Raw genomic sequence first — 72,089 nt, forward strand, 5'->3', positions numbered from 1 at the left:
CAAGGAGCAGCTTCAAAGTGCCTGTTTGCTGAGTTTTAACACCGTTGCTGACATGGGACTGTTATCGATGAACTACATTATGAGTATTCATCATGAAATTGTAAGTCAATTTCCTTCAATATTTTATGTGTTAGGAAAATTCAAAACAATGAAAACAATTCGCACATAAATGAGGATGTTCGTACTGTTGCTTAAAGACGCAGATTAGTTGTGTTTCACTTGCAAGAAGCTGTTGAAAAGGAACTTAATTTGTTGCTTGAATATGACATAATTGAGGACTCCACTGGTCCAACACCATGGGGTCGATTCCGATTCGGGAAAAAACGCTCCGAATAGCCGTTCGGAGAGTTTTTCCCATACGATTCGTACACCTACAACGTCCAAGTACGTACGATCAAGTAAGATTCCCTCCCAATGCAGCTCCCCATACGAATCGTACCAGGAACTGTACGACTCGTATTCCCATACGAATCTCCGCCGGAACACGCAGCAAGCGAGGTTTGCAGGTTTCGACGCAGGTTTTCCCGACCCAGTAAGTACGATCCATGTCGGGTACGCACCGTACAACCCTTTTTCTACGGGAGCTGAAAACTGCTGTAAAAGCAGAGTTCGCCTCAAAACAGGTACGGAACTGCCCTCCCGGGTACGGGCGGTACACCCCATGATCACAGGGGGTACGGTGCATACCCCTGCGATACCCTCGCGTACCCCATGTTCGCTGGGTGTATGGCGCGTACACCCTGCGATCGCAGGGGTACGGACGTACACCCCATGATCGCAGGGGTATGCACCGTGCCCCCTGCGTTCATGGGGTGTACGCACCTTACGGTGTGTATTTGATTGTGTGCTTTTCCGTGACACAGCTCTCATGCAAGTATGCCATTTGCTGAACGATGTAGGCTTAACTTCTGGCAAATGTGAATTCCACATGAAAAGTTTAAAATTATTTGGCTGTTTCTTTTCTCATAGGGGTATGAAACCTGATCCAGTTAAAGTACAAGCACTATCTACTGCATATCCCCCACAAGCCATTTCTGTTACGATCCTTTCTTGGAATGGCCAGTTGCTGTTCTAGATACATATGAGGCTTTGCTATTGTCAGTGGACTGTTGAGAGAACTAACAAAAGAAGAATGTGTCTCTTTATTGGTCCCAAGAATGTGAGAAGAGCTTCCAAAAAATCAAGCAAGTCATCGAGAATGCCACTGAAATGGCCCACATTGATCCCAAACTTCACACTGAGGTTGTAGTTGATGCTAACCTTGTCAGGTTAAGAGGTTAGCACAACAGACCGCCAAATGCCTGGAGACATATCGTGACATACACCAGAAAAAAGCGTGTCACAAACGGCAGGTGCTCACTCGCATCATGAGAAAGAAAGTTTGGCAGTGGTCTGGGCTTGCTAATATTTCCATGTGTTTTTGTACAGAAAGCTCCTCACAGTAGTGACTTATCATCAATCACTGTTGACAATATAAGGCAATCCCAAAGCCAAAATGCCTCCTAGATTTGAACGTTGGGCTTTGAGGTTACAAGAATACAACTAAACGATTCTTCATCATCCAGGTAAAGATCAGAATCCTGCTGATTATTTTTAAAGAGTGTCCTTGCAGTGCTCATCTAAGACAGTGGAAGCCTACATCAATTTTATTGTGAAATTGAGCACACCAGCTGCCCTGTCATTAGACCAATTGTCACCACCACAAGGCAAGATAGTGACATGTTAAAGTTAAAATACATTATTGCTCATCAATTGTGGAGCCAGCACTCTAGACCTCTCACTAATGACAGTGAGTATTTTAAGTTAAAAAATATAAGAGATTAACTTTCATTGACTCAAGAAGGCCTCATTCTGTGAGGTGCACAAAATGTTATTCCTGAGAGTCTATGACAACAAGTAATTGACGTTGTCCCTGAGGGACAATGAGGTATAGTTGCCACTAAGAGAGCTCTCAATGATCGAGTCTGGTTTCCATATCTGGATGAGAGGATTAAAACTATCTTTCGTCTCAAGTTATTCAGCACCCTTATAACATGTCAGACTTGTCACATCATGCTTGGAAGAAAATTGCTATTGATTACTCTGGTCCTCCTTAGAATGGACATCATCTTCTGGTTATTGTTGATGAATACTCCCATTTTCCATTGGTAGAAGACCTTTCATCCACTATACATGAAAATGTAATTCAAAAATTAGATGGCATCTTTGCGACATCGGGTGTACCTACAGTCTTAAAATCTGACAACTGCCCACCTGTTAATAGTCGAGAATTCAAAGACTTTCCAAATCGCCTCAATAGAAAACCATTTAAAAAAAGCACTCCTCATTGGTCCCAGGACATTGTTCTGGTAGAATGTTTCATAGGTATTCTAAAGAAAGCTGTTTTTTGTGCTGCATTGCAGAAGCTCCACCTCAAAGTTGTTTTGAACACTACTGTTCGAGCTTACCATTTGATCCCTCACTCAATGACAGGGGAAGCCCTTCGACTCTCATGTTTGGAAGAGCCATGATGACCAAGATGCCCAAATGGACCAACCTCAGATCCAAGTGTGAGGAAGACATTCTTGATAGTGACTTTGGTCGGAAAAAGAGGATGAAAATATATACTGACAAATGTCATGTTAAAGATGTCACCTGTTGTGGGGACTCTGCACATACACAGAACTAAGCACAGGATAACAGGACCTCGGTGTATAGGGGTTGTACCTTCCTACCACCTCAGTACCTAAAATCTCAAAACTGACTAGTTATAGTGTCTCATTTGTTCTCCTACATAATCACAAAGCTACAAATGATTAGACAACCCAGAACACAACACTCCAGACTCTCTCAGGAATTGCTGTAGAAAGACATACCCTTTCGCTCACTCCCTCATACTTGTCTACAATAAGGATTGTCAGAGTCACTGAATAGTTCAAAATGTTTATTTTAACTCTTTTGCTTTATAATGCAGTATGCAAGCCACTACCAGCAGCAGAATGCATAAACCTAAAACAGTTAACATTGCTACAACACAATAGAATATAAGCGGGGATGTCATCATAAACAGTCATTGAAAACAGTACTAGAGGGCCCAACTGCCATCCTCTTAGTAAGTTGAGGTTTATTATATAAAGGAAGATCTCTGGGGTTTGTCAGCAGACCCTATACCTTGGAGTCTAGATTGAAGGTTTACATCATAGGAAGAGCCTGGCTGTTCTCTAAGGAAAGGTCTCTCTCCAAGTGTGTGTGAGCAACATGCATGCCTGTAATATCAGAGCATAAATTTCCCAGCAGTGAAGCTGGGTTTAGCATGTTTTTTTCTAGGTGCTAAGGACTGACCAGAACAGAATAACAAGGGGCATGTTTATCGACCTTGCACATCGTGTTCAAACTAAACTCTAGGAACAAGCAGAGAATGTAGAAAGCATACAGTTCTCATGTGAAAGGCACAAACAGAGTCTTGCAAAATAAAGTCATGTAGTAATGTGCGCAAAAGCAGCATCATGGCTACAGAGCTCATGCTAACTTAGCAATGTCGATAATGACCCTAGTGGCCATATAACACACCCTTACAAGAGGAGATCGAGTGCTTTTCAGTCTACTTTTGAAGCTGAACCCTTTACCATTACTAACACCAAAGGACACATGGTGACTGCCCAGTGTCCTGGGAATTCCCTTTTGAGAGATTCCTCCCATTTTTGGCATGTGGTCCATCCCTCACCAAACTTCAATATCAACATTGAGACTATGTCCAGACAGACTGTTGATTACTCTGTGTCTGCTGATATTTACATCTCACTTGTGCAGATCACTGCCAGTTCGACTGCCAGTTCCCAGTTTTCAGTGAGCCAATCTGCATGTGTTATTCAGGCACCACAACGTATAATTGAAGAATTATAATTTCCTGTGTACCCATTGTTCTCTGTGCCCTTATTCATGTATTTATTTGTGTATTTATTTACTTATTTGTCTATTTTTAAAAAGTTGCAACTTCTTATTTAACAAAGCAGGATATGTAGCGTTAAAAGAACGCCTGCACTCCTTTGGTTCCCGCTGTACACCGTATGCCTATGACGTAAGCATTTGGGAGATGAGTTGAAGGCAGGTTTAGAATGTTGAGTTCTGACTTGCACGCAGCAGAATAAAGATGTAAAATTACTCTCCGTGTGTGGCATTGCTGAAGGGATAACACAAGAAAAGGGACCGCACTGATACCATGATAGTCTCAAAACCTTCTTTAAGGCTCTGGAATGGTGAGCATGCACCAGGCATCAATACAATAGAATACTGGCCTTTTTCCTTTCCTTCAGCCAAACATGAATATTTTTAAGAACAAAGGAGTCACTTCCAAGTTAACTTTTCAAAATGTAAAATGCTTTGCTCAAAAGACAGGTATTTGTTTAGCATCACAGAAACTACATCGTTTTGGAATTATCTCCAAAAGGAATAAACTTTGTGTGGAAAAAATATTAAATTTCAACTTAATAAAGTGCTTGATTTGATTAATAACTGCTGCATTGCCCAATCTAACTTCTGGTAAAACAGGTGAATCTTCCATGATGCAAATGTTTTAGGAATAATTTTTACATTTATATTTATAATAGCATTGAATCATGCAGACTCGTAAGATATAATTCCAGCTCGAATGGATTCCTTTTCGACAGTGAGCATGATGTAATTGTGCCGAATTATAATCAATTATAAATAAGAATCCTTTGATCTTAACTCTATTGAGACCTTTGGTGAGTGGGTTTGAAAATGTTGACCTGTGTAACGGTTCCCATTTGGGAACTGGCTTGCAGGTCAAGTTTGAACATTTTAAAAATAGCTTCAAAAAGAGGATCCATATCATAAAAAGACTTTGTAATTTATTTCATCCGTTTTGAGTGAAGTGATGAAATGAAATCTGCAGGGGAGGAAGGCAGGAAGGGCAATAGACCAAAGACAGATCTGCCAACTTTGAAAAAAATCACATCATGTTTGAGGGGGGCTTGGTGGGGCTGAGATGTGGGATGGGGCAAGTCTTAAACTCCTTACTCTCAGTAGCCATGAGGGAATGTCTGAAGGGTGGGGCCATTGAGAGGAAGCAAGGGTTTGTGCAGAATGGTGCCCAAAAGTCAATCTTCTCTCAACTCCCAAAACACCATCTTCTGAGGCTGCCGCTTATGGGAAGGATGCAGAACCCTGAGTGGACATAAGCTTTGCACAGCTTCCATGCAGGATCTGGGAACACACTGGGCCCAATTCACAAAGGCAATCTAAGACAAAAGTCTAACTTTACGACTTTTGTTGTTCACAAAGGTCATTTACGAGTCGTATCTGTATGTCCGCAGTCGGGTCGGAATCCCCGCACCCAGGCTGTACTCTCCTCACCCGGGCAATACTTTCCGCTGGGGCTTTACTCTGCGGCTTGGGCGGGATGAAGTGTAATCAATGGGCCGAAATACAAATTTTAACAGAAAGGAACATTAGGAATGTGTGATCAATGGTAGAGGAGGTCATGAAAATCAGTTTGGGCAGGGAAAAGGGTGTGGCCGGACACTACATCTTAGCTCAGAAAAGTTTGCTCCTTTGCATCATGGTACATGCAGTCCACGATCTTAGAGCAATGGCTGAGCAGAATACAAAGCACATTGCACTTTTTATTGTTCTGTAACTTTTATCATAATTTTACGTGTTTTTATCTTAAACTATTGTTTGCTGCCCATAACATCAGGTCACACAAAGTAGCAATGAATTTCTTGGCGACACTAGATGATCCTCTAACATGCTATAATGTTGCTTTGTTTATCCTGAAAACGATTAATGCGAGGAAATGTATTGTGTTATGGTGTAGCAAAAGAATTGCTTTAATAATTGTCACTGTAATTATACGCCTTTTAATTCTTTTTTAGATATATTATTTTTGTCTGTACCTTCATGGCTGTTTTCTCTGATAGCTGAATAAAGATTTAAATTAAAGTAATGAATGGCTTTTGTCTCAGACTGCCTTTCTGAATTGGAACTCTTCAATGGAAGACCATGTGACCACTGTGGCACACACTCTCACAGGAACACTGTGGGACTTATTTACAAGCCTGTATTGCCACCACAACATCACTTTCAGTGACGTTGTGATGGCGATAGGGGCCTCGCCTTATTTACAAGGCAGCACTAAGCCACTTAATGTGGCTTAACACTGCCTTGTAAATAAGACACCATTTCACGCTGTATTTTGCGTGACAGGGGAGGGTAATGGGTTATGTGGTGGGAGTTTCACAGTAACACCCATTGATTTCGATGCTGGTTCCTATTTACAAGGGCAGCGTAAATTGGAGGCAGTGTCAAAATTAAGACCAGGGAAAACCTTGTCTTAAACAGGCGAAACTAGGAAAAATGCTTTATTTCTCCTAGTTTTTGCTGTTTCCATGTGTGCTGCCTTGTGCTGCACAAATAGAAACAGCGAATTGCTTATGATTGTTTATGTGCAGAAAAGCCCCCCTACCTGCACATAAACAATCATTTAAAAAAATGCTGTTTTGCAACTTCTATGTGTGCTGTATTAAGCAGCACAAATAGAAGTTACAAACCAGCATTTAAAGATTGTTTATGTGCAGAAAGCGGGACCTTCCTTCACATAAACAAACTCCCCAGTCAACACAGGCACATTTTCACTATGGTGTAAGGGTGCCTGCATTGGCGCTAGGCAGCTAAAGTTAGCCCCAGAAACGCAGGGCTGCACCATATTCTAGTTAACATGGTGCAGCCCTGCATTTCTTAAAGTGACGAAGCGTGTTTTTCCTTTTAGGGAATTTTTTAAAGCGCACGTGTACACAAAGTGTCTTTGCGTTATCTGAGAGAGTGGGCTAGAAACAGTTTCAGCGGTTAAATAAGTTTTTGTGTCCTTCCTAAATGCCAGAGAAGGGCTGGCTCTGATATGAGGTGGGAGACTGTCCATAGTTAGGCTGTACCATAGATGATGTTTCTGCTTCCCCAGTGCACCTTTTTGATTTTTGGGATGGCTAAGATATTGGAATTGGCAGAGCAGAAATCTTTGTTGGAAATGTATAGTTCAAAAACCGAACTGAGAAATTCCGGCCCAGTGTTGTGCAATCCTCTATGTGCAAGGCAAAGGGCTTTAAATTTCACATGGCTGCGAATAGGCAGTCATTGTAGCTTGCAAAGTCTCTGAGAAACAGAATGATACTTAGGGAGCTTAAGGATCATTCTAGCGGTGACATTTTGAACCAGCTGCAGCCGTCTCATATGTTTTTCTTGGATGTTTAGGCAGAGACTATTGCAATAGTCCAATTTAGATAGGACTAGTGCAGTGATCAGGGTTTTCCTATAGCTGTCGGGGCTGAAGGGTAGGATTTTCCTGATCAGTTTTAGGATGTAATAGACTGAAGAGGTCAAAGCCGATACTTGGGCACCAATGTTGAGGTTGTCATCGATGATGATGCTCAAGTTTTTGGCTTTAGTGACAGGAAGGGAGGGGGGTGAGGGAGATGCCCAGGTCACCAGTTGAGAGACCAGGCTGGGGAGAACTTCCCAAAAACAATACTCTTGTTTTATCTCAATTGAGTTTCAGGCAATGTCAACTCATCCAACTGCTGACCGCCTCGATACAGTTCCAACATCTTTGAGGGCCAGACGTGTCATTGTGAGCAGCAGCAATAATCAATTGGGTATCATCAGCATATGATGTTACCTCCAAGGTAAAACATTTAATAAATGAGGCCAGTTTAGCTACATAAACATTGAAAAGCATGGGGCTCAAAGAGGATCCCTGGGGGACTCTGCACGGTAAGGAGTAAATGTATATTTCCCTAGAGATACCGTTTGTATTCAGTCTTTAAGGAAAGATGTGAGCACATCCAGTGCTTTGACCTTCACTCCAATTTCTGCTAGGCAGTGGATGAGGGTTTTGTGGTGTACTGTATTGAATGCAGCTGATAGGTCCAATAGGATCATGACTGCGTAGCCTCCCTTGTCCAGTGCCATCCTTACCTCTTCAGTTGCTTTGACCATGGCAGTTTCTGTATTTTGTCCTGGTCTAAAGCCAAACTGGGTGGTGTCTAGAAGCTGGTTATCCTGAATATATTAACATAATTCAGTATTCATGATTTTTTCACATATTTTAGCTAAGGAAGGTGCGCGATCGGGCGAGAGTTGGAGGTATCAGTACAGCTCAGGTTAGAATTTTCTAAGAGAGGGAGGTTGGAAGCCTGTTTCCAGATAAGTGAAAAAATGCCTATGGAGAACAAAGTAAAAAGTCATGGACTTGATTTAGTAAGTTTGAACAAAAATGATTCACAATCGTTATTGCCAACATCATTGCAGATGGCTGTAAGTTTTGCTACGGTATATTAAGGCCAGGCCGCCATCCCTTTTGAGTGGTCTATCCATCATGAAAAGGGAATAGGGGCCGATTAGGGTGGCGGGCGGACTTAAGTTCGCCCGCCACCCTACCGGTGCTGGGACTGGCCGCCACTGGTGCGGCGGTCCTGCACCTGCAGTTAGGATGCCACCGCCACCGTGGCGGTGGCATCCTCCATTCCCAGCATTGTGGCGTGTGGTGCTCACAGCCCGCCCGCCACAATGCTGGGAATGCACTGTGTGCATTGTCATGCACAAGGTGACAGGCACCACGCGGTGCCTGCCATCTTGTCCATGACAATGTAGGGGGGTACCATAGGTACCCCCCATATGCACCCCCACCCCCGCAATACCCTGGGGGCCCACAACAGGCCCCCATAAGCACAATCTGCATGTCTTTGCCACCACGGAAAGGCTGCTCCCTGCTGCCTTCCTAATATTGATGGCGGTGTCTATCAGACACTGCCACCATATCAGGCCCCTTTTCTGCCCGTCACCTGTGTGACCAGCGGAAAACCGACTAACGGTCTTTCCGTCAGTCGGGGTCCCCCCGCCATACTAATATGGTGGGGGGAAATGGGTGTTGGGCGGGGTAGGATGTAGGGCGGATCGCCACCGCCATGCGGGCGGTGGCGAACCGCCCTACATCCTAATCGACCCCATAGTCTTTAGGGACCCCAACTGCGAAGTCACTGTTACAAGAATAGTCGCCCCATTTTTCTGTAATGAAAAGCCCATTAAGGCTCAGCTTTTTTATGAGGTCTGTAATTTCAACTTTGTGTTTCGGGAGAAGTTGTTGGCCTTCTTGGCTTAACGGCACGCTTCTCTTTTTTATTGTAAATATGCCCCTGTGTGAGTTAGCAGGTATGCAAAGATGAAGAGAGACTGGAATCTAGGGACTGGGATGGAAGAAGAAGGGACGAGTAAACTAGGTTTAAAGGGAGACCAGCAACAAGGTTAAACGATGATTGAAGAGAGACCAGAAATGATGGGTTAGCAGTCCTTGAATGAAGGGAGAACAACCTTTGAATGTATCAAGTCCGGGAAGGAAGGGTGGAATGAAGGGTGAGAGGCTGGGGAAGGAAAGGGTAGTTCACAGGAATGAAGAGAGACTAAGAATGGAGGGAGCCACCAGGCATAAACCTGAAATTATTACTATGGCAGGATACTGGATATAGAGGATGTATGGCCTAGTGTGAAGGAGACAGGGTAACAAAGAGAGCAAACTTCGGTGTGCAAGTCAAAAGAGAGAGACAAGAGAGCATAGAGAGTCAGTAATTTAAAAAAACACCGCAAAGAAGAGATGAGAAGAGAGAAAGTGAAAATATATAGATAAGGTATACAGAGGACAATGAGAAGAAAGCGGCACGCCTAGTTGATCAGTTGAGATGATGCTAGAGGAAAAAGAAGTTGAAATGCCAGGAATAAAGAGGGAGATCAGTGAAAAGGGAAAATAACAATAGGGGCAGGGTGTAGGGTGTTGGAAGAGGGGCAGAAAGAAGGAGGAATTATTTTGCTAGTGGTTAAGAGATGGCCTTTGGAGCAATCCAAGACTGTTACAATAGAGGTCTTTGGTCCTATAGGCTAGCATACCTTTAGCACTTCACAAACCAGTTCTCCACTTCAAGTTACTTCCAGTAACTTACTCCTTGGTACTAGAGGCAGGACGTCTAAGGCCCACTTTTTGGACAATCCATGGGAAAAGTCAGTTTGCAGTTCAAGTCCATCATCAATCGAAGCCACAGTACACAATACTGTTGTAGGTAAACTGCTAGTAGAAAGATGTATTTGAAAAGGGAGAACTACTTTTAATAATTGCCAGAATATAAATTTGGGAATGGAGACCCACTTTTAAGAATTGTCAGGGAATGTATTTAGAAATGGAGACCTACTTTTAAGAATTGGCCAGAGATACCTTCGGAAATGGGGACCTATTTTAAGAATTGGCATGTGATGCATTTGGAACTGGAGATCTACGTTTAAGAATTGTCAGGAGATGTATTTAGAAAAGGAGACATCCTTTTAAGAATTGGCCAGAGATGCATTTGGAAATGGAGACCTATTTTAAATAACTGCCGGGTTTCAGAAAAGAAGGGACAATCAGAGTGTTGAAGAAAAATTGTTGCAAAAAAAGATGCCACTTGTCCAAGGTATTACTTAGTGGAGGCCTTGCTGCTGGTGCAAGGAGAGAAAGAGCGCGTAAGTGATCAAAAAAGAGACCAATGAATCATTGAGGAATGTGGTGAAATCTACTTGTATATTAAAAAGAAATCCTCAGAAATTACGCTGCAATCTAAATGAAGGGTCTTTTCAACGTCTCAAGGATTTGTGATCTCTACATGTCTGAACTTAGTGCTATGTGTGTCGATTGGTCTAAAGTACTCCTTAGAGTGCTCTTCTCCTCAGATTTGTCAACCTGATCGAAGAGCGGTGGGGCCAGGTGGGGGGTGCTGACTTACGACAGTAAGGGAAAATTAATTATTTATTTAATTTTCCCTCGTCACCAAACGTCGAAATCCCCCCCACCCGGCCCCACCCGGCCCCAATGTCTCACAGCTCTTACCTGTAAGGGCCGCGGCTGCAGAGACCCATTGTCTCAGATGGAAGGCTGGGTTTGCCTGTCCCAGCCAATGCTCGCACTGCTCATATGCTGTTTACTCTTATAAAAAGCATGAGAACAGTGCTTGCATTGGCTCCTAAGCGCAGCGCTTAGTATCCGGCATGCTGCCTTTCAAAACTTTCCAGCAGCGCAGTGCAGTTGTGAAAAGGTTTTCTAATATAAAGAGGAACATCATGTTAGGTAAGCAATTCAGATTACAACACTATGTCTGCACATTTATTGGAAAACTTTCATAAGTGTCTTCCACTGTAGGGCCTACAGTGCAGTCTGGGAATGTATCCTTCAGTGTAAGGAAAGTTGCTCAGCTTGTTGCTGAATGTGATGCCATAAAGATAAAAACAGTAACACAGATTTTTACGCAGCGCAGGCAAAGGTGTTAATCGAAACTGTACCTCTTCTCGATGGGGTCAGGATAATGTGCTGCTTACAGATGACTGACTGGAGATGTAAGGCCACTGCACAGCAAATGTAGATTGGTACTATATTGGACTTGAAAATTTCGGCTTTCTGGTGTGCAAAGGAAATCGTGCTTGTAAGATGAATATTTACATTATGTTAAGGTAACCATGCACCAGTACGTACAGTATGCATGCCTCACCGTTTTTGAAAATCACCAGCCACCCCTGCCTGAAGCTGTAGCGCTCAGGGTTCTTGTCCTTAGCTACACCAAATGGCCTGGGCTCCCACAAGCCGGGTGATGACTGGTCCAAGATCCTACTGCCTCTCCGTTTGCATTTAAAAATAGCACAAGGGAAATCTTCAGGTGAATTTCTCTTCATATGTGTTTTGAAACGTTACCTTTCGACTTCAGCTGTCTCTTTACACACATGCTGTGGTGAGAATTAACCTCATTCTAGAGTCAGGGCTTTTCTGGATGATTCTCAGTGTGGTGTGGCCTAGCTGGGCCACCGCAGGGTAGCAGATGAGCAGGGGCTGGAGCGGGTGCGCGCAATGACTCAGGTCACACTGTGTTGCCATTCCAGACGTCTTTCCCCCGAGCGGGCGCTTCCTTTTATTTGGCCCCGCATGCCACGCCTGGCCTGCGGATGTGGTGCTCCAGTCTCGCATAGACTAGACTGCTAAATGTCACATCCCTATACAACTCAGTCCTTGAAAACTAAACATTTCAAACAGTTCAAAACATTTTAACTGACAGGCACAAAGTTCTTGGTACTTGCATGAACCCCAGGGTGGGGGTCAGGCGTCTTCAGCAGGCAAAGTCTCATAGGCGCTGGCTAGGGCGGGGATTCGGTCTCAGACTATATCCCTGGGGACAACCACGCAGTCACCTGCTGTCAGGAGTTAGATCCCCTGGGCTCGGACTGGACTTGGGCAAAGTGTTGGTGTCTGGAGCTTCTCAATTTCGGCCGGTCCTTGGCCTTGCATTGGGGGTTTCTTGTGCTTGAGTAGTGGTGTCATCTGGTTGACCATCGGACGGTCTAGCCGGGTGTTCCGCCCGGACTTCTTTGAACCATGAGACGTTTCTGGACACTTCTTCCCTTCCTCTTTAGGTGGTCACCATGGTTCCACAGTTGGAGGTGACTGTCCATGTCCCGGGTTCGTAGTTTGTTCTAAACTTCCCTCCGGGACGACGGTCCCCCAGGAGGACAGTGGCCCCTGTGTGGAGCGTTCTTGCCGTGGCTCGGCAGCGGATGCTTACTTGTTGGTTCCTGTGAGCTCTCCGATCTTGCATGTTCTCCACCTCAAGAAGGGGTGGCGACCTTCCCGGAGAGGTGGGGAGCAGTTCTCTTCTTGGGCCATGGAGCAACAGTGCCCATGGGCTCCTCTGGGTGGTGCAGTGGGGGGTGCTTCGGTATTCGCTCAAGAATTTCTGAAGTCTCTTCTCTGGGTCCGCTTGTTCAACTACTGCTATGCGGAACATCTTGTTCGGCATACACATGAAGTGTTCGACGTCGCCATTGGCTTGTGGCCACTGAGGAGTGACCCGTCAGTGATGAATACCTCACTGTCTTAGGAAGTTGGCAAACTCGGCGTCTTGGAACGGGGGCCATTGTCGCTGCGTATCTCGTGACAAAATACGAACATCGCGCACAGCTTTTCCAGGATGGGACTCACATGGTTGAAAGCAGTGGATACAACAGGCTCCACTATGGGGTACTTCGAAAATGCACCCACGATCACTAGCGTGTTTTTCCTTCCGGGAAAGCTCCCATAATCGATGCCCACTTTGGACCATGGGGCGGTGCATGCTTCTTCTGTGATCACAAGGATCGGCCTCTCTGGGGCACTTGTCAGTTGACATGGCGGGCAGCGACGAACATACTCTTAATCATCTCTTCTAGCTCTATGAATCAGACCTTTTCCCACATTCGTGCCTTCATTTTGGTTACCCTTTGATGTCCTCCGTGGGCTAGTTGGTTTGCCCTGTGTTTTAGTAGGGCCTGGGGTATTACGAGTATATGCCCTCTTCACAGGATTCCGTCGCTTGTAGCACTGAGTTAGTTCCGTATCCGCCACATTTTTGTCAAGTTTTCGCTGTCTTCCGTGGTCCAGGAGTTGACTTGGCAAAGATAGTTCGCCCAGGACCCTTCTTGGATGGCTCGCAGGGTGCGGACATAAACTGTGTCGATGGCGGCTGCCTCCTTGACGTCATCCAGGGTCATGCTCTCGGGAAATGCCTCGACAGACACCATGTGGACATAGTGGTCTGCATCTTCATTGTCATCTTGTGCTTTTGGCGGAATAGGGTGTCTTGACAGGAAGTCCGCAAGGTTTTTGGCTCCCGGCCGGTATACCACCTCCATTTTGTATGGCTGCAGCTGGACTGCTCATCCCTCGATACGTGAGGGGGGTGAGGTGCAGTCCCTTTGAAGAGAGGAATGAGGGGCTGGTGGTTGGTGACCATGGTAAACGGTTGCCCTTTCAGGTGTAGATTGAAGTGGCTGCAGGCCCACTTTATGGCTAGTGCCTCCCTCTCGATTTGAGCATATCACATTTCTGTGGTTGTTAGGGACTTGCTGGCGAACACTAGGGCTGCCCAGTGGCCTGGTTTGTGCTCTTGGGTCAGCACTGCTCCGAGTCCCACTGGGCTGGCATCAACCAGTACTTCTGTTCTTTTTGTCGGGTCAAAGTATGCTAGTGTCGCGTCTCCCAGAAGGGCCTCTTTTATGCCTTAAGATGCTTTTTCCTCTCTTTGACCACATTGCCACTTGGCGTTCACCCTAATAAGGGCCCTCAGTGGTTCTGCTTGGGTGGCAAGCCCCGGGATAAACCTCCCACAGTATGTGGCCATGCCTAGAAAGCTACGTACTTCCGTTGGTGTTGTCGGCGCGGCGGCATCCTTGATAGCCTGCTATTTCCCCAGGTCCACTTGAATGCCCTCCTGGTTAAACACGTACATGAAGAATTCAAGGGATGGCTGGAAGAACTGACATTTGTCTTTATGCAGGGTCGCCCCATGCTTGCTGAGGCGTTTTTAGTGTATTGCGGAGGTGCTTGTGGTGATCCGCGGCTGTTGTAGAGTGTATTAAAATATCGTCCCTTAGTACTCCGGATAGACCTGATAACATCTCTCTTATTGTATTTTTGAATACTTGAGCAGCTGAGGATATTCCGAAATTCAGTCTTTTGTATCTCCTTAAATCTAAATGGGTACTAAAGGTGTTAATGTAGCTGATTTCTTCTGATAAAGGGAGCCGGTTATACCCTGCGTTCAGGTCAATTTTTTAAAACCATTTGGACTCATTAACATCTGCAATGATGTTGTCAATCGTTGCCGTTGTCAGGCTCCACCGTCGTTCTTCATCAGGATTGCGCTGAAAAGCCTATACCATCCCCCACGCGACGTTCCCAAGAGTCTGGGTTATAGTCACAGACTACTAGGATAGTCAACTGAGGGAAGGAAAGGTAGGGGGCAGCAGGGAAGGAGACCTGAAACGACAACAACATATACTAAGTATTGTCTCTAAATAAACACTATGTTCAATGTCCGTTCTCAACCCCTATGTTTAACCCCTGTGTCGCTCTTAACCCTACCTGTAAAGAAAAATAGTGAAGGCGTAAATCAGGGATGAGGATTGAGGTAGAAACAGTGATTCATCTACTGTAATAGAAACACATAAACAAACAGGTTTACATACATTGCCTATTGAATATGTGATATACATCTATTCTAATTCCTATAACCACACATACCTACATATATAGAAATACACGTCTTTGTAGATAAATCAATCCCTCTGATTCTCCCCTCAATCAGCTCCCCTGTATTTTGAACATAAGGAGAACAGCAATCGTGAAACCTTGAAAAGAAAATGATAACTTGTCTAGGTTAATTCTTCTTAACCTTGCACAAAGTTTGGTGTCTCAAAAGGTCCCATACACAACACCTCCTCATAGGAATTCCAGTGACAATAGTGAGTATGGTTGGAGCCTCCGTTCGAAGGAACACCACATTAAATATCAGCAAAACTAGGTTGACTCCATTCATACAATATCACGGAGAGCATATGTTTCCTGGCTGCTCCCCGTCTTTATGAACAACAGAATGTCTAGCTCAGTAAACACGAACAACACCTGAAGTGTTGCTTTTTCGACGAGATACGACTCGCATCCAAAGTACCTCAATTCATACCTCCGGTACTGTGTCCTCCGAATAAACTCTTTCAGCAATGAGGCAACGCTTACCGGGAATGTGAACAAGCCAGTCTCTAAATCCAGAAGAATTATCGGCACCGCCACTGCCGACGAGCAGGTATTTACTTCTGGAAATGCGTGCCATGCGTCAAGCACGCTACGTCCTCCCCGAGCATGCCAGGAACTGTAGTTTCCAAAGTAAATAGTTCGGTCCGATGCCGGTTAGCGACCCACAAGGTCGAATCCTGACAGCCGTGATGTGGCATTCCCTTCAGATGGCCCTATTTGGTAGCCTCATGTCAATGCAGAGGCGTATGGCGTGGGCCCTGATACCTTTTTGATGGCGCCTTGTATTTCCAGGGTCTCTAGCTCCTTTTCTACCAGTGGCCACAGGTGGAACATGATTCTTCTGTATCTCAGAGCGATTGGAGCGACTGTCTTATCGATGTGTAATGTGATTGGGTCGTATTTGATGCCCCCCAGCCCTTGGAACAGTTCAGGGAACTGACTGAGCAGCTTGGCTACCTGGTGGGTCTGGATTCTCCTCGCAAAGGAAATGAGCCTGAGGTTCTCAGCTGTATGGCTGCTCAGTAGGGTGTCTGCTTCCCTGTCGATGACATGGACTGTCGCTGATACCTTGAAGTCGTCCGCCTTGGGAGGAACTGAAATTTTTCCTTTTAACAGAAGAGGTGTGTCTACTCCGTAGGCGTAGATTTTGGTTTTGGATGGCACCACTGGCGGGCGTGGCCGTATATGGCGATATTGTTGGAGGCCCATGACATTTACGGTGGCTCTGGTGTCAATGACTGCTTTTATCTCCGTTCCCGCCATGTGGATCATGCACGTTGGTTGAGGCCTGCGGCGTCGCTTGAGTTCCAGCGCAAAAGAGATTAGGTACACCTCTTCGTCGCCGTCTTCTGAGGAGTCTTCAGCCTGCTCCTGGTATCTCTTGCCCCTCCTCTGTGGGTCTTCGGGTGGCATTGATTCTGTCACTGATAGCTGTCGCACTGCCTGTGTCGGAGTCCTTTGATTTCGAAAGTCACGGCCTCTGTTGCGCCTTCCCCTTTTGCTTGGTTCGAAGGGCATCTGCTCGCTCCATTTTGATGGTACTGGACCGTCCTTGAGGCTATGAGTGCTTGGTCCATCTCGTTTGCTCTGGCTGCGGACAGGTCATGTGATCTTGCCAGTATCAGCAAGTCTTTGACGCGATCTTCGGTTGGCGCTGGATGAGGCCTCTCAACGTCTTGTCGTGGCATCCTTGAATGAGTTGTGCCTTGATTTCATTTGGTTGGTCATCTTCGGTGCACGTGCTAGTGAGTTCGTAAAGTCCGGCGTAGAACGTGTCCATAGACTCTCCTTCTCTTTGGCGGGCTTGTCGTAGTTTGAACCGTTCAAAATCAGGGTTCAGCAGTGGGTCGAAGTGGGCGTTTAGCACAGTTACCGCCGCGTCATAGTCAGCGGCTGCCCCTGTATTGGCAAGTGCTTGAATAGCTTGAAGATTTCATCCCCAGCGTAGTGCAGCAGCAGGGACCTCTTTACTGCGTCATCTGTCTGCAGGGTTGCGACAAAATAGTTGTTGAGGCGCTCAATCAGATTTTTCATTGGGGAGAGGCCGTCACAGGGTCTTCCAGTTCGCTGAATGGGAGTAGGACCCCTGAAGCTGCATGTTGGAACGGTGTGCGGGCCGGTGCTGCTGCATGGTTGTTGTTCCCCATGGTGTCTGGTGACAGTAAACACTGGGTGTGTTGGAGCAGGTAGCATGCTTCATGCTTGCAGAGTGGGCCCTGTAGGGGTGATGGTGCAGGGTGGCCCACATGAGGATGTGTGTGAGGGCATGTCTCCTTGCTGCGCAGATGAATGCTCTTTGCCGGCCTTCAGTGGCAGGGGTGGTGCTGGCTCGTCAGGGCGTCGCCCCTGGGCCTGAATGTCTCTTAGCAGCTCCCCTGTGGGCTATATACGTTGCTGAGGCCTAGTGAGGGACGTAGCTTAACCGCGCACAGCCAGGTTGGTTTCCTGGCAGGGTGAGCGTATGTGTCCCTATGTCGGTTGAACGCGTGTGAGCTCACTAACTTTCTCCTCTGCCACAGCTGCGGGCATAGCGTGGCGGCTGCTGAGGCTGTGGATGCAGCGTGGTGTGCTCCGCCCGGCCCGAGCGCTCTCACTCCTTTGGCACAGCATGCAGTTGATGGCGGGTGAAGGTTCCGATCCCACCCTCGTCGCCAGTGTGGTGTGGCCTAGCGGGGCCACCGCAGGGTAGCAGGTGCGCAGGGGCTGGAGCGGGTGTGCGCAATAACTCAGGCCACACTGTGTTGCCATTCCGGACGTCTCGCCCCGAGCGGGCGCTTCATTTTATTTGGCCCCGCAGGCCACACCTGGCCTGCGGATGTGGTGCTGCAGTCTTGCATAGACTAGACTGCTAAATGTCACACTCAGCCGCAATCTCCCACATGGTTAGGAAGGCAAAGAAGTCACATGTTGCCAGCCAGAGACCAGAAAGCATTTGCCCTCAGCAGGGCAGGACTGGGAGCCCAAAGCAGCTCTGGCAATTTCCTCAGACCAGCCCCTGGGGAAGCACTGCCAGGCCCCGGGAGGAAATGCTTGCTTACTGCTTTTGTTACTGTGGGCACTGGTGCAAACATGGCCCCCAGTACCAGAACCAGCCCCCACCTCTACAAAACGGGCCCCCACCCTTCTAGCCTCCCCGGGAAAACTCCCGATGGCCGGTCCGGCCAGTCATACTTTTTTCTGCCATTAACATTGTTTTATGCATCAGTTTTTGTTTTGGTACATTTTGCGATTTTTACTGAGAGACACGAATTTTGTAACAATTTGTTAACAAATTATTTGGGGTTTTCAAAATTTGCCTTTTTTGATTTTCTCATAATCACACGACATTTCAGAAATTGAGTGAAACTCTGCAAAATCTAAAAATTGTATTTGGTGCAATATTTTAGTGTAAATGCGTTTTCCTGTTCATTTTAGACACGAAGATGTGCTTCACGTCCAAAAAATATAGCACAAAAAGACAAGCACTGCAAAATGGGGTTTTAGGGGGGGGCGCCGACCATCGGGAGGCCTGACACCCCCGGGGGGCTTTGGGGCCTGGAGGGAGGGGGGGGGGTGAGGGATTAGGAGACCACAGGGGATTCTGGGTCTGTTGGGCTGCTTTGGGCGGTTTGGGCTTTCCATTGGGCTACCTTTGGGCTGGTTGGGTTGAGGGCTTTAAGTACAGCCATCTTGGGTCACTAACCACCATTTTAGTGGTAGTGACCCAGCAGCCAGAGGGGACCCCTGGTCGTGAGTTGTTTCGCGTGTTGATCCCTGGTTCTGATCGGGTTTCGATCTGTGTGGGGCATTGGTAGAGTCCGTGGTTGTGCAGGCTTCGTGGGTGACCGGTCTTGGTGCGTGGTTACCTGTCTTGGTGCGTGGCATGGCGCGATTGCAGGACCCCCGTGTGTTGGAGGCGGTGAGGCTGCTCGGCGATGCAGGGGCAGCTGGACCTCCTGCGCCCGGAAGTTCAGGTAAGGCCGTCGCGGCGCGCTGCCAACGGCACTGCGGCAGCTATAGTGGCGTGTGAGCCCCCGCGGTCCCAGCCGCGGAGGGCTCACGGGGCTGGTGGGAGGGGCGGGACCACTGTGGAGGGAGGGTGCGAGGTCGGGAGCAGCAGGGACGGGGCGGGGGGAAAGGCGGCGGCGAAGGCGCGGTCGAGGAGAAAAGGACAGACAGCACTGGATTTTGTGGAGGGGGCTGAGGGGCTGGGGGGAGGAGCGGGTGGGGAGGCTGTGGCGGTAATGCCCCAAGGGGGAGAGGTGGCCGTTGAAGTAATGCAGCAAGGGCAGGGATAGGGGATAAGCCTGGAAGGACAAGGAGTAGGGGGGAGGGCAGGGTAGGAGAGTGGGGTGCTGGGGGGATGGGGGCGGGAGCTCACCTTTATTGATTGAGGAATCTGAGGAGGAGGGGGAGGGGGCAGGGGGGGAGGACACAGCTTTGGACTGGGGGTCTTCGTCCGGTGAAGACGGGGACATGGTGGGCCCAAGCAGGCTGCCGTCCCTGGTGGGGGGGTGAGGGGAGAAGAGGAGGGTGCGAGGTCAGGGTCATGGTGGGTCCCAGTAGGCCGCCGTCCCTGGTGGGGGGGCAAGGGGAGGGGTGTGGGGGTGAGGGGTGTGGGGAGGAGGGCATTGTGGGGAAGCCAGGAGTAACGAGGGGAGGGCGTGGGGGGGTAGCCTGGGGGAGGGGAGGGGAGGGGGAGGCTTGAGTAGACGGAGCACGAAGGGGTGGGGGTGGGGGGCATGGGGTGGTGGGCCGAGTTGGGGGGGTCTGGGCTGGGGGCCTGTGGGGGAACCGCAGCAGGTGCCTTGGGGGGAGTGGGGCGGGAAGGGGATGGCGGGGCCTGGGGGGTGTGGCAGGACCGGCCGGCGACACGACGAGGACATTCGGCAGGTTGGGGGAGGGGGCCACAGAGGGGATGGGGTGAAGGGGGAGACGTTGGGGGGCAGGGGGGTCGTTGTTTCCCCAGCATGCTGGACTCCACGTTCTTTCCTTGGAAGGAGTAGTGGGAGAGGCGCTCGGGTGAGCAGCTTGTGGCTCCGGTCCACCGAGAGGATGGGCTGGCTCTGCCTTTTATGGGCGGTCACGCTCCAACGTGTGACCCCGCAGGAGAACGCAGCAGGACGCAGGGCGAGAGGTACTGAAGGGTCACAATGGCTGCCGGGGGGCAAAGGGCATGTGGCGAGATGGTGAACGTTGAGCGCGCGTCATGTTTGGCGGACAGAAGGAGAGTGAGCGGAGATCTGGGTGCATTGATGAGCGTATGCCGGGAGAAGGCGGGGTTGAGTTGAGTGGAGATTCTGGTGAGCGAGCATGAATGGTGCGGTGACGGAGGGGGTGAGTCAGAGGAGGAGGGGGAGATCAGGTACTGGGGGATAGTAATGGTGTTGACAGTGTGTTGCAGATTCTAACGCAGCTGGACGCGCCCAGGGTGACCGCCCCCTCAGCTCCACTGGTTAGGCGGCGAGATCCAGAGAGGATGCCGACCTTGACGCCAGGTAAGATGGGAGACGGAGCGGGGAGTGGTTTGGGCTGGAAGCGCAGCGTGCAGGTCTCGGTGGGGATGGAGGCAAGGGAGGAAGACCCTGTACGGTTGGTGAAAGGGCGCTATGTGACGGATGCAGGGGTAGGCACGGACGGGGCGCCACCGTTAGGGGTGGCGGAGTCACCGGACACCAGAGAGAGTGGAAAGGGAGGTGCAATGGCGGGGAGCGCGGAGGCGGGCTCTGTCACCGAGGGGAAGGAGAGTTGCGGGGTGCCGGTGCGTAAGCTCTTGTACATGGGGGTGGCTAAGCCGTTGGGGGTGCATCTCTCCATAGCGACGAAGGAGAAGATATGGAATTGGGAGTACGTGGAGATGTTGAAGCTCCTGCACAGGGAGCTCACGGCCAAGGAGGGGTCTAAGGAGGAGGAACAGGAGTTGGCCAGGCGCCCTAAGGTGCCGCTGACGATTGACAGTTGGTCGGCGGCGTTCCTTATATACGCTAGCATATACTGCGAGAAGTATCCAGACAGGTCCGTGGCATTGTTCAAGTATATGGACGTGGTCCGGAGGGCGCATGTGACATATGGCGGTTACGCTTGGTCACACTATGACGAGGAGTTCCGAGCGCGAATGGCGGAGGACCATGAGGCGATGTGGGGAGAGCTAGACTCCGACTTGTATCAGCAGACGATGGGGAGGGGGGGCGAAGTTCGGTCGCACGGTATATACGGCGAGTGGGCTGCCTTTGGTGCCGACCCCTTTCCGGCTCGTCTCACCCGGGGAGGGTGGGGCAGGGGGAGAGCTCTGGCCAGGGATCAATTGGAGCTTGTTGGGATTTCAACAAAGGGGCATGTGGCGGCAAGTGTGCCATTCACGACACAAGTGCTCTAAGTGCGGATGCCAGTACCCAGTGTTGCGCTGCTGGGGAGTCGGAGGCGCCCCGGGACAGCAGTATGCGGTGGCAGGACAGAGACACGCAGCGGCGGGCAACCAAGCGTGGGGACGGGGGGGAGGTAGGGGGGCAGGAGCTGTTGGAAAAGGCTCATACGCCGGTTAGACTGGACAGGCTGGAGCCGTTGCTGGCATACCCGCAGGTAGACGAAGCGGCGGTGCTGCGACCGGGCTTCGGGGAGGGTTTCCGGTTAGGGGTACGAGGGACCACGGATTTCGCGCTGGGCGGAGAATTTGAAGTTGGTGCATGCACGAAAAGGTGTGGTGTGTGAGAAGCTGTTCAAGGAGGTGAGGAAAGGCCGGATGGCTGGCCCCTTCGCTGAGCCGCCGATGCCAAACCTGATCATCTCCGCCAATGGAGTGGTCCCCAAGAAGGAGACGGGCAGTTCCGGCTGATACAGCACTTGTCGTGGCCGGAGGGGGCGTCGGTGAACGACTTCATATCGGCGGAGCTCGCGTCGGTCACGTACTCGTCGGTGGATGTGGCGCAGAAGATTGTGGCGGCGGTAGGCCTGGGGGCGTTGATGGCGAAGTGTGACATCAAATTGGCTTTCAGGTTGCTCCCGGTGCACCCCGAGGACTACCAATTGTTTGGAATCCAATTTGATGGCGGCATATTTGTAGATGAGGTGCTGCCGATGGGGTGCTCGATTTCATGTGCGTTATTTGAACGGTTCAGCTCTTTCCTGCAGTGGGCTTTTTCCTGACGCACATGTTCTGAGATGGTGACGCACTATTTGGATGATTTATTTTTGGTGGGATGGCCCAGGTCGACGGATTGTCAGTGACCGCTGCACAATTTTCAGAACTTCATGGGTTACCGGGGGTTCCCCTGGCGCCAGAGAAGATGCACAGTCCGAGTGTGATGCTGTCATTTTTAGGTATAGAGCTCGACTCCACAGCCATGGAAACACGCCTACCGGATGACAAGAGGGCGGCAATGCTGGCGTTGGTGAGAGGCATGTTGGACAGGCACTAGGTGACAGTACGGGAGGTGCAGGTGCTGTTGGGTCACCTGAATTTTGCGTGTTGGGTGGTGCGCGCAGGGCGGATGTTTGTCGGCAGTTGGGCTTGGCGTTGTCCGGCCTAGCGTTGCCCCATCATCACGTCAGGCTGTCGGCGGGGATAAAGGAAGATTTGCGGATGTGGCTGGCCTTTTTAGGCCGGTTCAACGGGGTGCCCATGGCGCCCCCAGAGGACTGGGAGTGGGACGTCACAATGTATTCAGATGCGGGGGGTCGGTGGTTTTGGTTTGTACTGGGCGGGCCGCTGGTGTGCTGAACAGTGGCAGCCCTAGTGGCAGGCGGGAGGCCCGAGCATCGCCTTTCTGGAATTGTTCCCGTTGGTGGTGGTGGTTTTGGTGTGGGCCTGGGAAATGGCCCATAAGCATGTCCTGTTCCGAGTGGACAACATGACGGTGGTGCTGATGGTCAACAGGCAGTCGGCGCAGGACGCACAGGTGCTGAAGCTGTTGAGGGTGTTTGTTCTGCGCTGCCTTGAGCATGACATACTGTTTCAGGCCCGACATGTGGTGGGTGTGGACAATGGCATTGCGGATGCTTTGTCTCGTTCACAGTGGCAGAGGTTCCATGGGCTAGCCACGAAGGCGGAGAAGACCAAGACGCCGGTGCCGGGGGAGCTGTGGTTGGTGGGAGATGCAGGGTCGTTCAACTGGTGAGGGCGTCAGTGGCGGCGTCCACTTGGAAGGCGTATGTTCAGGCCTGGGAGGAATTTCAACAGTCAGGAGCGGTAAGGCAGGGGGACCGATGGCGGTGGGAGGAGCAGGTGGTGCGTTTCATTTTGGTCTTGATGGATAAGGGATTGTTGAGGGTGACAATTGCGGGAAGTTGTCGGCAGTGGCGTTCATGGGGAAGTTGTGGTGGGGGTATCCCCCATCGGCGGGAGAGTTGGGGGCACGATTGTTGGAGGGGTGGGCACGAGAGAGAGGTGCGCAGGTGAGTCAGAGATGGCCCATTACAGAGGAGATGCTGGGGGGACTTCTGCGGGCGCTGCCGTCGGTGTGTCCCGATGAGAGGGAGACGGTGTTGTTTGCTACGCTAATGTCATGGCTGTTTTTTGGAGCTTTTCGAATTTCAGAATTAGTTGGCCTGAAGGGGGAGAAGGGGTGCTCTGGGGGGATGTGGAAGTGCGAGCGAGGGAGGTCGCGGTGCGTTTGCAGCGCTCCAAGACAGATCAGCGTGGGGTGGGGACCTGGGTGGTGATGGGGGTTGGACGGGGTGTGCCCGGCGGAGTGGGGTGAGCGTTTGGCGGCTGGACGGAGGACGTGGGGGGAGGAGGTTTTCGGACGTGGGTCAAACGGACTTGTGACGGCGGCTCAGGTGTTGTGGGTTCTGTGGCACGCCCTACGGTGCATGGGTGAGGACCCCAAGGCTTTCAGAACGCATTCCTTTAGAATAGGAGCGGCGACGGACGCGCCGCGTCAGGGGCGGAGGATATCAAACGTCTAGGGAGATGGAAGTCGGATTGTTACAAGACGTATGTCCGGTTACCGATGTTAGGTGGGACGCTGTCACAGGGACGTTTTTCCGCCCTCTTACATGTGTGTCTTTGCAGGTGCTGTGGCGGGACCAGCGGCGGAGATGATGCAGAAATACATTGTGGGGCATTCATTTGTTAAGAGAGCGGAAAGGGCTGAATGGGACAGGCATCGGAACCTGAATTTGGAACTGGACAACAGACTGTTTAGATGTCATTGGCGTGGCAAGGGGGGGATGCGTTGGCACGGATTGATGCCTGTTTTGAACGATGTGGTGCGAGGAGGGGTGTGTCCGGACGTGGTGATGGTGCACGTGGGTGAAAATGACTTGGTGGTGAGCAAAGGTCTAGCCTTAGTGAAACAAATGAAAAGGGACCTCCTGGAGATTAAGAAGAAGTGGGCGGGGTGTCACGTGATATGGTAGGAGTTCATCCCAAGGAGGGTCTGGAGGGGGGCGGAGCACCCAGGGGCTATAGATAGGTCATGGAGAAAAATCAACAGGGACATGAAACACTTTTGTACGAAAGAAGGGATTGGGCGTATGGAGCACCCGGAGCTGAAGTATGGGCGGTGTATTTTTTCAGGGAGGACGGGGTTCACTTGTCTCGTTACGGCATGGAGCTGTATATAGTTCGGATGAAGGAGGCCCTGGATTTGACCTTGGGGGTGCGTAGGTATCAAAAGGCGGGGGGGGGTACCTACGGAGGGGTCGAAAGTCACTAAGCGGCTTTCAAGTGGCGCTTTTCCTAGAGTTAAAAGGGGGTGAAGGGTAGGAGCCCTGGGCTTGTTTGGATAAAGGGGGGGGATCACTGAGTTGAAGGAAGGTCCAATTTGGTAACGAGGCATGGTTCAGGTGGTATGCGATGGATATGTTGTGGGTGTTGTGTTATGTGAAATGGGGAAAATCATTTAGGGGAGGGGGTGGGGAGTTGGTCAGGTAGTTCTTATTTAGTGAGGTGTAGTTTTGTTCGGCACAAGCCAGGTTTGTTTATTTAGGATGCACCTGCTTCCAATAAAGCGGCCTTTGTCACACTTTGTCACTTGTCTGTAGTCCTTGCTTCCCCTCCCTGCCCTCCAGGGTAGGCCCCAATGGGGTTTTGGGGGGGCAGACGACCATCGGAGGCCTGACACACCCGGGGGGCTTTGGGGCCTGGAGGGAGGGGGGGGGAAAGGGATTAGGAGACCACGGGGGTCTGTTGGGCTGCTTTGGGCGGTTTGGGCTTTCCATTGGGCTACCTTTGGGCTGGTTGGGTTGAGGGCTTTAAGTACAGCCATCTTGGGTCACTAACCACCATTTTAGTGGTAGTGACCCAGCAGCCGGAGGGGACCCCTGGTCGCGAGTTGTTTCCCTCCCGTCCTCCCTGACTCTCACTCTGGGGTCGGGGGTTTTTTCCCAGGGGTTTTCAGTTTCCTGTTATGGGCAGTACCCTCCTTTCTTTCTGCATAGGGGGGTGGGTTGGGGGAGGACCCTGTTCCTTATGAGGAGTTTTCTTGGGGGTATGGTGCATCACGTTTTCAGATGTTGGTGGTTATCGTGTCGCTGGAACAGGTGCTGAAGTGCAATTCAGGATGTTGGCGCTTTTCCTAGAGTTAAAAGGGGGTGAAGGGTAGGAGGCCTGGGCTTGTTTTGATAAAGGGGGGATCACTGAGTTCAAGGAAGTTCCAATTTGGTAACGAGGTATGGTTCAGGTGGTATGCGGTGGATATGTTGTGGGTGTTGTGTTATTTGAAATGGGGAAATCATTTAGGAGAGGGGGTGGGGGGTTGGTCAGGTAGTTCTTATTTAGTGAGGGGTAGTTTTGTTCGGCACGGGCCAAGTTTGTTTATTTAGGATGCACCTGCTTCGAATAAAGCAGCCTTTGTCACACTTTATCACTTGTCTGTGGTCGTTGCTCCCCCGACTGCTCTCCAGGGTAGGCCCCAAAGCATTCACTCGCATTATGGTCATTAAACAAAATAAGCCCCGGTATTTGGAAAGCGTGAACTAATCAACCCTAAGGGTCTCAATGTGCTGGGGGCCTTCGGGGAAATTAAGTAAGCTATTGGCCAGAGTCATACGGCGCTGAGCTGAGCTGCCACAGGCGGGTCTGGAGTCAGCTGCCCTGGCCGCTGCACCACACCTCTCCCTCTGGTCCATCACATCTTTCCTGTGAGCTCTTTTTGCTGGGGGAGATGCATCATTACGAAACATAGCTATATACTATAATTTTGGGAATTTCTCATAAGCGTAAAGCGAAATTACCAATATTACAACACATTATGCCAGCATAACAGAAATTTCACCCAGGTCTACAAATGATATGTAAAAGACAATTAGGCGGCATAATTTATGGCTAAAGGTAAATTATGGTCCTTCTATGACATTATTAATGTTGCTAATCTATCAATTGTATTTTTTGGTCAACACACCAAAATAAATAAATATTCTTCACATGGCAAGAGACAAACTAACTCGCCATAAATCAAAAAAGATGTCGACATGAAATCGATATCAGGCTGAATTTCAGCGTTAAGTATCACATTTTACTAATAGGAAAGAATACGAAGTACGTTACAATAATATTACTGAAAACCTAAACTACCAAACTTTTTTTTGTTTCCTTTGAAGGAAGCACGGGAACACAATTTATGTAAATTCAGTCTTCGCTATGTTCCAAAGTTAAATAGTTTCTGTGGTACCCAGACAATGCTGCACTCAACGGGCTGCACGACTGTTGAGTGATGATAATAAAAACATGCTTCTGTTATTCTGGGCTCGCAGTACAGCTTTGTATATCACATGTTATGTGTCTTACCAGCAAGAGCTTAAAGATTTAAGGCATCAGACCTTAAAAAGAGATGCAAAATGTCTGTGACTGCTCTAAATTCTCATCCTCAGAACACTGCGATGTAAATATGAACTGACATCAACCATGAATAAAACATTTTCAAGACAAAGAATGGAGCACTTCTTCCACCCTTCTTAAAATATGTTTGAATAAGTAGGCTTTCTGTTTGCTGCTGTGTAAAAAGCACTTCCCCGAATCCATCCATTAAGTCTATTATTAACTCAGTGGTGGTGAAGGCCTACCTCTTTCGAGCCTTAACCCCTCCCCTGCTGATGACGGAACCGCTCCGTCATCAGCTACGGTTGGGCTGTGCTGATGACGGAGCGGTTCCGTCATGGCCCGGCCGCCGCGCCTGCGCGGCGCTGATTTCGCGCCTGCGCGGCAGTGTTAATGAGCGGGGCGGGTCATGACGGAACCGCTCCGTCACCAGCACAGCTCAACCGCGGCTGGTGACGGAGCGGTTCTGTCATCAGCATGCGGCCGCCCCGCCCACTTAGCGCTGCGGCGGAATAGCCGCCGCAACGAAAGGGTTAAACTGCAATCATCTGGTGACCAGGTAACTTTTGTAAACTGTTACAAACAAATGGAGGAGTACCACCCGATGAGGGAAGAGAGAAGAGAAGGCTTTGTTCCTGACAAGGGAGTATTATTCCTTTGTAAGTAAACCCCTCACTCACCACCTAGTGGTGACTTGCTTCATCATCGGGGCCCACCCAAGTGGCCTAGCGTCACTTGGGTGTGCTTCAACACCTGGTTTACAGTGGAGCAGGTAGTGAAGTGTAGGGTGAACTTTTGTAAACTGTCAGGACATATGTTCCACATGCAGTGTTCATAACATGCTTGGAGCCGTTTGAACTAGAAATAATTCTATTTATTGAAATCTCAGAACCAAGGGGTATATTTAACAAACTTTCTCACAGCGAGGTGCAGCAGGCCACCTTGCTGTGCTGAGCTTCTTGAAATGGCAGAATGTGCAGTATTTAACATTATACGCCGCATTTCTGTCTTTTCTTTGTGCTGGCACCCATTTGACTGCCTAGTGCCAATGCAGGCACCCTTGGCTGTGGTGCAAGGATGCCTGCGTTATAGGCAGGATTGTTTTCAGGCAGCAAGGCCATCTTTCTGCCCAAAAACAATCCTCAGAGGCATTTTCCTTTTTCTATGTGTACTGCAGTGTGCGGCACAGTCAGAAAGAGAAAACAATGAAGCGAAATAAAGATATTTCTCCTTGCTGCACCTCCCTACGCCTCACCTTGGGAGGTGTAGCATTTAGAGGCATTCCCAGGTTTATCAGTGTTGGTAAATTTGGGAATGCACAAAAAGTTCATGGGTTGATGCGTGGGAACGCCCATGCTCCACTCATGGAATGCCTCCCTGGGGCAGAGTAACACAATACAGAGATTTTTGCTGTGTTGTGTTACCTCAAATTTATCAAGCCATGCAGGGCCGTGCAAGGTGGGCTTGCGTAATGTGATAAATCTTGCTTTACTGTTGTCTTGCCATTGCACCCCCTTGCGTGGCTCAAGGGTGACGCAACACATTGATAGATATGTCCCCAAGTAGGACATGGCGGATTGTGTTGCGAATTTGGCAAAATGCTTGATTAAAGTGGAATGACATAACTGCAATAACCCCAGTTGTGAGTAGTGCAGCTTTATCTGCGTAAAATATGGACTTATTAATTCCTCATACGTTTTAGACATTTTGAAAAGTTTCTGCCCATTTTCAAAATGCCCAATGAAGTAGGAATGACTGGAACAAGGTAGCTGGACTGCCGTGGTAGCTATCACTGTAGACGATGACCACTGCAGGCACTTACTGAGTCCATTTCAGCTGAGCTTTGGCTGGGTTAAGTAGTAATCACTGCATAGTGAACAAATGATATGGACATCTACAAGAGAGCGGTAGTCATAATACCAAGGTGCGCATATGCAGGGAGTTCCACAACTGAGTGGAGGCAGCTTGTATACCACCTGTTTAGCCTGCTCGACGTGTCCTACTGACATCCTCCTGTGGCTTGGAGGAACCTTCTGAGCAAGCTCACATCACTCCATCTCAGTATGAGTTTCAAGGTACAGTAGAGAGTGGTGAGCAGGAAAAGATCCAGCGGGACCTAGGCATGTTGGCCACAGCTGCATCAGCTCTAGGTCAAGCACTGTTGTATGTCGAAAATTCTTCCTGATGGTGGCGGAGGGCAATAGTAACATGGAGAGCTGAGAGCATTCACCAAAATGTTATGTCCCCCTCAGGTCAGGGCTCTGCAAGATAAGTTATCCCAGTATTCCACCTTGTCACCCGTGGTGCACATTACAATTCTGCGCCACACTATTAAAGGTTGCCACATGCTTGTTCGCATTTTAACACATTTTTTCTCACTGCAGACTAGGAATGTGTGAAACTGTAAATCTTTTCCCACAAAATTCTCGTGTTCCTTGTCAATACTACTATTACCAACTGTAGTTCTCAATATTTTCTTCATGTTCGTTTTCACATTAAAATTAGGACAGCGGCATTGCTTTCAAGTTGTGTCAAGGAAAGCCAGACTACAAGCGTTCATCCATTTTAAAGTCATAAAAAACAGTGTAGGACTAGAAGGAGTTTGCAGAGTTCCGCTACATGGAACTCCCCGAAGTGACCCAAAAACTCCTCAACGCTATGCGGAGTTCCACAAGCGGTGGAGTGCATTAGGTCGCGCCGTTTGCGCTGTTTTTTAGTGCCGGGTGTTTGTCCCGTGCTGAAAAATCTGAACGAACTGCACCATGCACAGTGCAAGAGGGCGCTGCTTCTTTCTCCAGCTCGAGTAGATGTTCTACTCGAGCGACAGCTTCCTCAAGGTGAACAGAAGGTTTCTCAACGTAAGCAGTAGCAGCCATCTGTGACCGCCAGTGTTGAATAATCTCACCAGGAGGTGGTCTGCAGCAAGATTCTCCTCGGTCGCGCTCCCCAACATAATGTTGGAGAGCGAGTTATAAACTCAGCTATGCTGAGTTTTTCAGAACTTCGCCAGCTACGTGGGGGGAAAAACGCCACAAACTCAGTGAGCCGAGCAGAATTACGCTCTCAGGCCTAAAACAGTTTTGAACTCAACTGAAGAGAAAATGGCACTGCCATTTGAAGTACTAACTACAGCAAGAAGGAAATATTGTCACTCATGAGGAAATGCTGCCAGTTTGCAAAGAAAAACAATGTGAGGAAGTAGAAGCAGGAAAAGGGAGCAATCCATGAAGTACTGGAAAGCTATTCACAGGGAACTGCACTAGACTACGTTTGCTCCATAGGAACTTCCAACACACTCCTACTTAATGACTCAGTAGCTATACTTGATACATTGACAGTATCAGATCAATATTGGCAGCAGCACTACAGAGTTGTAGAGCACAATAGAACACCCTGTTCTCTGTCTGTAAACCTATGTCTACTTTTCTTGTGGTGTGACCATCCAGCTATGCTTCCAATAAAATGATTGTAAACCCATATATTCCCAATAACCACAGGCACCTACTTAATAGCTTTGAAATTTCCCTTTAAGCCTCCCTTTGAAGTATAAAGGGGGATATGTACAAAAACTGCCGCTAACTAACGCTAATGCTAGTTAGCAGCAGTTTTCTTAACGCGGCCTATCACTAAAAGTGATCGCCCTGTTAGCGGTGCAGTTACAATACATCGCTACATTGCGATAGTTCCAGGTAGCTGCGGTGAAAATTGCCACTAACACTAGCGTGAAGGCAATACAGATTCTGGCGTTAGTAGGCAAAAACTGACGAAATACCAATTTGCGGGCAAAACACTCACGTTAGTCAGCCCAATGTGACTTTTTTGCCTTCAGAGGCAAAAGTAGCCTATATGTCCACCCTGAATGAAAAATAGGAAACAAAACCAATAGAATGCATATTGGAGCATCCAGGGCCAAGGGCAGCAAAGCTCAACAACTCCCAAGCCCCCCCAACATCCAGGATGTCTAGCTAGAGTTCCAGGGGAAGAGGAATTCAAAGCTACAATCATCAAAAGAGGCACATCACTGGGCAAAACCAGTGATGCATCACTTATCATTGCACACTCCTTGCAACACCATGGCATCCAAAACCTTGAAAGCACGGACAGTCCCCAGGGCCCAAAGGCCTAGCTGGTCCTGCGTCTGGAGCCTGGAGTGAGATGTGGGGGTGCTGTGGAGTTGCTGGCTCATGCTGGTAGACATTAAGGCATTAGCAATCACCCTTACCTGGTGGTAAAGTCTTCCGGGTCGCCTGGTGCCCTTTGGAGCTGTGAACAGTAGAGGCGCTCCTGCACACCAACGTTGGGAGGTCGGCATCGCATACCACGTGCCACCACTATACCAGGGTGCACGGAGGAGATAACCAATGGTGGGCCACGCCTCTCTGCATCACAGGCCGGAGGATGTTGCGCTGGCCGGACACTGTGGAGGGTGAGACCCCTGAGCTGCGCTGAGCTTGTGTGGTGGGAGCGCTGCATCTTTATGCTTAAGGAGGCCCTGTTGCATCACCTGCATCCGGAGGTTCCCCAGCAGACTTGGCACCGACAGCTGTACCCTGGCTTGTAAAATCCTGCCTGGCCGAGGTTCCCGCTGGCTGAGTCACAGATTTGGAGAGAGTGTGGCGTATTGCGCCACAGTATCAATGCCCAGGTGAGGAGAAGGTGAGGTGCGTAGCAGAGAAGGCCCGGAGGTCGAGCCGGGCCCAGGCCTAGCACCTGTGGGTGACGCTCCCCCTGTGGTGGAAGAGCATTGCCCCATTGCTTTCAAGCAGTGCAAGAAGAGGAAACCTTACATGATGATAAATTACTGATGTACTCATGCTATGTTTCATTTGCAGGTGGGAGGGGGGGTTGGCCTGCACTACCCACAGAGCAGGGCAGGGACAGAGTGGTATGTCCACTCAAGTGTGCAATGACTGATTGGCCCTCTTAGGTCACCCAAAGCAGTTATGCGCACATCCTTGTTCGCAATGAAAGCTGCATTACAGCCTGCATGGAGAACATGCCCACCCCTCCAGCCCCTGGCTGAATGCTTTGGAACGCCTCTCAAGAACAATCACAATGCCGCATTACAGTGTTTTGATTGGCTTAGGCGAGAGAGCCTACCTGCCTGTTTCTTGTTTCTGGAAGCAGACTTAGGAGAGTAGGAGCACAGAAGACGTGGGACCCGGCCTCGGGGTAAGAATGAAAAAATATATTTATTAACAAGCCCTGCTTCCCCCTGCGTCCCGCACCATCCAGGGTCCTTTCCTGTGTTTCACGCCTCCCAGAATTCCAGTCCCACACACACCACTACATAATGGCAGCCCATGTGCGGCCATGGGCAGCGGGTTCACCACTGGTGCACCAAAGGAAAACTCATCTGCGTCCATCCACTCCTGGACCACACCCAGCTCCAAGGACCCTTCCTTTTGGACACCCTACTGCTACAACACCAGCACCCTCCTCGCCATCAACCCTGGACGCCACATCGCCTGCCATCTAGCAACACTGTGGAAATCTCTTGCACCCTGCGCCTGTCGAAACTGCAAACGCACCTTCTGTGACATCAGTACACCAGCGCCCCCTGCCGCCCAGCCAAACAACAGCGCAGCCAACTGGCTCAACTGCATCCTCCTCAATGTGCGGTCCCTCCACAAACACGCAACAGAAATCTGGGACCTCCTCTACGCCATCTCTTCAGACATCGCCTTCTTCATGGAAACCTGGACCAACCTCTGCTCCGGACCGGACATCGCGTCACCATCCACGACGGCTACAGATTCACTCACATGGACTACCCCAAGTGACCAGGAGGAGGCATTTCCATTGTCTTGAAAAGGCACACTCCGACTGACCATGCACTCTAATGATCCGATGGTGACCATGGAACACCTCCACTTCCAGATCCATATCAACCCCAACACCACCCTCCACGCCACCCTCATCTACAGCCCCCCCGGGCCAGGAAACCCTATTCACTGAGGCCATTGTAGAACTCATCGCTCCCCAGGCTCTCCCATCCATTGACTACATCCTACCCGGAGATCTCAGGTTCCACCTGGACAACCCCAGTGACCAGAACACCACTGCCCTCCTGGGGAACCGCACCAAAATCAGACTCAACAGCTAGTCACCACCACTGTTCCCTCTAGGGCGAGCGCGCACCGCTCGTGACCTCAGCGCGCACCACCTCGTGTGGAGCGCGCACACAGTCAGGACGTCGCACCGCCGGCTGCTTTAAAAGAAGCGAGCGACACGAATGCGGCGGAGCGGTCGTGAGGAATCCAGGTAAGGAGATGGGGGAGGGCTTGTGGCGCTTGCGGCTATGTGGGAGCGCGGGGCAGACTGTTTGGAAACTGTCTATGCTTTTGTTAGGAAAGTGCGGGCAGAATCTGACCTTTTGTTTAAGTATTGCTGTTAATCAGAGCCCCTTCACGGGCTCCGATTAACAGCAATACTTAAACAAAAGGCCAGAGTCTGCCCCGCGCTTTACTAACAAAAGCGTAGACAGTTTCGAGAAACAGCGTGTGCTAAAGTACAAGCTGTGTTTGGAAACTGGCTACACTTTTGTTAGGAAAGCGCGGGGCAGACTCTGGCCTTTTGTTTAAGTATTGCTGTTAATCGGAGCCCATGAAGGGGCTCTGATTAACAGCAATACTTAAACAAAAGGCCAGAGTCTGCCCCGCGTCCTCACAGCACACAAGAGCTGTGACACAGAAAGCCGAAGGGCACAAAAAAGGGAAAAACGAGTGAAACAGAGGGCAGAAAGGCACAAAAACAAGTAGAACAGAGGGAAGAAGGGCACAAAAAATGAGTGGAACAGAGGGCAGAAGAGCACAAAAAACAAGGGAAAAACGAGTGGAACAGAGGATCAGAAAGGCACAAAAAAGTATTGGAAAAGAGGACAGAAGGGCACAAAAAACGAGTGGAACAGAGGGCAGAAGAGCACAAAAAACAAGGGAAAAACGAGTGGAACAGAGGGCAGAAAGGCACAAAAACTGTTGGAAATGAGGACAGAAGGGCACAAAAAACGAGTGAAACAGAAGGCAGAAGGGCACAAAAAAAGGGGAAAACAAGTGAAACAGAGGGCAGAAGGGCACAAAAAAAGGGGAAAACAAGTGAAACAGAGAGCAGAAGGGCACAAAAAAAGGGAAACACTAGTGAAAAAGAGGGCAGAAAGGCCCAAAATCAAGTAGAAGAGAGGACAGAAGGGCACAAAAACGAGTGGAACAGAGGGCAGAAGAGCATAAAAAACAAGGGAAATATGAGTGGAACAGAGGGCAGAAAGGCAAAAAAAACTATTGGAAAAGAGGGCAGAAGGGCACAAAAAAAGGGGAAAATGAGTGAAACAGAGGGCAGAAGGGCCCAAAAAAAGGGGAAAACGAGGGAAACAGAGGGCAGAAGAGCACAAAAAAAGGGGGAAACGAGTGAAACAGAGGGCAGAAGGGCACAGAAAAAGGGGGAAACGAGTGAAACAGAGGGCAAAAGGGCACAAAACAAGGGAAAAATGAGTGAAACAGGGCAGAAGGGCACAAAAAAGGGGGAAACGAGTGAAACAGAGGGCAGATGGGCACAAAAAAAAGGGGAAAATGAGTGGAACAGAGGGTAGAAGAGCACAAAAAAAAGGGGAAAGCGAGTGAAACAGAGGGCGGAAGGGAACAAAAAAAGGGGGGAAACGAGTGAAACAGAGGGCAGAAGAGCACAAAAAACAAGGGGAAAACGAGTGGAACAAAGGGCAGAAAGGCACAAAAAATGAGTGGAACAGAGGGCAGAAGGGCACAAAAAACGAGTGGAACAGAGGGCAGAAGAGCACAAAAAAGGAGAAAACTAGTGAAACAGAGGGCAGAAGGACACAAAAAAGGGGGGAAACGAGTGAACCAGAGGGTAGAAGAGCACAAAAAAGGGGGAAACGAGTGAAACAGAGGGCAGAAGGGCATCAAAAAAGGGGAAAACGAGTGAAACAGAGGGCAGAAGGGCAAGAAAAACAAGGAGAAAACGAGTGAAACAGAGGGCAGAAAGGCACAAAAAAAGGGGAAAATGAGTGAAACAGAGGGCAGAAGGGCACAAAAAACGAGAGGAAAACGTGTGGAACAGAGGGCAGAACGAGCCAGTTTAACCAAATCATGTCATGGCGTGCTTATCCAATTTGAAAACTGCCCTTAAGACCCTTATTATGGCGCTGTATGTGTGAAAATGCACCATCTTTTCACTTTGTAAAGTAAACGTTTTGACATGCACGGATTGGTTTCTGGCGCACATAGCCATGGTTGCAGCGCACAGAGACCCTCCACTGCCGCACACAGAGGAAAAAAATTAGAGGGAACATTGGTCACCAAACAAACCCACATAGCCTGACACATGTTCAAGCCCATCTTCTCTATCAGTGGAAACTTCAACTGCAGCCACACCAAAGGAATCTCCTGTATTGGCCATCATTGTTTACATCACGCCTTCACCAGGCCCACCGTACACCATCACCATCATTGCCCCCAGTGTCGCGGGTCTATCAAGGCCACTGAGGAACTTCCTATCTACTCCCTCAGCACCACCACTCTACCAATGCTAACAGACGCCAACACCGTAGCGTGCAACATCCACCGATGGATCTCCAACTGCACCAACACCCTAGCAACCCGCAAGAAAAGACCAGGCAAACAGCACTCCAAGTAGACCAACTGGTTTACTCCCGCCCTCAACTAGTCCAGCCCCACCTGCAGATGTCTTGAGAAGAGATGGAACCACAACATCAATTAACTCAGCAACACAGTCACCCATGCACCATGGCGCGAGGGTGCCTGCATTGGCGCATGGTAGCCATTGTGCGCCAACTTAGGGGAAAAAGACAGTGGGGCTTATTCATGAGCCCCTTCAGTGCGTCATTTTCTTGACGTACTTGCAGCATGGTTCTTGCACCACGTTGCGCTGTAGCTACAAAGTGACGCATCTAGGCCTTTGCGTGACCTTGTGAAGCCCTGTGCCACATTATTCCTGCATCAGGTATGATGTGTGGCACAGTGAAATCCATCAGACAACAATTGCAGGACGCCACTGCGTCAGTACCTTACTCCTGCCTCATGGCAGGTGTAAAGATGATGCAGTGCTACAATGCATGGGGCCACAGTGGCCCCATGCATTGCTGGAGTTTTGTCTTGCTTGTGACACAATTGTAGCAATGCGTGACTTTTGCGCTGGCAGATATGCCAGGATTCCAGTAATTAATTGTGACATGGAGTGCTGTACAGTAAATACAGCGCATCCATTGTGACACAAGAAGGGCACAGTGAAAAGTGTTGCAAAGCTGTTTTGTCGCAGCGATGCAACACTTTTCATGAATAAAACCCAGGAATGCACCCTAGCTTATTGATGGTGCACATAACTGCCCTGTAGTTTTGTATCAAGGCAGCGCAGCAACATTCCTTGCAGCGCTGTACAGTACCACAACCTTCTGAAATAAGGCCCTAAGTGTTTGCACCATTTTTAAGACCAGCTATTTTCTGGTCTTAAAAACTGCCTCTAACTGGAGTTAGAGGCAGTTTTTTTGGTTTTGCACCATACAAGGAATTACATGTAAATATTGCAAAGAGGGGTTAGCAGCTGTTTTTGCATGGGAACGTCTACCTTGCATCTCATTTTCGTTAAGTCCCGCTAACAGAACTGGTGAGTCAAAAAATGCACGTTTACGCCGGAAAACTGCTGCTAACTGCGATTAGCTGCAACTTGTAAATACGGTGATAAAATACCTCCTTGTACATATGCCCCAAAGTGTCCTTGAAGGAGCAGAACAACGGCAAACCCCAAGCAATGCTAGTGGAGTGCTCCCGCATTGTCTGTCGCAATACGTAAGCTATTGCCAGGGAAGTGACTAGGGAATGTTGAAAATGGAAGATGCAGAAGGAAGAGAAGCAGAAAAAGAGAGGGACAACCAAGACCTGGCAGTCAGGCTGCTGGACACATAAGACCGTAACCGGGAGTTAGAGCTAAGCGCCCCTGGGAAAGATTGACAAATGATGAGAAGCACCACCAGATGGATGGGAGACATGCTGAAAGAGTCAGAAGAAGAATGAGAGGAAAGCAAGCAGTAACTGGTCTTTGAAGAAAGGGAGGAAAGCCAGTTAAGTCACACCACCTCACTAGCTAATGGAGTCAACCCCCGCCACATTCTCTCTGTTGGCTCTCAGCTCCCTAACACTCATCCACCCTACCTCCAAAGCACCGATTTGCCATCACTGAACGAGCATGTTGGAGGCATCAACCTTGGATACAGATCCAATTCAGAATCATTTCCCAAGAACAGCCCAAAGACCAAATTCCAAAAACAACAGAATGGGAAAAACATCCAAAGGCCCAGGCCGCATGAGATATGGTAAAAAATAAAGCAATGGACATTATTTTGCACAGAGCTAAATATTTGTATGAAGGAGCCAAAGTTATCATTCAAAAATGGTAATTATTTGAGAAACCATCAGCAAATTAATTAACAGAGGAGGAATGAAAGAGACAATCAAAATTAAGAAAAGAAAATATTAATAAATAACAATGATAATAATAGTAATAGTAATAATAATAATACATTTTACTTCAGCTCCCTAAAAAGACCGATGATTTCCAAAGAAAAAGATAATAAAATGTGTGTAATAATGGAAGAACAAGAAGAGTGAGGAGATACTTGAACTACATATTACCTCTGGGCCTACAGAGAACCAGGGCTATTACATAACATGCAGTGTGTACCATAAGGATGTGGATTTGTTTAACTATTTAGTAATGACAACTGAGAAAACACACTACACAAACTGCCTTGCATATAGGCACTCATTATTGCTACCCCACTCACTGCTATTCATTTGAGCAGAACCTGAAAAGATGAAGCCCTGCTAGGAATCACAGTTTTGGAGGTGAGGGCACATGCTAATGTGTTAAGCAGACACATAATAAGATCTCAGCAGCCACTACGTGGGCCTACTGAGTTATCTTACTAGGATTTGAACCTGCGACCTATAGGCTGTGTGCAGAGCTACTGAGAATGCACGTTAGCACTGCTACTAAAATGTAAGGCTCATATATGTGGCATGTTGTATTTGTTTTTCTAATGTTACATACAAACCAGCCCTTGCTGTATGTTCACATGGTCACTATCCATGCATTGAAAGCATTGGAAGGTGTGATGGGGCATAAAGCCAGAAAGTAGGCCTTTTAATTACTAACTAGATCCATTCAGTTTATGTAGACTGCCAAAACGTCTCCTTTACTGTCCCATTTTCTAAGACTTAAGTTAACCAGCCACAGTTTTTTTTCAAATCTCTGAAGTTGTTTTAATACATATGCAGCTGAAATGTGGCCATGGGGAGAAATGATCTTGTAAGCAATGTCTTGAAGGAAGATGATTTTGCAGCAGCAGACATCTGTGTGCTTCCTGTAATCTGGACAGAATTATCGTTCTCTGTCCTGTATTGTAAAACTGGAGAGGAGTGCAAGCCAGCTTCTCTTTGCTCCTTAGACATACGTATAGCAAAAAAAAGGTATATAAGGTACCAGTTATAGGGCCAGGGTTACTAAGAAGGATCCATGGCTGAAGAAATGCTGAAAGACAGAGTTCTGGCTTCAATTCTGATGGAATTAAAAGTGTACAGGGGGCTTTACATGAGTCAGCATTAAAAAAAACTAATAAGTGCAGGCTATTAATCAGCTAGTTGGCTATTTGCAACCTGCATAGGGATTAGACTTATTGATTAGGGGTGTGTGATGAAGTAGACGTGGGGCTTTTGTACATATTACTTGCTTAGTTGTTTATGACTTTTATAATAAATATACTCATATAATATGCAGAGAATAGAGTACAATAAACAAATACTTCATGTGAACTTAGACTATTTGTCTGTGTACTTACATCAGGGTCCAAGGTGGGGCTCCGGTTTGTCACCAGCAGATCAGATATTCCCTGACAGGTTTTGTCAGACTCCCAACTCTTCTACGACGGTAGGCAAACCCCAGCAAGAGAAGTAAAAGACACATTTCTCCCAAAAAGGTGCAGTATCATTTCAGGTCTGAGGAAATCTACTGACCCCAGTGATTTGCAGCACAACAAGCCTGCCAAATCAAGTTTCATTTAGGAAGCTTCCTTTAAAGGGACACGTCTATTTCCTGTGGGTGGGCACTGAAGCCTAGATTGTGCTTGATTGAAGGAGGCATACAAAGACCTAAAGTGAAGCGAAGTGATTAGCTTCACAGTCACTGTAGGTGAATGAAAACTTAGTCGTCTGGGGAGCTGATGGCAGGTTGGGAAGGAATTCCCATGGGCAGTGAGGGCCATGAAAGTGGCTCTTGGGGCTACAGGAGGGTGTGTAAAAGGCTCTGCGACCCAGAGAAGAAGCCCCAGTGGTAACCAGTGATGGTGTGAGGGCCAGTACTGGTTCTCTGAGGTTCTGAGGTATCTGCAGTCGAGGTCCGAGGCCCAGGTGTCAGGTTGTAAGCACCAGTACAGGAGGCCCTGGGTGAGCTGTGACTCTTAGGGTGGATCTCTGAGGGGCATTTGAGAATCTGTGATGTCCAGGTGAGGGCATGTCAGGGCAGGAACAGGCTCACTCAAGGGTAGAGCAGAGTCTACGAAGCACAGTTGGAGATGATGCCTTATGGTGGGCTGAGGGGGTGTCTAGAGTGTCTGCAGAAAAGCAGAGAGGTTTGATACTCTCTTAATCTTCGGCGAATATTCCTGGCATCTCTTAAGAGCCCCTGGGAGCCACTTTAGAGTTACTAAGGGCCAGACGAGAAACTGTGACAGCGGGGCCCGTTTTAATGTTGATAGGGCATTTAGGGAGCCTAGGACATGGAGAGTAATTGTATGTTTAGTTTTTTTAAGCCTCCAACTCAACCACATATGGAAGGGGCGAGATTTTGATCAATACCTTATCACTATCGATCTAAAACCCCGGTCTGGTCGACTGAACCTTTATTGCCTGTCATTGAGGGAAGAAAGTGCATCCCTTACCAAGTTAGTTCTCCCAATAAAGGACTCTGCTTCAAAGGACCACAAACAACTTCTAGCTTTCAAAGGTTTATTATAAAGTCAAGATAAGTTGCAGATACAAGCATCTCAAAATGAGATTAACCAGATACACGGGCCCAACTACGTACATGTGTTCTATGAAAGCCCTCAGACGAACAACGGAAATTACCAATACCAGTTCTAAAAACAATAGTGCTATTAGCATAGACACATATTGAAATCTATCTGTCATTACAGGCGGAGGGAAAATACAGGTTAGGCTGACCCTACCCTGCTCTAGATGGTATCCCTACTTATCCAGGTCTCAACCTATCAAAAGGTGTCAGCAGTGAATGACCCCCAAGGGAAGTCACCCACTCTCAGTCTCTTGGTGAAAACCTAAAGTCCTCCAGTCATGGCCCCTCTCTGCCTACCCATCCGCTCTCTAAAGGGTCCTCAGGCTTCTGCTCTAACTCCCCCCAGGGGTGCTGTCCCTAATACAAAAATACAACAACATTTAGGACGCCCCTCGTGAGACGCCCCTCACGTGGTGTAGCTTCTGGCTTTTTCCATGATGAGGCCTTGTGGTTAGCGTCGACCTTGCTTCTCAGACTCTTCTCCGGCCCGCTGATACCCCTTAAACATTCCGGAACCCTCCTCCATGTCTGGTCCATTTCATGAACAGGCTTCTATTCATTATTAATAATTGAATACCCCCCTTTTCTCTTCCAGACCGACATTTGGAGCCAAATCCCAATTCTCATGGTTTTCCAACCGCGTTGCAACATTCCCCGGCCCATACTAATATGTGTAAATCAACGTTTAAGGCTTTCCAGCTCTACAACAATTTTATAATATTCAACTTCTTCTTTAATTGTTAGCATGTTAATACTCTTATTCTACTGATTAAGTAAACACATCTATAAATCAAACCTACTCATTATTACTAAACATTAGTGCAATCCACATTGTGTAATTTATTCTCCTTTCCCCTCCCTCCTAGCTCTGGCCCTGAGGCCTACCACGTTCAACGTTTCCGTATACCATCTTACATTTTAGCAGCTACACAACATGGATTCAGGAATAATCACGTTTAATAAACCTTATTACTTCACACATTTCTGTATTAGTTCCACTTTTATTTAAACTTCTATATTAACTACACATCAGAATATAACTGTGGCTACTATCAGCACTCATGGCATTTCTCTTCATGATTTGTGCTTACTACGTGTAAGTGTGATGCATTTCTACATTTTGGTCAGTTTGCGCTCTCTCAGTTCCCCCCTTTGATGACCTCTCGGGGTCATCACTAAATATTTAAACTGCGGTGATTGCTAGCATAACTCGTTTCTGTGTTTCCAGAGCCCTCAGACTCCGGTACTGGCTATCTTGTATGGCAGCCAATCTCTGCAGCTGTTTTCTCTGAGCCCTCGCTGACCTTCTGGCTCTGTTCCATTTGAATACCCTCACCAAACCCCATAACACGATCCCACAGATCAATATTATGATGATAGGTTTTAGTATTTTCCACACAAAGCTTTTGCCTAAGGCGGTGAGCCAACCTCCAGCTTCACTTATTCCTTGGCCCACCTTTTCCCAGACGTTTTCTCTGCTCAGGTCTTCGATCTCTTTGTGAATATCAGTTATGTTTCTAATAACTTTCTCAAGGGGCTTCGAATTGTCTGGAATGTAAGTGCAACATTCCTGGACCTTCAAAGCTTTACAGACTCCGCCCTCTTTTGCTAATAGGACATCTAATGCAAGGCGGTTTTGAAGAACCATAGCCCTTATCGATTGCATCTCTCCTTCTACTAGCATTAAGGACTGAGCAGTGCTGGCAGACAACCTGTCTACGACTGTTGCTAGTCGTCTAATTTTAACATCATTAAGAGCTAATCCCAGAAGTGGGAACACAGCTCCAAAGACATCTCCAACCATTTCTGCACCCACATCTCTCCTTCCCCTCGATGATGTCTTGCCCTCAATGATCTCTAAGTCTTGGGCATGATATATTTTAGGGAAGATAATTGCCAAGTAACATGAGCCATACCAATTATCGGGTAGCCTCACGTAGGCATTTCTCCCACATACAAAATATACGTTAGGAATCACTTGCATTCCCTTCAGGAAGTCTTTGGTGTAGTACTCCAAATTGAAAGCATGTTCACAGCTAACCTCTCCCACGTATACATTTTCATAATACGTTTTGGCTCTATGAAGACACAACTTTCCTCTCTGCGTTCTATCTAAAGCTATTGGACCACTACTACCCTTTCTCTTGTGTGCCTTTTCTTCTTCGGTCCAATCTGTTTTCCATTGTCCTGATTTTTTCAAAATCTTTTGTCTCCTATTCCGATCATCCACCTGCCCTATGAACTTTTTCTCGACTTCTGACACCTTGCATGTCAGGTTATTTCTGCAGGCATGTGAAGTATCTAAAGTAATCCAAGGAATGAAAAACTTTGCCAACCTATCTTCACTCTTCCAGTAGTCCCATTTATTCATTTGTTTATAATTTGGGACTTCTGGTAACACTGCATCATAATTGGAGAAATAATAGTCAAAACTATCCCTCCCATAAAATATACTAAGCAACAAGCTACATGTAATGCCATATGTCAGCGGGAGGTGATGATATCGAATGCCTTCATCTACAGACGCCGGCAACTGCATACAAACATAACAGTCTTTGACCTCCATGGCATCCACGTATTCATACAATAATTTGGCATAAGCATTTGACCTAAAGTCACCTTGGGACTCATCCACGTGTAACCTGCGGGCTTCTGCAGCTAATAACGCTTTCTCGTGTGTGTTTTCCCCTTTCTCACCAACAATGGTGGGTGTAAGCGCTTCTACAGATGCCACATCAGTTACCTTTGCCTCCTCCTCACGTCCCTTTACATAAGAGACTGTTACCACTAAAGCTATTAGTATTATCACTCCTACTATTAGTGTACCTATTATACATTTCGCTCTTCGGTTCTGGGTACCGGCCTCCATTTCGTCAGATAGTGTGGTTCTCTCTCAACTCAGCACAAAGTTCCTTTCTTTTTCGTTCCTTTACTGTCTCTTTTACTCCTTTTGTCCTGAGAACCACGCAACTGGAAGCTGACAACCCTTTCCGCCAAAGTTCTTTTTAGTTCAAATACAGACAACCCTAGCCCTTCTCCATCATCTCAGGGAGAGTCCCTAAGAATCTCTGCTTCCTAGGCGCTAGGTAATCTTCTTTCCTTCACGCTTATTTACAAAGTCTTTTAAGCATCCACTATCAGGCGCTCGCCTGCAGCTTCAACAGCAAAATTCAATATTTCCAGACGAAGATTGTGCTCTTCTGCGGCTGATATCTTTGTACCAAAATCGGGGAATTGCAATTCTGTGAGGAACATGTGCTTTATCTTGCTGAGGCGGGGAGGTCGGGGAAGCATAAATGTCAGTGACCCTTCTTGTTCAACTCCGGGTACTAACAGTCGTATCTCCACTGTTACGATGGGCTCAGAACTGGACACCACCACCGCTCGGATCCTCCCTGTCACTGGCTTCGAAGCCATCTGTCGCCAGATATGTCCACTCGGGGGTGGAGTATCTTCTGTTAGGCACACGCACTCTTCTTGACCTCCTCAACTCCGGTGCTTCAGCGCCCTGAGCACCTTCTTCGGGGTCTGAGTCTTCTGATATCGGAGGAAGGGTTCTCTCCGGAGTTGACCTTAGGCTAGAGCTCCCTCTTTGCGGCCAATCAGCTTCTCCACGTACCCTTCTACTCCGTCTTCTTCTTGTTCTTTCACGCTCTCTGTCAGACCTGTCAGCGTCTGACTCGTACTCCCAGCTACTTTCACCTTCAGTAGCGTCGTCTGTCTCGCTGTTGTACTGACCGTCCTCAGCTTGGTCAGATTCGTTCCCTGCTTCCGCTGGCACCTCTACAGCTTGGCTAGCCCCCTCTATGGTTTCTCGGTCCGCAGCTGGACGTCTATCCGAGAGAGGAGCTGTTTCTTCCAGAGGTGCTGGAACCCTCCGCGTGTGCGACGCGTGGATCCAGTTGGGCAGGCTTCCCACCTTCACTGCCGTATTTGTGGTCAGGATGATCTGGAAAGGCCCACGCCAACGAACATCCAGGCAGCTGTTTCTCACGTGCTTTTTCACCAGGACCCAGTCCCCAGGAAGCAAGTCGTGACAAGGGTCCTGGCACGATGGTACCTCGGCAGCCTGCACCTGAAGGGACACAGAATGAATGGCGTCAGACAGCCCCTTACAATAGTCCAGGATCATATCATCTGTGATGCTAATCAGTGCAGCAGTTGGGACAGAAGGTAACCTCATTGCTCTTCCCATTAACACCTCATGTGGTGACAGCCCCGTTCTCCTGTCTGGGGTACTACGGAGGCTCATAAGAACCAATGGCAACGCATCAGGCCAACTCAAGGATGTTGATGAACACACCTTTGCAATTCTGGCCTTGATGGTGCCATTTATCTGCTCCACAATTCCTGAAGCTTCTGGTCGATAACTGCAATGTAGTTTTTGGTCTATATTCAAAGCGGCACAAATCATTTTCACAAGCGAGCTGTTGAAATGCGTTCCCCTATCTGATTCCAAAGAGGCCGGCACCCCGAAGCGCGGTATAAGCTCCCTAAGCAGTAATTTAGCCACTGTGAGGGTGTCGCACCTGCGTGTAGGATATGCCTCAACCCATCTGGAGAAAACGCAGACAACCACCAGGATATAACGGAGGCGGCTGCACCTTGGCATTTCGATAAAATCTATCTGCATTCTATTGAATGGACCTCCTGACCTCCCTATGTGGCTCAGTGCAACTGGTGTCTTCTTCCCTACATTCAACTGCTGGCACGTCACACAACGCTGGCACACTGCTTCGGCTGCTACTCTGAACTTGGGGTTGTACCAGGTCTGTCTAAACACTCTCAGCATAGCATCTCTTCCTAAGTGGACAGGACCATGTATGTGTCGGGCCATTGGGCTCACCATCTCATTGGGCAACACTGCTCTGCCATCTGCTGAGACCCAGAAATGGGCCTCACCCACCACACATCCTGCCTTTTGCCATGTTTCTTTTTCACAGTCAGGAGCATTCTCTTGCATCTCCTTCAGTTCGTCCCAAGTATCAACAGTTTCCAATATCATAGCTAATTCAGTCCTTACATTTATTCCACCCACTTCCACCTCTGTGAAAGAGTATCCTGTCTCCGCGCAATACCGTGCGACTTCGTCGGCATATCTATTGCCTTGTGACACGAAGTCCATATTTCTGGTATGCGCGGTACACTTCAGAACTGCGATACCTGCTGGACATTGCAATGCCTCTAACAACAGGCGCACAAACTCTCCATTGCGAATGGGAGAGCCTGAAGAGGTCATGAACCCTCTTTGAGACCATAACTGCCCGTAATCATGAACTACCCCGTAACCATATTGACTATCAGTGTATATGGTGACTCGAATTTGATTGCTTGCCAGGCAGGCACGCGTCAGGGCAATAATCTCGGCTACCTGAGCGGAGTGTACTCCTTCCAGGCATCCAGCTTCCACTACTCCAGTAATTGTACAAACAGCGTAAGCTGCTCTCAACTGCCCAACTTCATCTCTTACGCATGAGCCATCGACAAAGAAAATTTCATCTGGGTCGGTCAGTGGCTCATCTACGATGTCGGGTCTTGGCTTGGTGCATAGTTCAGTCACATCGAGGCAGTCATGGTCTGTACATTCATCATCATCTTCAATATCGTTTGGAAGTGGCATCAAGGTAGCAGGATTTAAAACAGAGCATCTCCTGAGGGTCACGTTCTCTGCGGCAAGAATGACTTGCTCATAGCGCGTGAGCCTGCTGTTTGTCAGATGCTGTGTTTTGGTCCTGGTCATCAACAGTTCAACAGAGTGGGGCACATGTACCTCTAACGGGTGCCCCATAACAATATTCTCACACCTCTCAATGCTGACACCTGTTGCGGCAACGGATTTGAGACATCCGGGCAACGCTGCGGCTACTGGGTCTAAAGTAGCCGAGAAATAAGCGACTGGTCTACGGGCATTCCCATGGATTTGGACTAACACAGACAGCGCGCATCCCTCTCTCTCACAGCAGTAGAGCAAGAATGGTTTATCGTAATCCGGCATTCCCAGAGCCGGAGCACGACACAAGTCCTCTCTCAGCTGCAGGAACGCCATCAAACAGTCTTTGTCCCATGGTACCGGATCACTCACTTCCTTGTGCGTCAGTTTTTGCAAGGGCTTTGCTTTCAGTGAAAAGTTTGCAATCCACTGTCGGCAATATCCCACCATTCCTAGGAACATTCTGACTTCTCTCTGTGTTTTAGGCGCATTCATTTTCATGATGGCCTCTATCCTGTCTGGTGACACCTTTCGCTTACCTTTCTCAATTCTGTGTCCCAAGTACTGTACCTCTGTCAGGCAGTACTGCAATTTCCCCGGGGACACCTTATGCCCATTTTCAGCTAGGTGATTTAACAAAGCAATAGAGTCCTCTCTGCAAGCTTCTTCTGTTTCTGACGCCACAAGGAGGTCGTCTATGTACTGGACCAGAACTGACCTCTGGGGCAGCACTAGACTTTCAAGATTTTTCTTTAGGAGCTGGTTGAAGATCGATGGGCTTTCTGTATACCCCTGAGGAATACGACACCATGTTAGGACGCGACCTTCCAGCTTAAATGCGAAAAGGAAATGGCTTTCTTCGTCCAAAGGGATCGAAAAGAAAGCCTGGCAAAGATCAATCACAGTGAACCATTCTGCTTGGAACGGTATCTGAAACAGTATCACTGATGGATTCGGTACCACTGGACAACACGAAACGACTATGTTATTAATCTTTCTGAGGTCCTGCACTATCCGAAATTTCCCATTTGGTTTCTGCAAACCCATAATCGGGGAGTTGCATGGACTACCCACGATTTCCTTCAGTATTCCCTGCTTAATCATGGACTCAATCACGGGTTTTATGCCTGCAATCGTTTCTGGAGTCAATTTATACTGAGGGGTTCTTGGGAACTCAGCATGTGGTTTCACTACAATTTTCACTGGGTCCACTCCTTTCACCAACCCAATCTCTTCCCCAGTGAAATCCCACACTTCTGGAGCAACTGTCTCTCTCAAGTCCCAGGGGAGCTCGTCTACTGTCAGAGTGGGATACAACTCCACACATATTCTGGAATTGGCGACTTTAAAGTCTGCATCATCATCATTTGTCAGTACCTCCACTCCTTGCGGTGTACAGTATATAGTGCAGTTCAATTTGCACAAAAGGTCTCTTCCTAGCAGACATACAGGACTAGAATCGCAAACCACAAACTGGTGCTCCTCACTGTACTTCCCTATTTTCACCTGCACGGGCTCAGTCAAAGGACTGGTCATTCTCTTATTAGCGACCCCCACCACTTGTATGGTCTCCCCAGACATGGGCAGGCCTGGAACTGCGGCTGATCTGATCGTGGATCGAGTGGCTCCTGTGTCCACTAGAAATGTCGTGGGGAACCCTGCCACTTCGGCCTCAACATAGGGTCCCCTCTGATCTACCTCCAGAGCTGCCCCGAGGATGCAGTCATCTCTTTCCACTCTCTGTCCAGTTAGTGGGTCCACATAATAGCATTCCTCTCCTCCTACAAACAGGGGCATCTGTCTATATGTCTTACCCATAGTCCCTACTCTGGGTGCCTGCGGGAACTGGGCTCGGGGAGGAAGCCCCCCTCTGAGCACCTTTCCCTGGTATTGCGTTATCCCTCTCGTAGGCGCACTCTGGGTCACTTCCTCTTCCACCTCTTGGTCTCCTATCTCAACATTATAGGGACACTCGCGTTTCCAATGCCCCACCTCGTTACATTGGTGGCACCTAGTCGTTTTCTTTAAGGCAGCTATATCTATCCTGGGTCTAAAGGTGGAGTTCTCCTCATTGGCCTTGTTCTGGCTGTACTGTTTCTTTCCTCCAGTACCTGTTCCTTGTTGTTGTTGCTGTTGTCCCCCCTTCCCTGCTGCCTGCATCTGTACCACCATCAGTTTCTCCTTTAGTTTCTTAGCCTTGGAGTCTATCTCATCACAGCAGTACCTGGCATACCTCAGTATTTCGTCTAGGGGTTTATTTTGCCAACAAATCAAGTGTTGCTGGATCATTAAACTAATATCCGGTCTCAGGCCTAGGACAAATTTGGACACAAACTGCCCTATGTCCCTCGGATCCATTACATCCAGACCGCTATACTGTTTAAACGCCTTCAGCAATCTCTCATAGTATTCGTGTACTGTCTCTTTGGGTTCCTGTCTCGTTCGGTCAATTTTTACCCAATCTATGTCTTGCATTGGCACTTTCTCTTTCAGCCACGTCATTACTCTTTCGAATTTTGCCATCACACTCTCGGACAGCCCATTAGTCCTAGCATCTCTCTCGGGCTCTATGGTGGGCCACTCAGCGCTAACCTTGCATGCGGTCCACAAATCTCCTGGCACTACTATGTCAAACAGCGTGTTCAAATCTATCCATAGGACCTTTGAGATTTTTACGAATCTCTCAACTTGCTTATACCACTCCACAGGGTTTTCCCGCAGTTTGGGGAAAGAGGTGGTAAAAGCAGCTAAATCCCCCCTACTCCAAGGGACGTGGACATAGGTCCCATTTGCGACTTCCCTCAAAGGGTACGTCTCTACTCCCTGCTGTCCTCCTGGTGTCCTCCCAAGTGTGCTTCTCCTGACGGTCCCTCTCTTGGACCACCTCTCTTCCCACTTATCTAGGGCCCTCCATGTCCTTATTCCAGTGATCAGTTCCCTTATGTGGGTTTTCAATCCGATGGTTCTCCTCTCATCTAGATCTCGATCTGTGTAATGTAGCCTGTGGTTGCCCTGTAACGCTTTGGTTCTTGACAAGTCTACCATATATTTGCCTGCTAGTTCGACTAATTTCTCATGGATTGCTCTCGCCTTTCGAGTTATGTCCTTTGCCATGAACAGAATTTCATCCTGCTCATACATGTCCATTCTTTCTAAGGGCAGGGTACCGTCTACCATGTCATCCAGATCTGACTTTAAGCTGTAGACATCGAGTCTTTTGGCTTTTATTTCTGCTCGCAATAACTCCTTCGAGGGAGGTTCACAGGGTCCTCTCCCATCCCAACTCCGGGCCCTACGTTTGGGTTCGGGAGAGTTGGGGAGTGCTCTCTCTTGCTCCCATCTCTCCAGATCCCATGCTCGGCCATCCGATCTTGGAAGGTGATGGAACACGGGCCTGTTACCCCCCATCTCACCTTGTCCATTCTCTCCTTTCTTCTCACAGTAGGGCTCTCTACTATTCTCCCTTCGGTCTCCATTCCCTCTTGGCCTCGTATCGCTCAGTATCTGATACGATCCTTCCTGGTTTCCCGTATTCCCTGGGCTGCGCTCATGTCCGTCGTCACAAGGACTATGGTGTGGTCTCACGCAACCCCCACTCTGTTCTCTCCTGCCGGGCACACAGTGGATACACTTAAAACTGTCCCTGTACTCCCGAGCCCTCCTGTCTTCTTCATTATGTATCGGGCGAGACACCCCCCCGTTCTCTGGGCCCCCATTTTCCAGGTCTGATCTATCTCCACTCCGGGCCCAATGGGTGAATCTCCTACTGTCCTTCTCCCTCCCGTCCCACTCCGGACTGCTCTCTTCAGCCCCGCAGTGAGTCCGGGCTCTGCTGTCCTGACTTTCCCTTTCAGCTTCTGCCGCTATGATGCTCTTTTGAGCCTCGACTGCCTCATCCCATTTCTTCATGTACTCGCTGAACTCTTGAAAAGATTTCCGTCCTGGTCCCCTCATATCCTCTGGCCATCTAATGTCCCCCAGATCTCCTGTTGTGTGTACTGGGGTGCTCCAATCTCTTGGTATCGGCAACTGACTTGGGGAGTTGATCGTATCTTTCCTTCTTGCCATCCCTGCTCTTTCTCTGTCCCTTCGTACCCGTTCTTCCCCTCTAGCCCTGTCCGGGTCATATACCGACACTATAGGACCTATGGTAACAGGTACCTGTAGTGCATCAGGTAATACGTAGGATGTGGCACACGCCGTTTCTGGCGCTCTTTGCACCACAAACCTCCCGACCACCTGTTGCACTTGGCTAAGCTGGGACAGTTCTTTCTTTGCAGCGGGATCCCAATCGGAACTGGGAAGCGGCCCATGCTCTCCTGCATTGCCCCCCCCTTTCTCGCCGTTCTCGGCATCTCCCCCTGCTCTGTTATACGGAGGTGGCCTGTCTGTCAATAATCTGTTTATCAGGCTGTCCTCTGTCTCGCTCTCGTCATCCTCTTCTAGGGGGCTTTTGTTCCCGGGCATCTCTAACACTGGATACAATTTATTTACTTCCATGATATGCACCCTCCATCTTTTAGCATCCTCATCCCACTTGGCATCCTGTACTGCCCTTACCGAACGTTTCACTCTTTCTTGCCGTCTGTTCATGTTCTTTTCATGCGCTGCCCTAATCCATGCATTAAGGGCTTCAAACTGAGTTGGTCTAGGCAAGGGTCTAGTTGCGGTCATAATTGCTTTTAATCTGTGCAACACCTCTAATCTGAACGTCCCGTACTTCGGGAACGTGAGTTCCTCATTTCCATCTGTCATCCTACTCCACTCTGAGATCCACAGAATCGTGTGCAGCCCAACATTTGTCCCCATGAAACGCGCTGGCGTACCCTCCGGCGGGGCTTCTTCCCCTTCATACGAACCCCTGCGCTCTCTTTTAAACAGCGCTCTTAACCACTTAAAACACTTCATAATTACGCGCAAAATTTCCAGCTTGAATACTTTGTTTACTTCCTGATGACAATCCACCAATCCTAGCGCGGCTTTACTAGCTGGCCTATCGCAGCGCGGTCTTTCACCGGCCGGCCAATCCCAGCGCGGCACTTTCTGACGTCACTAGTCTCCGCTTCGCAGCAGCACCCCTCCTTTCTCAGCTCTCCTCGCGATCATGCATGCGTCCCATTCATACACCGAAAAATGACTACTTCCGACCAAGCGGTCACTTCCCTCGACTGTACGTCCACAGTCTATCTGTAATTGTCAACACATCTGACGAGATGTCTATCGTCTCTCTGATAGGTTCTTTTCACACACAGTAACTTCCGACCAGCGTCCGTTACTCACGCACTCACTCTTACGTTCCCCCTATCTGGTCCTTCGGGTGATCATTGGTACCTCATGACCCCCTTCACACTAGTTAACAATTACTCTGGGTGTCCGATACACCCGAACCACTTAAGCTCTCTTCGAACTTAAGATTTCCACCGGTTGCGCGCGCTCACAACCTGTTCCACAGTCTCTCTACAGGCATTCAACTCCGCCAGACATTACAACATAGATACAATACAAAACACCGCAATCTTAACACGCATGACCCTTTATACTCACTCTCGACCGATACTGCTGCTTTTCTGTCTCACGTCATCCGGTCCTTCTTCCGCGGGCGGTTCTTCCGATCATCGATCTCTAGGGGCCTGGGGGTAATCTAACCTGGCCTAGATCACCTTCCTCAAGAAGGCAACCATCCTCTATAGCTACCAACTGGAAGGGGCGAGATTTTGATCAATACCTTATCACTATCGATCTAAAACCCCGGTCTGGTCGACTGAACCTTTATTGCCTGTCATTGAGGGAAGAAAGTGCATCCCTTACCAAGTTAGTTCTCCCAATAAAGGACTCTGCTTCAAAGGACCACAAACAACTTCTAGCTTTCAAAGGTTTATTATAAAGTCAAGATAAGTTGCAGATACAAGCATCTCAAAATGAGATTAACCAGATACACGGGCCCAACTACGTACATGTGTTCTCTGAAAGCCCTCAGACGAACAACGGAAATTACCAATACCAGTTCTAAAAACAATAGTGCTATTAGCATAGACACATATTGAAATCTATCTGTCATTACAGGCGGAGGGAAAATACAGGTTAGGCTGACCCTACCCTGCTCTAGATGGTATCCCTACTTATCCAGGTCTCAACCTATCAAAAGGTGTCAGCAGTGAATGACCCCCAAGGGAAGTCACCCACTCTCAGTCTCTTGGTGAAAACCTAAAGTCCTCCAGTCATGGCCCCTCTCTGCCTACCCATCCGCTCTCTAAAGGGTCCTCAGGCTTCTGCTCTAACTCCCCCCAGGGGTGCTGTCCCTAATACAAAAATACAACAACATTTAGGACGCCCCTCGTGAGACGCCCCTCACGTGGTGTAGCTTCTGGCTTTTTCCATGATGAGGCCTTGTGGTTAGCGTCGACCTTGCTTCTCAGACTCTTCTCCGGCCCGCTGATACCCCTTAAACATTCCGGAACCCTCCTCCATGTCTGGTCCATTTCATGAACAGGCTTCTATTCATTATTAATAATTGAATACCCCCCTTTTCTCTTCCAGACCGACATTTGGAGCCAAATCCCAATTCTCATGGTTTTCCAACCGCGTTGCAACATTCCCCGGCCCATACTAATATGTGTAAATCAACGTTTAAGGCTTTCCAGCTCTACAACAATTTTATAATATTCAACTTCTTCTTTAATTGTTAGCATGTTAATACTCTTATTCTACTGATTAAGTAAACACATCTATAAATCAAACCTACTCATTATTACTAAACATTAGTGCAATCCACATTGTGTAATTTATTCTCCTTTCCCCTCCCTCCTAGCTCTGGCCCTGAGGCCTACCACGTTCAACGTTTCCGTATACCATCTTACATTTTAGCAGCTACACAACATGGATTCAGGAATAATCACGTTTAATAAACCTTATTACTTCACACATTTCTGTATTAGTTCCACTTTTATTTAAACTTCTATATTAACTACACATCAGAATATAACTGTGGCTACTATCAGCACTCATGGCATTTCTCTTCATGATTTGTGCTTACTACGTGTAAGTGTGATGCATTTCTACATTTTGGTCAGTTTGCGCTCTCTCACATATTATCCCTTTCCATACTTCGTCCATCCATCCCATCCCATCTTTACCCCTCGTCTAAAGCTCTCTGTTGCTACCTTCTATCAAGCCCGCTTTCTTCTTCCCTTGCCTCAGAATCCCACCACACTGCTTCTCTTATAGACTGCCTTCATCTATAACCTGTATGTAAGCCTTGTCTTCCTCCATCTCTACACCTCACAATATCATTATCATGTTTACAGCCCACACCCATCCCTGATCATGTTCTCCCTGTGAAGTTCTTTTGCTTATACCAGTAGTCCCTATCCATTTCCGCAATCAGCCCGCTCCCTCCATCGTACTAGCTTCCTTGTTGGGCCTCTGTGAATTTGCAACATTTTTAGCAGTTTTTAAAACAAACACTACGTGTCATATTATCAAGAAGGGCGTTAAAATTATCGCCGCTTTAGCGGCAGGAAACTGCCGCTAAAGCGGCGATAATTTTAACGCCGTTTCTTGATAATATGCCCCCAATTTTTGTGAACTATGCGAAATCTCGTGAAATTATATTTCACAGTATCTTGTGCGAAAACTGAATGTAAGGATCCATATTCAGAGTTTACACGTAAAATGTAATTCACAAATTGCATGGACTGAATACAAGGGTCACAAGGACCTATTCCTTATGCCTCTTGATATTTCGCACTTCTACGTTGCCTCTCAGATCTGTTCTTCATACCCAGCCCCCTTTAATGCAAGAAGAGGCCCACGCGTGTCTATAATCTGGGAAATTGAAGTATTTTTGGTAGGTGGAAGGAAGCGGATCCCTCAATCAGGCACTTCATTTCCTCGCGCCGTTTCCTGGTTCAGGCGCTGCTCCGGGTGGTAGATGAGGAGCATGTCTAACACTATACATACATAAAACAAAACTGAGTAAAATGTTGGTTCTGGGGTGGGATTTTCATACGGGTTGGTTGAATAAGGGCAAGACTACTACTGTATCCTATACAACTCTATCAGCCAGATTCATCAAACCGAAATCGGCTCGCAAAGGGCCAGATTCGGAGTATCTGGCCCTTTGCGAGCGCTATTTTTGCATTTGGGATTCATCATCCCAAATGCAAAAATCGCAATTCTAGAAATCGCTAAATTACGATTAATTGCATTTAAGGAATCTCAATTTGAGATTCCTTAAATGCAATTCATGAACCATTTTAAAATTGCGAATTCGCAATCTGGGGCCGATATTTACTGCGAAGTCTAACTACGTGGTAAATAGCAAAAACTTAGAAAAATGCACTTTAGTGCATTTTTCTAAGTTGTATGTTACACACACACACACATGTCCTTTGGACATGTGTGGGCGCAACACCAGTGTACATTACCATTTCAGGGGTGCTACAGGGTGTCCTTTGGACACCCTGGCACTCTTGAAATTGCTTCCTTATTTGCGATTCGCGAATTGCAAATAAGGAAGCAGTAGAAATCACATAAAATATTGCGATTTCTACATGCATCCCGTTTTGCGAGTCTTTAATAGCGAATCCTTAAAATTCACTATTAAGGACTCGCAAAACATGACCATGATGAATCTGGGGGTATGATCCTACAGTACTGGTTGTCTAATGTCTATGCTGGTGGTTATGTTGAAATGCCAATAAAAATGTTTTATTATAAAGAGACCCTAAGGAAGTTGGTGTGGGAGAGAGGCTACGACTCGAGGATATGGACGTGTGAGGGCAGAAGAGGAAAATGAATGCAGAAGGGAGGGGGTGAAGTCTCACAAGGCCCCCGCCTGGGCTCTTCCTTGCTCCAAGTGCTGCTTTATGTCTGTGTATGAGGCAGCTCCTCTCTGCCCCGGGGCACGAGACTGATCTCGGGCCCCCGATTCTCTTCCCAACCGCTCATTTAAGGTTTCTGTCTGCTTGTTCAGAGCCCAGCAGCCCTCGGCCTGCCCTGCACTTCAAAGGAGGCGAAGAATGAGCTCAGGAGATTGCTTTATTTGATGGTGGAAACATCGAGGAGTTTAGGAAATAAAACTCAGTGGGAAGGTGCTATTTATAGAGACCAGAACTGTACGTAAACAAAGCGGAAAAACTGACAGATAGGAGGGATTGAGTCTTTCGGGGTAGAACGTGCGGGGTAGTCACAAACAAGCTCTTTTCATTTAGGATGAAGAGAACCAATGGAATTCAATTTATTTCGATTTGAAACAAAATGGCGCGTGCAGGACCGTGGACAGCGACCTGTGCTCCTGTGGCACAAGTCAGTCCGCGGCTAACTGGAGGGACACGCTCTGGGGGCAGTTTTGAATTTGATACTAGGATCCCGGGCCAGGGGCTTAGAGTGCTTTACAACAGAACCAAATTACGTTCAATGTTTGAAAATGAGAGATTATGTAATTTGCCAAGAATCATGGGATTTTGAGACTAAGCCAGATTCGTCCCTTATTTACCTCCAAAGAAGGCAACCCTAACCCGTAAGCCACATGTTGCCCTTCACACACAGAATAGGTGCAGGCAGCAGTTAGGCAAGCATTTTCACAGCTAGGTTTGCCAAAAAACAACCAGCCGCAGTGTAAGTGACCTTCCGACAGTGAGCAGTGCAAATTTAATTTATAATTAGAGCGGAATTAGGGTGGACAGCTCCAGAACCTTCCACTACACCGATGTGTACAGGTAGCTGATCTTCCCTCACCAAGCCCGGACTGGGAACTTAAAACAGCCCTGGCAAAAATTATTAATTAAGCCTCCGTGTGCAGACCGACCAATGTACGCCAGAGTCAGAGCAACTCTTTCAAAGTTGCCGCCGGGATCACGTAACATGCACCACCACTTCTGGATGCAGACAACCTGTCTCCAAGAGTCAAAACCGGCCTTCTGGGGCACCAGCCTACTGGGGGATTGCCCGCTTGCCCGGCTGGCAAGTCCGGCCATGTCCATCACATAAAAACAAATGATAAAGCGCAAGCAGAAACACTGGCCCCTTCCGTCACGTACTGCTCAGGGAAAATCAGCGAAACCACCAAACGAATTTCATGCATGAACAGCACCTATAAAGCGACTTTCCATATCTCTCTGTGATGCAAAAAAAGGTCTAGGAAGGCACTAGATACTGATAGCAAGTCTGATTGGCTTTCCGCAACCCAGAAGAATGGCTGAAATGCAGGAATGTATTCTAATTGGGTTGAATTGCTGAAATCCATTTGCCAACTTTTCAACCAATCAGAGTAAAGCCCTTGTTAGGCCTTATTCTGACTGCTGCTAGAAGTCACACAGACTAGCACTGGGACAGAAAGGTCTGCAACTCATTTGAAGGTTTCACAGTAGTTACTGGATCGCTGACGATACATGCTTCATGCACATTGCTTTTTGTAGTCCTGGGTGCTTTTTAGGGGCGTAGCTTCAGGGGGGGGGGGGGTGTTCGGGGTATTGAACCCCCTAATAAATGTATTTTCTGCTTAATAGTTGGGTATAAGTGCTTTCAGTTGGATATGGTGCGGTGTCTGTCAGATTTCACCTGTGCTTTTTGCATACACACACTAAAAAACACACACACACTCTCTCTCATCTCTTTTTTGAAAGCACTAAAAATGTTTTGATTGACAAAATATTTAGTTTCTAGAATGTATTGCTCCTACTAATCGGTATTCCTCTTCCTTTCCACTGCCTCTTAAGCCCCTCACATGCACCCTGCTTGTCATATAAAGTATTTTAACATTATATGCCAGCATGATGGTAGGGAAATCTGATGATCACCTCCAATTTTACAGACCAAGCTACGCCTCTGGTGCTTTTTTGGCAAGTGAAAGTGGATTCTTTAAAAGAAAATGCTCCTTTGTCTTTAGATGTACTTCTGCATTTCATTAACAAAAGAATGGTGCACCCCTATTGATGACTGGGGAGTTTTGCCTCCAACAAACTTGCCAATCTGTGGGTATCCAAAGTATTACCTTTGTACACATAGTATGAAGTCATTGCTTCTTAAGCATGATTCCTTTCTGCAAATCTCTCACTAGATTTCATCTTGTTATGTTATGTTATCTAATATTTATAAAGCGCACGGCTACTCCCAGGAGTGTCCCAGCGCTGAGAAACAGAGACCACATAACATCAAACAAAGCATTCCACTACTACGAAGCTCACAACTGAAAGAGCCATGTTTTCAAACTCTTCCTAAAAGTAAGGAGGTCTGGGATCTGTCTAATGGAGAAGTGTAGGCTATTACACAGCCGAGAGGTCACTGCTTGGAAAGATCCAGGCCCTACCCGGGAGAGAGGGACCTTCGGAGCTGAGATCAACAGCTGGGAAGAAGATCTCAAAATACGCTTTGGAATATAAAGTTGAAATCTTTCCCTAAGGTAGGGGGCTCCAATCTTATGAAATGTTTTAAAGACCAGGACCAATGCTTTAAAATGTATTCTTTTCCGCACCGGGAGCCAGTGTAGCAAGGACAGAAGCTGAGTTGTATGAGTCCTGGGCCCTGTCAGAAAAATGGCCCTTGCTGCCACATTCTAAATCACCTGTAGCCGGCCCAGGAGGTATTCAGGAAGCCCGAGATACAAGGAGTTAACATTGTCCAATCAAGACACCACCAGAAACTGGACCACTGTTTTTCTATAGGGGACTGTAAATAAAAAAAATTGTAAATTGATACTTGTATAGCGCACTACTCACCCGCAAGGGTCTCAAGGCGCTTGTACGAATACCGCTGTGGAACCCATCCTGGCTTTCCCTGTGAGGCGTCCACTCCTGGGCACCCCCAAGGTGGAGGCCAGGCATCCTTAGCCTTGTGGGGGCCGTTGTGGAGATTAAGCAAGCTATTGCCCAGAGTTGCAGAGTGGGACTCCATGATTGGAATAGGCACCGAGGCGTGAATTATCAGGTCTGTGGAATTTTTGAGCCCAAGACGCGCCAAGGCGGGGAATTGAACCCTGGTCCCGGGCTAGACCTCTGCATCAGGGTCTGCCGCTCTAATCATTGAGCCACACTTCTCCACTGAGAGCAGGGGAGAAAATTCCGCAGCATTCTCAACACCCCGAAACAGACCCCGGCCATCGTTTGGACTTGGGTCTTCATAGAAAGAGATGCATCCAATTTCACCCCTAGATTTTTCACGGTGGTGACAGAGGACGAAGAGGGGGACATGTCCTGAGGCCACCAGGTATGCCAAGCTTCCTACGGGCGTGGACCAAAGAAAATAATCTCTGAATTCTCAGAGTTACACTTAAATTGATTGTGTCTAAGCCAGGAGAAGACTTTAGAGAGACAGGTGTTAATTAAGTTGCCGTTGAATTCAAAACCCTTCTCACATGTAAACAGCAGCTGGGAGCTTCTCCATCAGTGGTCTTAAAAATAAGCGGCATCAAACCTAGGGAGCACAAAGGAATGTCAGGAGGGGCTGCCTGGACCTTATTTCATAGATGAGGGCTAACCAACTGCTCAGGAGGGGCATTTGAATTGTCCATGCACAAGGAAGACACTGCTCACTAGGAGAGGCCCCATCATGGATCCGAGGTCTGATGTGCTGAAGATGCCCACTGCATTACCAGGGAAGGTCACAGGAATCCCAAAGAGACTCCAATTGTGAATGAGATTGTGTACCTCCCATGGATGGAGGATACTGAGGAATTAGTGTCCTGTTGAGTTCCATTGCAAGACCAAGTGGGAAGAAGTCTTTTGTCACTAAGAGACGGGACAGCAGTCTGTGGTCTCCTCGAAAAATGGACTGAAAGGCTTGCACCAAGACTTGAGTACTCACCATTGCCACCAGGAAAGGGCACTTAACTGGTTTGAGTGGGGGATTTTGAGGCTGAGTCAGAGGAAGAACCCAAACTGCAAGATTCTATGTGCCAAGGGCACCAACATTCAACAGCAGCTTCCTCAACTGGTGCTGGTGCTAACACTTCTTACATTTTATACCTCGCCGGCTCTGCAGTCGCTGTCCGCACACCAGTTGACACAGGGGTGAGATCACGGTTCCTTGTGGTCTGTGGGCTATGATGTGCACACTACTCAAGAAGGCAGGCACTGACTGCACCTCTTGAAAATGAACTAACAAGACAATGAAAAGGCACTGGGCAAAGTTGGGAGATCAAGGGAGGGGGATGTGGGGATGAAATCCTCATTAATGGAGAGGGAATAAAACACAGTGCTGGTCCATGACTGTCAAAAATTACTCGATTACACACTTGCACAGAAAATACAAAGGACTGATTACAAATTATTACTCCAGGAAAACCAAACAGGTTATCCCACAGCTGTTTCGCTCATGATTGCTAAAAGTAATCAGTATCCCCACTATAATTTTATACCTTCTGTAATATTATATGTGGTATTGAATTATATGTATTGTGAGTAAAGTACTTTCTGTTTTTCAAAAACGAAGCCCTGGCTGCACATTTAGTTACTGACTTGTATTGGTTGACTGATTGGGTTTTGAGTCTCTCATCCCACACCACCTGAGTAAGCTCGGACTACTTTAGGTGTCAGGGTACTTATTTATCAGAGGGTTTTGTCATGCTTGAACCATGCGATGTGGTTCATGTGTGAAGCAAACCTCTAAGTCAGATTTCTAAAATCATGCAAAGCTACTTTGTGTGGACCTGGGTTGGTTAAAAAATCTAGAGTAATTGCAGTGTAGCAAAAATTGCTGCATTGCATTACTCCGCCCTGGCAAGACGTTCTATGGGTGATGCATGGGTCTTCTCACAAAACTACCATGGATCTTTAAGCATCCCCAGATTTAGGGCGGGTCAGGCAGAGCAAGGCAACTTCCGCTTTCTCTGAGCGGTCAGCGCTCTAGTTGCTGCACCTGAGGGTACTTAGCCCCCTCGTCAGAGCTAGCGCGCAGCAGTCGCGCGCAGCGAAGCGCCTGAGACGCGCCAGAGAGAAGCCCGTCTGCGCCCGTCCGCGACAGGACGGGACCAGGGGCTTCTCACTTTACCCTGTTTTCCTTTTCCACCATGGCCTCTACGAAAGACACTCGCATTAGCTACACCTCGCAGTCCTTGATAGCACTCCAACCTCCAGGATTACAGAGGTGTGCCAGCGAAAATTGGCCTTTTCCCGAGGGCCCGTTTTCTTGTCCCCTATGCAGACTTCAAGCCACTTCCAACGGCATTATTACCTGTTCTGCTAGGGACAATGAGACCACCGTAAAAACGAAAGGCTGGAAAAGTTTTCTCCTGAATGTTCGATCATTGCCCCGACATCATGTAGAGATTTGGGATACTATTCATAGTCACAAGCCTGAAATATGTTTCCTCACGGAAACCTGGCTGAAGTCTCACACTCTCCCATCCATAACTCTGGGTATCCCTCAAGGATATAAAATTTTAAGACAAGACCGCCCTATAAAAATTGGTGGAGGAATTGCCATCATTTTTAAAGAAAACATCCATATTACGGAAGTGGAACAAATTAATTTACCGACTATGGAAATCATGATTTTTAAAATTCACACCAAAAACTAAAGATCACTGGAAAGGCGCCCTAGTATATCGACCCCCGGGCCCCAATTCTGGCTTCTCACTTGCCTTAACTGAAATACTATCCCCACACTTAAGAGCTAAAGAAAATTTTATTGTTCTCGGAGATTTCAATTTCCATGCAGATATTGCTGATGATCCTGACACCAAGCTTCTCCTTGCCGATCTGGCTCTCTTAGGTCTTCACCTCAGAAACCGTGGCCCTACTCACAGGAAAGGCCATACATTGGACTTGATCTTTACCAATCACCCCTCAATACACTGTCATCCTCCTACATCCATCAGCTGGCCTGATCACAGCATATTGGAATTTTCCTTCCTGAGACTAGATAAACTCCCTGCTCCCCCGGCCACTATGAGCATTACTAAAAGAGCATGGCACAAAATCACTCCTACTTCTTTTGAACAAACTTGGAAAGAGCCAATTATTTCCCATTCTGATGACATCGATTTGGCTTTATCCAAATTAAATAACTCTCTTCTAGAGACCATAAACTCTCTATCCCCGCAAAAGACTGTTAAAAAACCCCCGACCACCAAAAAAGAAAAAGATGGTATTCCGACTCATTAAAAACAGAGAAACAAAGATGTAGGAAATTGGAAAAGCAATGGAGAAAGGACCACTCCCTTGCTAGTAAAGCACTCTACCAGCAGGCCATATCCACCTACTATAATAACATTAAAAAGGCTAGAAAAATCAGCCTGCGCTCCCAGCTTGATGAAGCCGCTAACTCCACCAGAGAACTATACAAAATTCTCAAGACCTTTACTAACCCCTTGGCATGCGAAAGTCCGGATACTTTCTCTCAAGAATTATGCAATAATATTTCCCAATTCTTGGAGGACAAAATTGACACCATTTACAATAAAATCTTGGCCAAGCACCCTAATAATCCGGAAGACTCCACTACCCTATGTCAAGAAATCTCCTCGGAGACCTTTAACACCATCCCAGAAGTTACAGAAAATGAAGTTCAAACACTCCTGGGAAACATGAAATCTGGCTCTCCTTGTGATCTTCTCCCGGCTAGGTTAACCAACAACCTGAGCAGATTATTATGCCCTACTATCACTAAAATCCTTAACCTTTCTTTTAAAGAAGGTAAGCTCCCGCAACAGTGGAAAGAGCCAACCGTGAATCCGATACGAAAAAATACCACCTGCCCCTGGACTGAACTCTCCAACCTCCGCCCTATCTCTCTCTTGCCCCTCTTGACCAAACTGGCTGAGAAACATGTCAACACTCAGATCTCTAGCTTTATCGAAGCGACAGGGGGCCTGGACCAATCCCAATCCGGGTTCAGGCCCAACTACAGCACCGAATCTGCACTCCTCTCCGTGACCGACAACATCAAGATGTCACAGGATAGAGGAGGCTCGATGATTCTGGTGCTGTTAGACCTGTCAGCTGCTTTCGATACTGTTTCTCATAAGATCTTGCTGAACCGGTTACAAGGAGTGGGCATCAGAGGTCAGGCACTTGCATGGTTGGAGAGCTTTCTCTCCGGCCGCTCACAATCTGTCAGCCTGGGCCCTTACCATTCCATCTTTAGGGCGCTCACTAAGGGGGTGCCACAGGGCTCATGTCTAAGCCCCACACTATTCAATGTATATGTGGCCCCCCTTGCTGAGATTGTGAGGAAGTACGGATTCACTCCAGTGTCGTATGCCGACGACACTCAACTCCTCTACCCTTTCCATGCCCCTGACCCTAATGTTAGGGAAAACTTTGCGGAAGGTATGAGGGCCATCTCCAACTGGATGGCTGCTAACTACCTCCAGTGCAATGTCGGGAAGACCAAAGTAATGTGTTTCGGAAAAGCTAGCATGCTTTGGTCCCCTGACTGGTGGCCCCAAGATTTAGGACCTGTACCCTCTCCTAAATCTACCATCAAAAATCTGGGTGTGAAACTTGACCAAAACTTAAATCTTAAAGAACATGCAAATGTAATTGCAGGTGCTTGCTTTCACACCATTGGACTACTTAGGCGAGTCTTCCCCCTGCTACCTGACACCTACAGAAAGACTCTGGTTCAAGCCCTTGTAATAGGTCGCCTTGACTATTGCAATGGGCTTCTGATACAGGCAAATGAGGATGCCATCAACCGCCTGCAGGTGGTCCAGAACACGGCGGCGAGATTGATTCTGAATGCCCCCCCCAGAACACCCTCTGGACCCCTGCTGAAAAAACTTCACTGGCTCCCAATACGCCAACGGGTTAAATTCAAAATTTGCTGCACTGTACATAAGTGCCTATTTGGAAATGGCCCCAAATTCCTAGCCAAATTACTCCAGCCATACAAACCAGAACGAGAATTACGGTCAAGTAACCTACTCCTGCTCAAACCACCTTTCATCAAAAAAGCCAGACAAGGCGGCCGAGCCCTTTCATCAGTGGGGCCGGCCTTGTGGAACAACCTGCCCCTTAGCCTAAGACAGATCTCCAATCACCTCACTTTTAGAAAAATGCTAAAAACGAATCTGTTTATGGAGAAATAACTTTAGGATTGCTGCCTATACAGTACCTTTGTTACCTGTTGTTGTCAAAGCGCGGAGATAACCCTTTCGGGCTCGATTCTGGCGCTATAGAAGCATATAAATAAATAAATAAATAAAGAACTTGTAAACCTTGGGATGTGCCAAAATCTTACACCTTCCCAAGGGAGGCTTATCAAGGAGATATCTCTATTTCTCCTTGTTTTTCCCTCTTTCCATGTGTTCTGCATTCTGTAGTACACATGGAAAGAGGAATTTGCCTACCAGAAAGGGGGCCCTTCTTGCACAAAAATGATCCTGCATGCAACATAGGCAGACACCCGTGCGCCATGCCCTGTGTTGATGCTCGACTGCCAAAAGGGCGCCAACAACAAGGGAAAGGACAGGAATGCACCTTATTGCCTTATACACAGAGCTTTTCATTCCCTTTCCCAGTCACACAAAGCAGAGCAGCAAGGTGACTTGCTATGCTGAACTGCGTGACTTTCCCATAAATGAGCCCCTAAGTGTTTAAGGTCTAGGAGTATAGGTGGTTCTCAATTTTGGACTCAATGGTAAAGTTAAGCTCGAGGACATGAGTTGTAAGAAGCTCTGATTTACACAATCAAAGCACAGTCAGCCTGTCTGCTTTTGGTCTTCTGAAAAATGTCTCTTACTGGGTTTCTGGAATTGTGTGAATCTGCAGCCACAGTTTTTTTCTGAATAAATAAGGATTACCGCACCTACCACATGATCCACCTACTGCTGCCTAATTTGCATATTTCAACGTTTCTAGCTCATGCATGGTAAAAGTTAGCAATAACAGCTCCACACTTGGTGTCAGATTCTTTGCAACAATGAACCGAACACTTTTCAGTTGATCATTTCTATATTCATATGTTCAACTGATACTAATGAGGTGAAACGTATGGCCGTAGAAAATTTATTTAAGATAAAATGACAAAATCACGAAATGATACTGCAACAAATGTGCCTCATTATGCTGCATAATTTGCCTTTGCTACATAATTTAGTTATGACTGGTGCATAATTTAGTCCTCCATTGCCACTTAATTGCAGTTGCTATCCATATGTTCATGGTGCTGAACTTGAAATTACTGTTTCCATCAGTTTGATTCCACATTTCATAGAGGATATACCCTCTATCCACACTGCAATGTTTCACTTGCTTGCAGGGTTTACATTTTACAAAATAGGGGTGACAATATATTTCTACGCCCCTATGTGTGCATGGCAAAAAAAAGTTTGAAACCTGTCCTCTACAAGATTTACAGAAATTTTTCGTAAAAAACACTGCTAGTTCGGCAAACGCTGGAGTTGCTGAGTAACCTGGTTGCTTAGACGTCATTAAATCTCATGCTTCTTTCTTTCACCACAATACACTTCCTGTCTCTTTATCTTAGTCTTGTAGTTTCTGTTCCACCCAATACTATCCACTTTTCTCTATTTTTTTCATATTTTGCCTTCCTCTCTATTTCTCAATTTTCTGTCTTTCTCTTTCTAACTTACGGTCAAAGTCTGATGATGAAAAATACATCTCGGTGCCTTTAGGTGCTGAACTGAAGTACAATTTAGGATACATACCATCTGTCTACGTGGTATGGAATATCTTCACATTCCACATTCAATTTTGTTCTTGTACTTTCTAATTATTATATGATCAGTTTGTACACTGTGTACCAACATGTCAAACTGTCTCTCAGATCCTGGTAGCGCACAAGGAGCACAAAACCATCCCATAGGTTGTTCTGCATGAGGGTTTTACTGTCCTGGAAGTTGCGTACTATGATTGCAGAAAATTGATGGTGTCTCCATACCTCCTTCTTCATTAGGGTAGGCGGTTGTCTTGAAATCAAGGTCTAAGAGGGTTAGAGTGGGTGGTATGAAACAGGACCACACAGATATTACCAAGATCCACGAAAGAAAATTCCCCAGTCAGGATTATTCATTTTACCTGATGAATATCTCAACTGATTCATGAGAAAAAGTATATATCACTACAATCTTAGAAGAAAACTAGATTTCTATAACAACATCCACTATGACCCTAAACTGTAACATAGCAAAAGCAGGGACTATTTAGCAAATTGGAAGCAATGGGACAAATGGTATCTTGTGCCAGTCAGTGGTGGGTGTTAATACATAGCATAATGCTACTATATCGCAGATCTCCTTGAAAACGTGGACATTGGCACTCTAGTGCAATTACCCTTTGTGAAGACATCGCTGCTTGACATAATGATGTCGACAGTCAGCTCATCAGATCGGTGCTAAGGGGTATCAGTGAGAGCTAATGATTTCCCTGCCCAATGAAGTGTAGTACTGAGTACGCTGAGGATTCATGGAGGCCATATTAGCATGAACGGGGTTAGGCTGAACATCACCCAGACTCTCACAGAATGCTCTTGGGAAAGCTTCAGGGTGCCCCCATCAGAAAGAAGTCCCCACCCCAGAGACTTTTAAGGGCTCATTGAGAAGGTGAACTTTCTCTCCTTTGGACCACTGTCACTTCTATTTCTCTATCACAGCCTCTCCCCCTCTCTCTGCCTGCCTTTACCTCTGACTCTCTCTCTCCACACGGTTTCATCTTGAGGATGTTTTGAGACACTGGAAAAGACAGATTTCAACTGTATTTGTGTGAACCTGTTTCTGAAATTTTAACATATATTAATTATTCTTTGGCATCATATGGACTCAAAGTTGGCCTGATCAAGGGGCCCTCAACATGTGTTTAGCCCTCAAAATCCTCAGGACTGCACTGCACCAGCCTTGGGTACTAAGATAATGACCTAAAGAGATGGCAGCAAAGACTCATCGTACCACCCAAATGGGATTACTATGAATTTCTTTGCTTGGCCCTCAGTATGGCTGTGTAAATACCCCCGGTACCCCATGAATAAAGGAATCCTTTGAACATACCTGTAGGTATTTTTAACTCTTTTTTTCTCGGCTGGATCCCTGCTTATCCAGTCGAATTTAATCTAAGAACTTCCATCCCATCTTTGGTTGAGTCCACCCTGGTGGTACCACCCTACCAGGGTGTGGATAGGCACAGATGATGAAGCACGTTACGATGAAGTGAGTGAGGTGTTTACTCCTGTATCTTTGGATACTCAAGAGGTACAAGGAGAGCGCTTTCTTCTTAGGATAGGATTCATATTCGACTTCTCTCTTGCTCTCCATTTTCTTACAACAGCAGTGGCATAGCAAGAACTTTTGCAGCCTGTGGCGGTAACAGTTTTTTCTGCCCACCAGCAGTGGCCGTAGGTAGGAGCGGGGGCGGGTGCAGGTGATCCCTGGGTTCCCGCGACGGCTGCAGGTAGGAGCAGCAGGGGGAATCGAGGACACCACTCTCAAAACACATACCCCCTGCCACCCACTTGCTACTTCATTGGACAACAGTTGTAAATGAGCCCAGCACACTATTTTTTAGCCTGAGCCGGCTGGACATCATGCAGAGATATAACTCTTGGTTTGAACAGACGCATCTCCTTTTGACAGAGCGATCAGCAAGCACATAGGCATAACTAGGCTCTCAAGATCCCAGGGGTTTGCCACTGATCAGTTGTTACTGCTGTGAAGGAAGGGAGATTCACCCCAAATCCCAGATTTCCTAAAATGAAGGCATTGCAGCAGTGAGATGTTTGAATAGGAAAATGGTTTGCAGCAACATATTTGCTTACAGTTGGTCGCCAATTATGTCACCGGCCACACTTGCACAAACATTTCAATTTTAGGTCGCGGTTAAAAGGCGCATGGGCAAGCAAGTGATTTCTTGCCTGATATATGTACATGAGGCAAATCCTCCGGTACATGTTTCAGAGTATTCACCCATATTAAGTGTAAGGCGATCACGTGATATTTTGCTTGCTTAATTTTTGTGCCTAGCTTCAGTTGACGCTAGGAATACATGCAAACCAGGACATGCTACTTTGTTAGATCTCACTTTCCGTGTAAACCTTTGTGTGTTTGCATTGTTCACATAATTTCACCTATGCAAATATTATTGGTGGTTTGTCGGTGTGCGACACAGTCAAATTTTGCACTGTCCATGGCTCGAAGCATCTTTCATTGCAAACATTAATTTTGCATTCATCTACGTGTTCTGCTTTATGTTACATTGAACCACTGCTTGCCTGACAAATAATTTCATATCCTTTTGTGTAGTATAAACCACCTTTACCTTTGTATTATTTTTCTTTAAATTTGACAAAGCCAAATCATACATGTGATGATATAATTATGACCCTTAAAAGTTCTTAGTTTTATTTAGTCAATTGTATTATTTTCCTCAAAATCTCTGTGCTTGAGTAACCAGAGGTACTTTGCAGTACACAGTCAAACAATTAAAACTACACCATGCTCATAAGCCTGTACACCTTACTACATTGTACAATTGAGTCTTTCACCCAGACCGTTGGTCTGAGAGTTTCTCATAGGTAATGTATGTTAGTACCTCTTTGCTCATTACAGTCCATGCATTATGAACTTATGGAGTGTAATTCTTGCCATCTGTAATCGAGTTGAGATTCTGTTTGGGCCAATTGGCAGGTGAATTTCTTCCTCTACGCAGGGCCGGCCTTATAGCAGTGCGACTGGTTCAGCTGAACCTGGCCCTGGGGGTGGGGAGCTGTGTTTAGAAACAACTTATGGGCTTAAAAGCACCTGCTGCATCTTTCATCGTGCATTGTTCCTTTTGTGTCCAACCACCGTCAGGAGCAGGTAAACGGCTTCACTTAAGGCGTTAAGGAAAGCCCTCACTCACCACCTAGTGATGACATGCTTCATCATCGGGCCCCACAAAAGAGACCGAGTGTCTCTTTTGTGTGCTACAATGCCAGATTTTACTGCAGAGCGGGTTGGTGGGTTCAGGCAGTGTTGTGTAAAGAAAACTAGTGAGTGGTGGATGGTTAAAAATAGTCCGTAGTGTATCAAAATGAACTTTATTCGAGTGATCACTAGGGGCAGGTTAATTAAAAATTAAGTGTTGGAAATTCGTCCACAATTAATTAAGCAGTGGTTTCCTAGTTATCAGTCGACATGTTTCAGCCACGAAACGGTATGAATTTACCTGGCATTCATCAGGACTCAACGTGTACTAAACCCTGGTGGAATGGACTCTCTAAGGCCCACCCTTACCTAGGGACGTGAAAGTGAAAATTAAGAAAAAAGTGTAAAGTACAAAAAAATTAGGAGGAAATATTGTCTTCCTAATTACTCCTGGTTTAGGAGGATTCCGGCTTTGCGGTTTCTGCACCTGTAGATAAAAAGACAAGGACAAACACGTAGGACAGAACATACATAGAATCATGATACTGATCACTTATGTCAATCCAAAATGCTCCAGTGTGTGGTTTACGAGACATTTTGTGGTAAAATAACAATATACTTATCATCACCTTGGTCCCCAAACTTTGACTGCTAAAAGTGGGTAGTGCTGTGTATAATACGTGCTATGAAAAGGTAGTTAAAAAGGAAGGGTATTTCCTTGATCGCTATCGAAGTAAAATGCAGGCGTGATCGCGCTAACAGATTAAAATTTCTCACTTTTGTGGTGTTCAGAATTCACACCATGGGTCACAGGAGGGGGGTGGGAACGTAATTGGCACACCCTGCGATTTGTCGAAACAGAGGGAGTAAACGTACATTCAGTCACATAACATTGGGTAGGTACTTAGCTAAGTGGAGTAATCAGTGGACGGTTTCTGCTTCTACTCACGCCCTCGACGCTCGGCACCCGCTGTGTACCTGCATCTACCCTCGACTGGACCCCGAAGATGTGGACGCGAGGCCTGTAGAGCGTTAAATGGGTGTTTTGCGATGATCGGCTTCCGGGTGGGCACGGTCGGACTACATCGAACACACATGTAGGCCAATCAGGGAGTTGTGCCATCATCTGACGATTATTGTCACGTGATCACGTGGTTATGCAAGCCAATCAAGATTGATGTTGACTGTTGTCAGCGAGACAGCAGACTCAAAGATCAAAGCGTTCATTTTTTCTTAGTGAAATAGAGGCTTGGTCAGGTGCTCCAATCGAGAGCCCGTTGTTATGGGGCCCGGGAGTTTGTTGAGATTAACAATCAATTGGAGATGTCAGAATATCTGCATGGTGCGCGGGAGGAGTGGACAATGCAGAATACTGGACTTTCCCACAGTTAGGAGGACGCCTGAACAACAGAGGGACCCTAGTATTCATTTGATCACAGAGTTCCATGGGATGTCGTCATTTAATCCAAGGATGTGGGTTCCAAGCCTGTAGACCCAACGCTGTTCTTTTTCGAAGAGGCGGTGGTTGATGTTGTTACCACTACTAATATGTTCGATGACTGTCCATTGCATATCGTTTGTTGTATGGTTGAGTTCCAGAAAGTGTCTTCTCATTTTGGTTGTTGATTTCTTACATCTGATATTTGATCGATGTTCACAGATTCCTTGTTTGACCCTCCTGCTGGTCATGCCTACGTAGCGCAGTTCACATGGACACGTAATGAGATATATTACGTTCTGCGTGTTGCAATTGGTTTGATCTCTCTGTATCCACGTCTTGCCAGGCTTGAGATGTAAAGTTTTTGAGTGCGTTGTCAAGTGGCAAACGCTGCAGTTAGAGCATGGGAAGTGGCCGACCACTTTTGGAAGGCCCCATGTGTCAGTCACCAATCTTACTGTCTCTGTAGTTTTTGGTTTCGGTTGTGTGTGGACCAGTGCATCCTTTAGGCTGCAACCTTTCTTAAAGGAGAAGAGAGGTTTCTCCCAAGTTTTGTGAGTACTGGACAATATTCTCCAGTTCTTGTTGATTGATTTCTTCATCAAATTTGACAATGTGCTATGTGTCGTTACACATGTCAAAGGGATGTCTTTTGTATTGTCGTTGACCCTGTCCTCAAGGAGCGCCTCCCTTGGCTGGTTACGCGCTCTTTTGTAGCCCTTGTTCAAGATTGTTTTAGGGTAGCCTCTGGCCTTGAGCTTCGTTGAGAGATCCGCAGACTGAGTTTTGAAATCCTGTAATTCAGAACAGTTCCTCCTTAGCCGTAGGTACTGGCCATAGGGCAGATTTTCTTCTAATGGTCAAGGATGAAAACTAGTGTACTCTAGGAGGTTATTTCTAGCAGTTGGCTTGTGATACGTCTTGGTGGTGAACCTTGTTCCGGAGACTTGGATTGTTACATCTGCCCTACGGCCAGTACCTACGGCTAAGGAGGAACTGTTCTGAATTACAGGATTTCAAAACTCACGGCTACAAAATAGCGCGTAACCAGCCAAGAAAGGTCGTAGCCTAAAGGATGCACTGGTCCACACAGGACCGAAACCAAAAACTACAGAGACAGTAAGATCGGTGACTGACACCTGAGGCCTTCCAAAAGTGGTCGGCCACTTCCCATGCTCTAACTGCAGCGTTTGCCACTTGACAACGCACTCAAAAACGTTGCATCTCGAGCCTGGCAAGACGTGGATACAGAGAGATCACACCAATTGCAACACGCAGAACGTAATATATCTCATTACGTGTCCATGTGAACTGCGCTGCGTAGGCATGACCAGCAGGAGGGTCAAACAGAGAATCTGTGAACATCGATCAAATATCAGATGTAAGAAATCAACAACCAAAATGAGCAGACACTTTCTAGAACTCAACCATCCAACAAACGATATGCAATGCACAGTCATTGAACATATTAGTAGTGGTAACAATATCAACCACCGCCTCTTCGAAAAAGAACAGCGTTGGGTCTACAGGCTTGGAACCCACATCCTTGGATTAAATGACGACATCCCATGGAACTCTGTGATCAAATGAATACTAGGGGCCCTCTGTTGTTCAGGCGTACTCCTAACTGCGGGAAAGTAGAGTATTCTGCATTGTCCACTCCTCCCGCGCACCATGCAGATATTCTGACATCTCCAATTGATCGTTAATGTCAACAAACTCCCGGGCCCCATAACAACGGGATCTCGATTGGAGCACCTGACCAAGCCTCTATTTCACTAAGAAAGAATGAACGCTTTGATCTTTGAGTCTGCTGTCTCCCTGACAACAGTCAACATCAATCTTGATTGGCTTGCATAACCACGTGATCATGTGACAATAATCGTCAGATGATGGCACAACTCCCTGATTGGCCTACATGTGTGTTCGACGTAGTCCGACCGCGCCCACCCGGAAGCCGATCATCGCAAAACACCCATTTAACGCTCACCTGGCCTCGCGTCCACATCTTCGGGGTCCAGTCGAGGGTAGATGCAGGTACACAGCAGGTGCCGAGCGTCGAGGGCGTGAGTAGAAGCAGAAACCATCTACTGATTACTCCACTGAGCTAAGTACCTACCCAATGTTATGTGACTGATTGTGCGTTTACTCCCTCTGTTTCGACAAATCGCAGGGTGTGCCAATTACGTTCCCACCCCCCTCCTGTGACCCATGGTGTGAATCCTGAACACCACAAAAGTGAGAAATTTTAATCTGTTAGCGCGATCATGCCTGCATTTTACTTCGATAGCGATCAAGGAAATACCCTTCCTTTTTAACTACCTTTTCATAGCACGTATTATACACAGCACTACCCACTTTTAGCAGTCAAAGTTTGGGGACCATGGTGGTGATAACTATATTGTTATTTTACCACAAAATGTCTCGTAAACCACACACTGGAGCACTTTGGATTGACATAAGTGATCAGCATCATGATTCTATGTATGTTCTGTCCTACATGTTTGTCCTTGTCTTTTTATCTACAGGTGCAGAAACCGCAAAGCCGGAATCCTCCTAAACCAGGAGTAATTAGGAAGACAATATTTCCTCCTAATTTTTTTGCACTTTATACTTTTTTGTTAATTTTCACTTTCACGTCCCTAGGTAAGGGTGGGCCTTAGAGAGTCCATTCCACCAGGGTTTAGTACACGTTGAGTCCTGATGAATGCCAGGTAAATTCATACCGTTTCGTGGCTGAAACATGTCGACTGATAACTAGGAAACCACCGCTTAATTAATTGTGGACGAATTTCCAACACTTAATTTTTAATTAACCTGCCCCTAGTGATCACTCGAATAAAGTTCATTTTGATACACTACGGACTATTTTTAACCATCCACCACTCACTAGTTTTCTTTACACAACACTGCCTGAACTCACCAACCCGCTCCGCAGTAAAGTCTGGCATTGTAGCACACAAAAGAGACACTCTGTCTCTTTTGTGGGGCCCGATGATGAAGCATGTCATCACTAGGTGGTGAGTGAGGACTTCCATAACGCCTTAAGTGAAGCCGTTTACCTGCTCCTGACGGTGGTTGAATACTACCATTGGACACTCTTTTCTTGTTTATGGACTAGTACCGGGGAATACGAGTGTCACACTACTCTCCCTGCCTCTCTTTTTGTTTGGTAGTTCCTTTTGTGTC

The sequence above is a fragment of the Lissotriton vulgaris genome, chromosome 5 (assembly GCF_964263255.1).
Source record: "Lissotriton vulgaris chromosome 5, aLisVul1.2, whole genome shotgun sequence".
NCBI lineage: Eukaryota > Metazoa > Chordata > Amphibia > Caudata > Salamandridae > Lissotriton > Lissotriton vulgaris.